General features: G+C 37.1%; 5 protein-coding genes across 14 annotated transcripts in view; 3 read left to right on the top strand and 2 right to left on the bottom strand.

The window, feature by feature from the left end:
- The window catches only part of LOC131929382 (uncharacterized), a 21,780-nt gene extending 4,547 nt beyond the window's left edge, over positions 1-17,233 (top strand). Inside the window, exons 5-10 of the mRNA XM_059285541.1 lie at positions 1-245; positions 12,470-12,526; positions 13,354-13,457; positions 13,715-13,804; positions 13,992-14,145; positions 14,579-17,233. The exon at positions 1-245 is cut by the window's left edge and continues 46 nt beyond it. Of these exons, the coding sequence (XP_059141524.1) occupies positions 1-245; positions 12,470-12,526; positions 13,354-13,457; positions 13,715-13,804; positions 13,992-14,145; positions 14,579-14,751 (823 nt within the window). The 3' untranslated portion in view covers positions 14,752-17,233. The remainder of the gene's footprint in view (positions 246-12,469; positions 12,527-13,353; positions 13,458-13,714; positions 13,805-13,991; positions 14,146-14,578) is intronic.
- A 2,729-nt stretch (positions 17,234-19,962) lies between these two features.
- Positions 19,963-28,567, bottom strand: LOC131929380 (uncharacterized). 5 transcript variants are annotated; one of them, XM_059285539.1, is made up of 7 exons: positions 28,497-28,567; positions 26,350-26,420; positions 26,070-26,122; positions 25,319-25,436; positions 24,162-24,293; positions 23,165-23,283; positions 19,963-22,636 (listed from the first exon to the last, which is right to left on the bottom strand). In XM_059285539.1, exons 2-7 carry the CDS (start codon positions 26,414-26,416, stop codon positions 22,421-22,423), a joined length of 705 nt encoding a protein of 234 aa, XP_059141522.1. In that variant the 5' UTR covers positions 26,417-26,420; positions 28,497-28,567; the 3' UTR covers positions 19,963-22,420. The 5 variants fall into 5 exon arrangements, with proteins under 5 accessions (XP_059141522.1, XP_059141519.1, XP_059141520.1 ...); XM_059285536.1 differs by having other exon boundaries at positions 28,483-28,561; XM_059285537.1 differs by having other exon boundaries at positions 28,487-28,561.
- A 5,697-nt stretch (positions 28,568-34,264) lies between these two features.
- Positions 34,265-40,837, bottom strand: LOC131929383 (uncharacterized). Of its 4 annotated transcripts, none has more exons than XM_059285544.1 (9): positions 40,751-40,837; positions 39,150-39,232; positions 37,896-37,978; positions 37,705-37,771; positions 37,139-37,319; positions 36,649-36,748; positions 36,172-36,252; positions 35,680-35,910; positions 34,265-35,195 (listed from the first exon to the last, which is right to left on the bottom strand). In XM_059285544.1, the coding sequence occupies exons 3-9, from the start codon at positions 37,912-37,914 to the stop codon at positions 34,441-34,443; spliced, it is 1,434 nt and encodes a 477-aa protein (XP_059141527.1). In that variant the 5' UTR covers positions 37,915-37,978; positions 39,150-39,232; positions 40,751-40,837; the 3' UTR covers positions 34,265-34,440. The 4 variants fall into 4 exon arrangements, with proteins under 4 accessions (XP_059141527.1, XP_059141529.1, XP_059141525.1 ...); XM_059285546.1 differs by having other exon boundaries at positions 36,649-36,730; XM_059285542.1 differs by having other exon boundaries at positions 37,139-37,326; positions 37,709-37,771.
- Positions 40,838-44,455: 3,618 nt separating this feature from the next.
- LOC131929379 (uncharacterized) lies at positions 44,456-59,407 on the top strand. The gene is made up of 5 exons (XM_059285535.1): positions 44,456-44,505; positions 53,020-53,197; positions 56,831-57,058; positions 58,097-58,809; positions 59,270-59,407. Exons 2-5 carry the CDS (start codon positions 53,080-53,082, stop codon positions 59,405-59,407), a joined length of 1,197 nt encoding a protein of 398 aa, XP_059141518.1. The 5' UTR covers positions 44,456-44,505; positions 53,020-53,079.
- Positions 59,408-59,963: 556 nt separating this feature from the next.
- Positions 59,964-66,988, top strand: LOC131929384 (basic immunoglobulin-like variable motif-containing protein). Of its 3 annotated transcripts, XM_059285548.1 has the most exons (8): positions 59,964-60,169; positions 60,630-60,725; positions 61,530-61,634; positions 61,914-62,141; positions 62,563-62,646; positions 62,988-63,351; positions 64,583-64,842; positions 66,408-66,988. In XM_059285548.1, exons 1-7 carry the CDS (start codon positions 59,979-59,981, stop codon positions 64,805-64,807), a joined length of 1,293 nt encoding a protein of 430 aa, XP_059141531.1. In that variant the 5' UTR covers positions 59,964-59,978; the 3' UTR covers positions 64,808-64,842; positions 66,408-66,988. The 3 variants fall into 3 exon arrangements, with proteins under 3 accessions (XP_059141531.1, XP_059141532.1, XP_059141530.1); XM_059285549.1 differs by lacking the exon at positions 66,408-66,988 and having other exon boundaries at positions 62,988-63,330; positions 64,583-65,257; XM_059285547.1 differs by lacking the exon at positions 66,408-66,988 and having other exon boundaries at positions 64,583-65,257.
- The last annotated feature ends 5,101 nt before the right edge of the window (positions 66,989-72,089 follow it).

The following is a 72,089-nucleotide window of genomic DNA, read 5'->3' as shown; positions in this document are numbered from 1 at the left end:
AGATGAGTTACCTCCCCCGCCGCCTCCACCTGAACTCTTATGTCATGACCTCACCAGCCTCCATCTCGCGACCATCCCGACCCCCATCCCCTCCCAGCCCCCACCCCCACCTGGGCTGGCAGGTGAGGGGAATTCCACTCCGATGCATCACCCACCCCACGTTGAGCACCAGCAAACGAGCGGTGCCAGTGGCAGGAACGGAGCCGTTATTGGTGCTGGATCAGACTTCTACACTCCGGGGTTGGGTGAGTTGAATTATCACACTTCACATTCAGCTAGGCCAAACACACAGAATTTATCACACTTCAAATTAATCAGGCGAAAACACATTTAAAATCATAAACAACACTTAATATTTGTCATCAATGTAATCTACCTGATATACATCCTTAACCCAACTACACTAGCTGCATATAACTCGCTTGTTTCTAACAACATTTTTGTCGATTGTAAGGCTTTACTCGTTAAAATTAGCATACCAATCGGTTTATGAATATATATATATATATATAAATATATATAAATATATAAATATATATATAGGCCTATTTTAATATATGTATGTATGTCTTATGTATATATGTATATATGTATATATATATATATATATATATATATATATATATATATATATATATATATATTTATATATATATATATATATATATATATATATATATTTATATATATATATATATATATATATATATATATATATATATATATATATATATATATATATATATATATATATATATATATTGTGTGTGAGCGTATCTTGACTTGATTTTGCAAATGTCTAATACTTTGAGTAGTCACTACGGTATTGATTAAATTGATTTAATTAAAGGTGTATGCTTGCAAATAATTTACTCAATTAATGACGGGTTAATTGACCCCACACCCCAATACGACACCCCGTTTGCAACAAGTCAGTCCAGACTCTCCAGTGCGATTTTCCTAACGGTTTAAGTTAACATTCTGTTAACATTCTGTATTCCACGCTAGGATTAAAAGTTAAACTGACATAATTTATTTATTTTTTAATGTGTGATTACAAAGCCTAATTAATGAGAGGCGAATATTATCATTTTTTAAACTGAGATTTTTTAACAGGGCAGAGAAAGGCATCATCGCGTCATCACGTTCAATAGGCGCGCAATTGTTTTTAGTCATGTAACTCTATTATAAATAAAACATGTTAAGTACTGAAAAAAAATTCATAAAAAAACGTTTTAATAACAAGCTTTTAAAAAAAGTAGAAAATAAATTATACACTACTATTTAAATAACTATAAAGAAAAGCGTGGGTCTCTTCCTAAATATTAGTAAAGGTATCCAATAGATACTAAAGTGACCAACGCTTTTCTTTATAGTTATTTAAATAGTACTGTATAATTTATTTTCTACTTTTTATGGCAATAGTACATAAAAGCTTGTTATTAAAACGTTTTTTTTATGTATTTTTTTTAAACTGAGATTTTTTCATGCGTTGTCTGGAACTCGACTCTCAGGCCACGGTGTGTTGGTACCCGGCGCAGGTAGAGTTCTACCTGTGTAGGTAGGTCTACACTCCCTGATCACCTGGCAGGGGGGAGGGGGGAGGGGGGTGCCACCATCACAAATCGGCTGTTGATAATTAACAGGCGAATTTTTTTTCTTCCATCTTGATTTTTTTAGAACGTTTAATTAAAAATAAGTGAAGTTTTTATTTTTCTATTTATAGAACATAAGTAATTAACTAGCTTTAAGGGTGTGTACTGTGTAATCAGGTTTGGGTTAATGAAAATGTGGTAGCAGCCGGGTTATGGGATTCGTGGGGTTATGTAGTGAATGTGGGATAGGGTTAGGGTTACGAGGTTAGGTGTAACAGCTGTGTAGTGTGTTGTTAACGTGAAGTGTGTATTCAGCTCACGTGAGGTGTGTAGTCAGCTAATGTGAAGTGTTTAGTCAATATAAAACTATAACTGTGTTACAGTTTCTAAAGTGTCTAATTGAAAACTTTTTTCGATGATATATTCTAGTACTGTGGGTGAGGTCACAATAATTCTAACACTTAGGGAACGACGTAATTTTATTTTAACCCTCCCTCACTCCACCCACCCGCGTCTTTGGTGAAGTAAATTGTGTTGATAAACTGTCTACAGCCGCAACTCGCTTTAAGGCAGTTCCTGGTCACTAGGCAACACGCTTTCCCACACACTCAAACACGTACACATATATACACACTTTGTCACATTCCCACAAACACACTTTTCTTTCTTAAAAAATCACACTCTCCCAAAATCACACACACTTCCACCACACAAGAGTAAGGGGGTGATCCATTAATAGAACGTGTGATCACTCACACACACAAACTCACACACACACAAACTCACTCACACAAACTCACTCACACACAAACTCACTCACACACACAAACTCACTCACACACACAAACTCACTCACACACAAACTCACACACACACACTAACTCACACACACACAAACTCACACACACAAACTCACTCACACACAAACTCACACACACAAACTCACTCACACACAAACTCACTCACACACAAACTCACTCACACACAAACTCACTCACACACACTAACTCACTCACACACACACAAACTCACTCACACACACAAACTCACTCACACACACACACAAACTCACTCACTCACACACACAAACTCACACACACAAACTCACTCACACACAAACTCACTCTCACACAAACACACCTTCTCACACTTACATTCACTCACAAATTCACTCACACACACAAACTCACACACACTCACACAAGACCGAGATGGTTGTCCAACAATACAACTTGTTCATCACTATCAAACGATCGACCGTCGAGGTAGATCGACCGTCGAGGTAGATCGACCGTCGAGGTAGATCGACCGTCGAGGTAGATCGACCGTCGAGGTAGATCGACCGTCGAGGTAGATCGACCGTCGAGGTAGATCGACCGTCGAGGTAGATCGACCGTCGAGGTAAATCGACTCAGGTTCTCAAAATCCTCGCCATTCCTCTCGAGAACATCTTTCTCCGCTCATCATGTGCCCGGTCCATTTAAAAAAAAACTCTACTCCACCTAATCTAAGTCCCGCCGAATCTCTCGAAGATTTCTTCTAAAATCTATGTTTTATGTGTTGAGGGCAGATCCTGCAGTTCGCGGCATGACGCTTGGACCAGCTCTTAAAGCTGTCTTAGTTAATTATCTTAACGTACGTGACTCGGGCCTATAAAAACTTGTATGGAAATTGTTCGCGTAATTATTTTTGATGCTCCAGACCCTAGTGAGTTGTTTCCCTTGCCCGTGTTTCAGCAGCCATTTTGTTGTTGCTAAATATAAACGTTCTATTTATAGCGAGTGTCTAAAGGAATGAACCAATCATCGCATTCTCTAAACGTGCTTGTAAACAGATTTTTAGAATAGTTTTGTGTGGTTGTTGCAGGGGAACTGTGTGATGTTGTGGTTGTGTGACCATGTGGTTGTGTGGTTGTGTAACCATGTGGTTGGTCGTGTGACCATGTGGTTGTGTGACCATGTGGTTGTGTGGTTGATTATCAAAGCGGTCTCTCATTTTGCCTATTCTCCACCCAACGAATACAAAACTATCATCAACCAAATTATTTTGCCTTTCTCCTGAGTTATCTAATCTTGAAACCCTTTCTTTTCTCCCCATCCCACCCGCCCCCGCCCCTTCTAAAAACGACACATTTTAAAACTGTAGCAAAAATAACCTTTTTCTTATTTATAAGTCGCTAACTGCTCAGTGTCGACGAGGTCTTTAAGTGCGTCTCAAGATCTGTATTAAAAAATCCTTTGACGCTGCAAGTTTATTTCTCAATCAGACAAATGCCTTTTTTCTAAAGGCCATTTGTTAGTGGTGCGTGAGGGCGTTTATGATAAACGTTTTTCTCTGGTTTTAAATACAATTAGAATTATTTTCATCACAATTTGTAGTTAGGTCTGTTTGAACTAGGTACATACACACTCACACACACACATATATATCACATACTGAAACACGCAATACACCACACACACACACACAGTCACACAGACTACAACACACTGAAGCACTCAAGACATCACACACACTCACACAATAAACTAGCACATATTTACTTAACACACGCACACATATAAAACATCACCTAATCATTACAACACACACGCACCACATTACACTGACACACTCACTAAATCGCACACTACATCACAAACACATTTACAAAACACACAATACACATACTCAGTACAACACTCGCTACATCACACTCACACATTCATACACGCACAAAATCACGAACACACACACTACATCACACACACACATTACAACACACACTCCCCACCACACACACACCTAATGTCAACAAATAAAACACGCGTGAACCAAACGAACGCTCCTCTTCAAGTTTCACTTTAGCACATTTTAATGGAGACGCATTTCAACACCTGCGGGATGTATAAATAGATGACGACAGGTACATTGGATACACGCACATGCTGGGGCGATGGGATGTCCATTTACACCTTCAATCGATTTGATTCTGTGGCTATTTATAAACCACCTTACACCCATCGCCCCAACCCCATCATCCTAACCCCATCACCCCACCCCCATCACCCCACCTACATTACCCCACACCCACACCCAACACCCCACCCCCATCAGCTAGTCCACATCCCATTCAGCTAATCCACAGCCCCATCAGCTAATCCACACTCCATCAGATAATCCACACCCCCATCAGCTAATCCACAACCCCATCAGCTAATCCACACCCCCATCAGCTAATCCACACCCCATCAGCTAGTCCACATCCCATTCAGCTAATCCACACCATCATCAGCTAATCCACACCCCCATCAGCTAATCCACACCCCATCAGCTAATCCACACCCCCATCAGCTAATCCACACCCCATCAGCTAGTCCACACCCCATCAGCTAATTCACACCATCATTAGCTAATCCACACCATCATTAGCTAATCCACACCATTATCAGCTAATCCACACCATCATCAGCTAATCCACACCCCCATCAGCTAATCCATACCATCATCAGCTAGTCCACACCCCCATCATCTAATCCACACCCCCATCAGCTAATCCATACCCCCATCAGCTAATCCACACCCCCATCAGTTAATCCACACCCCCATCAGCTAATCCACACCCCCATCAGCTAATCCACACCCCCATCAGTTAATCCACACCCCCATCATCCCTCTTAATACTTACCCTTTGAGTAAAACCGTAAGAAAATTATTTTAGTTTTCGTTGTTTAAAAACCTAATTCAAGAGAAAAGCTTACTTTTTAAAAATCGTAATGTCGGTTCGACCACAGGTCTTCGTCAAACAAACGACGTTTTGAAGGGGACAAAACTCTGGTTTTACCCAGACTTGTCACTAAAACAGAATTTCTTCATCAAATATGTAACCAATTACACCCTTAGCTGAGTCATTTCTTTTCAACGCAGAACTAAACCCTCGTTACCAACTACCCATCCCAAAAACCTTTTTTTATGAGAACGAGAACGTAGCTTCATTAAGTTGGGCAATAACATATGGAATAGCCTGCCCAATCACATATACATAGTCCATTAAAGAAAGCGTATTCAAAGCAAACCTAAGTAAAGGCATATTTTATCAAAACATCATCTGAACCATCGCCTCAATTTTATTCTTAAATTAGATTCAAATGGTTGATATATTGTCGTATTCTTTAAGCAATCTGAGTACTTCAAATATTTCCCGAAAATGTAGCCAGTTTTGACACACCCCCTCCCCCACCCAATCCGCGCTTTGGCCGCACTTATATATGGGTGTGAGTCTATGAGAGGGGTTACAACCCCCCTTGCCTACGCCACTGCAAAGAAATCCTGGCTTTCCGATCGACAGATATGAATGGCCACTGCGGACGACGATAAACTAGAGATTAACCACGGCGGAAAGTGGAACAACAAAAAAAACTGATCTAAAGAGGCGTGCGTTGCCTCTAGATAGGAAAATAATTGTTTCGTTGTTTTTAATCCTACATTTCAAATAACACTTCATTCTTCCTCGTTCAAAAACAAATCGAGTTTCAATGTTTATTTAAACGACGCTTGTAACCTTTCCTTGACACACACACCCTTACCCCCCCCCCCCCCCCCCACCCCCATTTTGTCTCTGAAATTTGTTTTGGGACCCAGACGATAAGTGGCTATGCAGTGACGTCACTCACTTCTGTTCTCAAAGATAGGTAGGCAGGAAGACGTGTGGACTCACGCATGCGCAGAACGGCCGGTGATGGCCAACATTTGTTCGTGCTCATACCTAGCCAATCAGATTAATTTCTAACAAGATGATTACTATGGGGGCAATTTCATTCTTGCTGGTCGTTATAAAATTACGCGCTGGTCCGGGAAAAGTGGGGGGGGGGGGGGGGGTAGATCCGATTTTCCGAAAGTAAACTACGTGGGGAAGGAGAGGAAAGGTCACCCACAAGACTTGTAGGATTTTGGTAATCAGTCGTTACGTCATCTTGTAAGACCGCGCACCTAAGCAGACGATACGGTTTTTTTTCTGTCTGTTAGCATTGGTTACTCGTCGTGTTGATAGCCTTGTTTTATATGTTACGTCATAATGCCCGGGCATCTGTCGTGTGTCCAGTAGCGTAGCGAGGGGGGGGGCATGGGGGGACATATGTCCCCGGGCGCCGACCTTAGGGGGCGCCAAAATGGGTTGGAAAAATAAATTGAAAGGTTGAGGGGGGGTGAAAATCGAAAGTTTGAGGGGGGGGGTGCAAATGAAAATCTCGAGGGGGGGTGCAAATCGAAAGTTCGAGGGGGGTGCAAATTGAAATCTTGAGGGGGGGGTGCAAATCGAAAAGTTTGTCCCCGGGCGCCGGGAAGGGTCGCTACGCCTCTGCGTGTGTCTGTCTTTGTATATGTATCTGCCCTATGTCTGTATCTGCCCCTGTGTTTGTATGTATCACTGTACTTGTATGTTCTTGTTTGAGTTGTATGTAGCTGTTTGATAACATAGAGTAATATCTTAAGTGACTGAGTAATCTACCTTACTTTAAAAATAATGAGAGTTATCTACCTTACTGCAAAACTAATGGGATTCATCTACCTTACTTTAAAAATAATGAGAAGTATCTACCATAGATAAAAACAAATGGGAGTTATCTACCTTAATGCAAAACTAATGGAGTTATCTTTGAGATTATTTGTAGTCATCAACCTTAGTTACTTTTCAAAGATAATTATCCCATTCTAATATAACAGTAACCATTTTCATTCACATATAAAACCCAACCCCCTCCATTTACGTCCCTCCTCTCAATTTATCCATTCTTTCGTTTGCCTATTTTAATCGTATTAATTAGTTAATCAAACGTAATTAACGATGAGATGCGAGTCTTCAGATCAGATACACTGGAAGTGTGTGACCTTTGACATTTGGTTGCTACGGTAAACAAACAAGATGAGAACATTGTCAAGGAGATCAGCGGGGAATCATTGGGGCTCGTCTTGCAGTCATCACTCGCACACTCACACGGGGGCACTTCACACACTTACACACACAAACAAGCTCACACAATCAGCGGGGGCTCGTCCGGGATTGTTTTTTTTTGGCTATCGCTTATTCACACAACCACAAATACTCTTTTCACACAACCACACATACTCTACTCACACAATCACACATACTCTACTCACACAATCACACATACTCTACTCACACAATCACACTTACTGTATTCACACAATCACACATACTGTATTCACACAATCACACTTACTCTACTCACACAATCACACATACTCTACTCACACAATCACACATACTCTACTCACACAATCACACATACTCTACCCACACAATCACACATACTCTACTCACACAATCACACACACTCTACTCACACATCACACATACTCTACTCACACAACCACACATACTCTACCCACACAATCACACATACTCTACTCACACAATCACACATACTCTACTCACACAATCACACATACTCTACTCACACAACCACACACACTCTACTCACACAATCACATATACTCTGCCACACTCACTTCACAAACACACTCACACTTAACTATTCACACAATCACTCACGAACTGACACACACACACACACATGCAAGATGCGTACCGTGCCATTATTTCACCTGCTTCTCGTCATTGTACGCTTGTTTTTCTTTGTGTGTGAAACAAGGTGAACATTGTATTGCCCTCTCTCTCATCCTATCTCTCCTCCTCTCTCCTCTCCCTCTCTCTTTTTCTCTCCCTCTCTCTATCTCTCCTATTTTTCCTCCTGTCCCTTGCTCTCTCTTTATCACTTCTTATCCCGTTCTCTCTCACACGCATACATTCACCAAATATAACGAGTTCACGCTTCAAAAATCTCGAGAGAGAACTCTCGCCTCCCTCACTTATTACCTCCCCCAATCCTCCAGTACAATCCCCCCCACCCCCACTACCCAGCGCCCCTAACCACTCCTGCCCTACCCCAAAATTTAAATCATCCCCTAAAGGTGAGCAGTGAATTAAAGTGCTGGCACCCAGAGAGTGACACGTCATGTGCACTCTTCTAAATCCACACAGCATTGAGTTCTATGGGCAGACATTGTGCAGTATTAGAGTTTCTTCCAGGCATCTCTTCAGGAGGGCTCCGCCCACCCCCCCTCCGAAAAATGGCTACCCAACGCCCCCCAAACGAAATAGAATTTATATAGAATTTATATACTTTTACCAGTGTCACTCACCCCCCCCCCCCCCCCCGGAGAAAAAAGTCTGGAAGAAACACTGTTTGGTATTTCATAGTTTATCTACAGGATCGGATTAAAGGTGGGCCCCCTGAATAAAACTATCTTGGGTCATTGTGGGGGCCCCTGTCTAAAATTATCTGGTCTCTGTAGCTGCTATACAACATGGACGATCTAGATCTTATTACATACAATATTTCGAGGACTCCTATTTTCGGGAGTACTAAAACCTTTGTTAAGTGTCTATGTACTAAAACCTGTACGGTACCACTAGACTATGCTGTTAGACCCTACACTGTGTCCACGGTGCCTACTATACACCTCCAACCCTGTAAACCAACCCCAGCAGTAACGTGAGTACCTCACTGGCTCCCTTCACGATCTCTGATACCTGTTGAAATTCGCCTGCACTGTTTTGTGTTAGCTCACACACTTTCATGTACGATCACACATTCACGTGTGAGAAACATGGCACCATATCTTTATAACGCGATCACATCAAAGTAGTTCTTATATTTTTATTGTTATTTATATCAACCTGTAAACTTACCTATACAAGCCGCGCAGAATATGCGCCAATTGTTCTATTTATAGCTTGCGTTTCCTCGCTTCTTCCTACTTATTCGGCGCGCGCATGCGCGAGTTGATGTAAAAGCAGGCGTAAGTAAACAATGAAAGTGAAAACACAAAAAGGGTAGGGGTGGGTGGGTGGGCCTTTTTTTTAAAGCCGTGGATCTCGAGGTGAAGTTTATGTTTATAAACTCGGAAACTTCACTTCAAAATGTGTGCATGTCCGGGGTGGGGGTGGGGGTGCATCATGTGTTTTGTGTGAGTACATGTGGGTTTGGGTTTGTGTTGTAACATGGACATACAGACATTTCAAAGACCTTACACTTACATAACGGTACCTTAGGTTACCTATTTAGGCTTGTACGTGGAGACATTGTTACCTCGGTCAACGTGTTAGGCGTCATAGTGACCGTTGACTCCGATTTCAGCCTGTTTTTCTTTTTCGATTTGCTTTCATAGCTTTTGTCCATCCAAGAAAAAACTACAAGGCAGTAGTTTGATTTTGAAGTTAGGTTTCTTTCCTAGATAGATTGCTGTCCCCAGCTAACGAGCCTCATCTGCCCGGGGTTTAAACTCGGGACTTTTCAGTTTGGCAACCATGAGCTTTACCGACCCGATCACGCAAATCATTTCTCTAAAGTACAATTGAAATAGAAATGTGTACAGCTTATGTAGTGCGAAATCTGTTCTCCCAAGAGATGGGTGGTCATAGTTTATTGGTGAACTCAGTGAGACAGTACAGGTGAGACTAACCAGGTGTCTTGACAAGTCACTAGTGAGACCAGATATTGTTAGAAGGTCACACGACAGATAAGTGAGTTATGGTGCCGACCTATACCACGCAGACGATTCAGCGGTGGGGTGTCCATACTTTTGGTTGTTTTTTTTTTATTTTAATAAAAGATTTATTTTTAATTAAACTAATTACATGAATAAAATTAACGACAAAATAGTGGGGTTCTTGAAACACGGGCCCTTGGGTCGTAGCCACGCTAGCCCCATGGTTAATCCTGCACTGATAAATCTGTTATTTTGACTAGAGTTTTTTGGATAATGGAAACATGGGTTTTTCCTTTCCTCTTCTAAAAGTCCAACGAACTTTCAGTTTCTCCTTTAAGGCAGATTTACGGCTAAGATTTTAGTTTCGATTGTACTCAATACTCAGTTTTATTAATGTACTTTTGCCTACGCAATCTTAGAAGTTTTGAGCTAACTAAAAAGTTTCATGTGGTGGAACTATCCACGAGACAAAGTACTGTGAGGCAGAAACACGAGGAAGAAATAGCTTGAGCTAACATGGTGTGTAGTTGCATGTTGTTCTGCTCACCTGTCTGGGGGGGGGGGGTTACCTGTGTCATAATACACCTGTGCAGGTACACCTATACAGTGGCTGACGTGTGTCTGGATTTCAACTACAGGCCAGGACTAGGGCTAGGTTCTTTAATCAAGTGAGAGGCACCGATGGTGTTGTGTAATACAGTCCCAGTCTCTTCTCCATCCTACTTATGTTTGAGTTGCTTGCACGCGTTGATGTCTTAAAGTTTTAATTTTCGTGTTGGTGTGTTTATATCTTCTACCCCATCGAAACTAAGGCTACATGAATTTATGGCATCCACCATTATCGTTAAAAAGTGTAAGCACGTGTTAAGGGCACGTGTTAATTGGGGTTGGGGGTGACACCACACAACTATATCATAATCATTCATTGGGTTACATACTATTTTTATAAAATATAACCTTTCATTTGGTTATATACTGTACTATTTTTATTTAATATGAAAATAGTTTGTATATATTGTAAAATGTATCTATAATACAAGTAATTTGTAAACCATATAATAGACAATAATCTGTTTAAAGCTTAAAAGCATTTAAGTTCAAGTAAAATATTAGTCATATGCTAAACAAAATTTTGAACTACACAGAAGGCGATATGTGTTGAGTGGACCATATTTATTACATTGTAAATTTCAGTTTACAAAGTTATTTTTTTCTTGTTTAAATATGCTTCGGACATTTAATATTGGTAGCGTGTATTATATAGTTAATGCGCTTTATTCTCGAGATGGGGGGGGGGGCGCCATCCAAATGAAGAAGTTACACAACATTGCAAACCACGAGAGACTTGATATATAAATATTTGAGTTCAAAGAGAGTTAAATCAGCCTATTCATTGTGAATGTCAATTAGATCCAACACAGGACTTGGGTGATTTTTGTTTTCGAAAAAAAAAATCATTTAACCATCTAGAAATATTACGTTTTATACAGTTTTAAGACACTTTTAAAAGCAAAATGGTTGTGCTACGTTACCCCCTTTAGATTATTTCCCTTACAGCTAAGTTAGATTATGCCCCTTACGTGTGTGGGGTATGTTGAGACTGGTGCTGTATCAAAGATGACCTTTTTGAGTAGATAGCCTCCCCTGAATGAAAAGTATCTCTTGTTTGTGTTCCTATTGTACAAAAGTCGATACAACAAAAGATGTAGTAATGTAAGGCCGTCTTACACTGTACAATAAAAGGCTTGGCAAAAAAAAATGACTACTGATGGTCATTGACCGCTAAGTCGTGAGAGCTGCTCTATTTGACCATTCCCCTCTGGTATTTGAATGCAGATTATTTTTGGTAAAGGCGGATTAGCTTGGGAAAAGGGAGCTAATGTTGGGTGAGCGGGGGTTAAAAGACTTTAAAATTAGGTCAGTGATTTCTAAGGCAAACAACAAACTACCAGTCAAAGCTGGAGAGTTACCAAACATGACAACAAATAGATCGAAATGGTTGACTCGGCGAGGCTATGTTTGATATCCTGTACGCAAATAAAAGATTGACTCCGTATGCCGTATGGAAATATTTATCCTCGTTTTCAAACCAATCAACACGGTGTAAAGGCAAGTTCTAAACCGATTTGTTTTTTAGCGCGGTCGGTGTGTACTCACTTTTGATTTACCTAGCTGTATTGTTAGGGTGAGTATTTTAGTGGACAACTCGTTGTGTTGATGTGCATGAATTGTGAGCTGATCAGGAGGGAGCACATTCAGCGCATACCTGAAGGAGAATAAAAAATCACGTGACATTAATTTCATCAAATTGTTTCTACTTTCAGAAAAACTCACAACAGAGTCTGTGGCCAACATGGACTTTGAAATTCCTGACGATATCGGTATGTTTTATTTTTTATTTTTTGTTTTTACTGCTGCTTTTAACAACTTGTTCAGATGAAAGTTTTTTCCAGGCATCTCTTCACCCCCCCCCCCCCCCGAAAAAAGTCTACCGCCCCCTCCCCCCCCCCCCAAATGAAATGGAATTTATATAGCAAATATATACATTTAACAGTGTCTGCCTCCCCCCCCCCCGAAGAAAGTCTACCCCCCCCCCCGAAAATTTCAAGTTCCCCCCCCCCCCCCCCCCCCGAGAAAAAAAAGTCTGGAAGAAACACTGGGTAGTGGATTGCTCATTTATAAGCCTTATATATCACGGAGCGAGTGGGTTGTGGTTTATTTGTTTATATGGTATATATGGGCTTGAGTGGTGGTATAGAGCATGTATTAAATGGTTGAATGAATAGAATCAAGATTGGTATAGCTGATTACATTTTTTTTAAAACTTGTAATGGTATTAGACACTATTAGACCTAAAGAAAATTTAACAAGTGATTTTTTTCTCTATAAAATGATGTGATTTGCACTATTAATATTTTTTTAAACTAGTTTGTTTTTTGTAGTAGTTGTAATAAATAATAGCATAAATAAATAAATAGTATTTAAATAATAGCATTGGGAATTTTGTTCTCATGTGGGTTATAATTACATGCCTAGATCTATATAATACATTTATTTTGTCCTCCCCCACTGCTGCAAAACAATAAATACACCCATTACTTTGGAAGTTTGTAGATTAAATAGATGATAAATAATAATAATTAAAATACATGTTCAGTAGATTTGAATTCAAAACTTAATTATATAAATATGTTTATTTTTGTCTTAGATCTAAGTCAATGTCCTGGACTAGTGGAGATCAACAAACACACCCCAAACTGGAAAAAGGACATGATAGAGAAGAAGAACCAAGAGAAAATTGAGGAATATGTTGTAAGTTATTTAACTTTCATTTCTCAATATTTATCTGGCCTTCATTAATCTGCCAGAAAATTGCTATGCAAAATAAAATAAAATTTGGCTAGTTAAAAAATGTTTCCTAAAGCAGCACACTCCTATAAAAGAAAAAGCCTTTTTTTTTTTTTAAAGATTTGTTTAATATTTTTTAAAACTCAAGCATTTATTTTCAAAGAAAATATTGTAAAAAAATTTATTAATCTAATATCATTTTCTTTTGTTGTTTTTTACAGAAAGGTATTTTGAGACAAAGAGAATTGGAAGCAAAATGGAAAAATGTCCCTGAATGGAAAAGAAAAATTTTACAAAAGAAGGAAGAAGAGGTATGTCATTGATTACCTAGACCTATATGACTAAGTGAACATTTAATTAGCCTTTCCATTTTCAACCAGGCATCTCATCAGGTACTGTGAATTCATTAAAGACATCACTGATGTTTGTGGTTTAGACCCATAAACAATCTACAGCTTTTTTTAAAAAAACAGTTAAAATTTGTTTTGTTTACTCCAGGAACAAGGGATAGTAAAAGCTGAAACACCAGAGAAAGACAAGAAGCCACCCGAACAAAAATCTGGAGAAAAAGAGAAAAAAGTCGCAAGTAAAAAAGCACCAGTGCCACCACCACCACCACCAAAAGATGATTTTGTTCCCCCCAAACCAAAAGGTGAATATGTCCTCCCCTTCTAATTAGCCAAAACATGATTTTTGTCCCCCCCCCCCCCCCTTCTAATTTCTAATTAACCAACACATGATTTTTGTTTCTTTCACACTCAAACCAAAAATTGTCTGCCCTGTTTCCCCCCCCCCCCCCCTTAAAAAAGTGAATCCTCTCTCTCTTACCATGAACCAAAAGATTTTGTCCCCCCCCCCCCCCCCCACTTACCCACAACAACTCCCTCCCCTTCCAAACCTTAGGATTATTTCATTCACAGTTTAAGTAGAAACTGAGTATGAGGTATACATACATATTAAACACATCAGAATTATGGTGCTTAATGGATAAAAACTTATTTTATTGCAGAAATTTTAAATGTAATATTCAGCTATTTTTTGTTTGCTACCAGAAAATAACCAGAAAATTTTATTTTGTCGTGTAGGTGACATTGTTCCAGCTGCCTTGAGCATAGATCCTGAAGAACTAGCTGCAATGCCTCCATGGAAGAGGGAACTGCTGTTCAAGAGGGACAAGGTTCCAATCACATTTTCTAATGAGTTTAACCCTGAGGAACAAGAGCAGTCTGGGCAGGGGGACGACCCCGATGCCAGTTGATGGAGTTCTCTGAGATATGAATGACTGCTTTCTTGTGTAAATGTGTACACAAATCAAATGTTGATTTCATTACCAGATTTTTCTGCCCACTATGTTAGAACTTTTAATTAAGAAAGGGTTTTGTTTTAAAGTAATTCATTAGGCAATTATCAACAAAATGCATATTTCAATGATTATATAAAATTGATGTGTAAATAATTTTTTTTTAAATTCTGGTAATTTTTGTAACCTTTGTTTTTGTAAAATATTTTACTATTTTATCTTTGAAAGATAAAAAGAAATCTCTTTTTTTACATTTTGTAAAATAATTTTGGTTGTTAAAGTGTAGTCTTGTCAGTTGAAACAGGATAATTAAATGCAATTTGTATCTGGCAATAAACCAATGTGAGGATAACTGTGTGATTGTGAAATTGAAATGAATTCATTTTATACTCATAAAGATGTATAGTCTTATATAAATTAATAAGCTGGATTGTATTAATGCCTGTGTGAACATGTTCAAAAACTTGCCAGATTGGCAAGATTTTATTTTTAATCTAGCTAGAGTAGTATATATTTTATACTTAAAATAAATTGTTTTTAAATGTGTATGATCTATGAACTGGTTTTTAGAGTTTAAAAAAGTATCTACTTTATTACTAAAAAATTATTTTATCAAGTGTTTAAATCATAGTTATAATATTATTGTGAGCCGAATAGTGCCAAAATAATTTCTACAAAGTTTTCCTTATATGAAAACCAAATTTATTATGAATAGTATAAATCATATAGAACATTAGAAACAAATCATTAATTATTCAAATAAAGGCCTACTATAATTGAGTTTGGATAATTTTTAGCTAATGCTATTACTTGTTAGCTTGTCTTTTTGAAAATTCTGTTACTATAATGTTTATCTATTTATGTATAATATTTTGACGGAATCTGATTTATTGTATTATACAATCGAGATCTTTTTCCACCATTAAATTACTGTAGTGATCTCTTGTGGATTTCAACTTTAGATTGTTGAATTTGAATTTTGTACAATATAGTTGAGACAAACTGCTTCCTGTTATGTGTCTTTAACACAATAACTGGAACTGCCAAGCTCTTTTTGATCTGTTTTACAACAAACTCTTTATATTTATTAATTGAATTGATAAAAAGGGATAAAATTATGAAGAGCGCCCTCTCTATTATAAATACAATTTGATGGGGTTTTTTAATGCCCTTTCGTAAGATGTTAAGGTTATGCCAATTAAAACATTAAATTTATACACAATACCTTTTTGCATTTAGAGGCTTTTTCTATTGGAAAAGTAAATAAAGCTTGAACAAATCTACTTGACTGATTTATTAAAATAGTATTATTATACTGAAAATTTGTTGGTATTTGTGTACAAATTTTTCTCACTTTTCTGTGTTGTAGACTACTTGTAGATAAAATGATGAAGTTTTAAATTCTGTCAACTATGGTCATTAAATGACAAATATCTTCAAATATGTTAGTGCTTTGCATTAGATACATTTTTACATTTCAAATAATCATAAAGGTTCTGCCATCTTGTGTTTACAAACTATGTGAATAAGAGTTGTCCACCCTCCTTCTAAACTTCTTTGATACTGGTGTGATCACAGTGTCTTAAACAATAAACGTGCCTTTGCTATTGAAAGCTACATTGCACAGTTCATTTGTCACCTTTCTAAGCTAGGTTCTATTTTCAAAAAAGGCACAATGTTGCTGTTAAAAGTGGTACAGTTTTCAATCAGAGCCTTCATCAAGCTAATATCAAGTAAAATATTCATCTAGCTATCAAAGTACAATCCAGCAAATTATAAAACGTTTCTGATTTCTAAAGGAGTTTTGAAGATACTTTTAAACATACCTGTATTCTATTATCTTTGTATATATTTTTAATAAATAATTTATTTTAATGTAAATGTAAAAAAAAATTTAAACTTTTATAAGTAAAATAGTTTGTTAAAAACTTATGAAAACAAATCATGTCGCTGTTGTTTAAAGTCAGTAATCATTGTTGTTAGATATATTTGTTTCTTTTATTTTCAGTGATTGGTATTTTAAGTTGTTCATTACCTACAACACCAAAAGGGAGAATTAAAGAGCTCTAATGATTGCAATTGTATTGACAGTTAAAGTCATTGATTATTTTTATGCAAATTATTGTTAGCATATTCTACTTTGTCACATTTAATCATTTATTTATTCATCAGTTTGTGATATAAATTTAGCATCTCCTATTTCATTTATCTGTTTGTAATGTAGTAGCTGCCATTGCTAAGATGTGTATGCTTGTATAAAACATTGCTAATTTTTTTTTTATATGAATATTTTTCTCAAAGGTTAAATCCTGTTATAGTTCAATTTTATATAAAATATGAAAATAACTGAGAATTGTATAAATCAACTAAAGATTGCCAAAAGTTCCTTTAAAAATAATTTTTTAAACCAGCTTTAAAAAAAAGGTTTTCTAAGTTTGAAAAAAAACCGTTATAATATCATCCTCTTAGATACTTTTTTTGATGTGTTGAAGATATGAAAATTTTATTTTAAAAGCCACCCTACATTTTATGAATATTTATTTCAGACACATATTCATAAGCATTTTTATTTTCACATTTTAAATTGCCATTTTAGCATTTTAAATTAAGAGTAATTAAGAAATTACTAATTTGCAGTTAGATTACTATATGAATGCAATGGTGAAAACTGTCAATAAGTTTCCCATTGGAATGAAGCAAATTTTTCTGTCATCCCTTTCTGAATATATGGCTTCTTTTGTTTCGCCTGCTTTGTTATTTGTGTAGTTGTTTTTATTTATCCCTGTGTGCTATGCTGATCATGATGCCAGAGGACAAAAAAACTTCCAAGTGTGGATTTTAAAAGAACTATTGTTTTGATATCAAGTATTATTTCTATTAAGTGGCCTAGGCAACTTCTCAGGAAAACCTTAAAACCGAATCAAATTTTTTTTTTCGATACATTCATGTATTACTCTTTGTTTTGTTTTATGTGTTTTTAAGTGAATCCAGAGGAATTAAAATATGTCAACTTGAGTTTTACTAAATAAAATGAGCTACCCAGTATGATTTTTAGAGATTCTATTGAGTAGCTGTTTGGGTTAAGCCTTTTTTACTGGTTCGATTAAAGGACCCAGAGTGCTCTGTACTAGCTCACCTAAAGGATCCAGACTATTAGTCTAATAAATATATAAAAATTCCATCTATTTAATCCATTCATTGTATGTTGCCGCAAGTAACAAATAATGTTGTTCTGTTTACACAACTTCTAGAATGAGGCTCAAATTTTGTGTGGGTATCATCCATGCTGTAGCAACCATTTCTTGCCACTCATAGCTTGTAATGTGCATGTGTGTTCTCGTCTCTTGTTAGAGTTAACAAATCATGGATGTAAGATGTCTCTAGAGTTAGGTTAACGAGTCATGGATGTAAAGATGTCTCTAAAGTTAGGTTAACAAGTCATGGATGTAAGGTGTCAATCTTAAACTTGTATTTCTTCCAGACAGGATTATCATGAATAGTGTTCAAACATTTATTCTTTCTTTCTTTGTCCCTTGATGCTTCTGTTATTAAACTTATTCATATAAATTTTCTTGATTTTTTTAATCGTTTTATTTTTAAATAAAAGAATTTTAATGGCAGTCATATATTTAATTACAGTAAAAAAAAAAAAGCAGTAACCTCTGTCAGTTTTATAGTTTGTTTTACTGTAAACCTTTCACTAGACAAAACTACACAAACTTATGCTAGACTCCAGCTTGAGGTTTTTAAATTTTCTGAACCCCTAACTCTCCTAAGTCTTACAGATTTTATTTCATAAACCCAACCAAATGCTTACACAGTAAAAAATTAAATAATCATTTATCAATTAATTAAATTAGCAACTTTATTTTATAAACCATATAACGCAAAATAGTATGGTCTCTCTATTTTAACAACAAAATAACTAATCACAATGGTTAAGAACACAAAATGTATCATATTCAAACTACCCACACATAAATATGTTATGTTCTAGTTGACATACAAAATGTGACAAGTTCTAGCTAACCACACACAAAATGTGACAAGTTCTAGCTAATCACATACAAAATGTGACAAGTTCTAGCTAACCACATACAAAATGTGACAAGTTCTAGCTAACAAAATGTGTCATTCTGACTACACACAAAATATGTCCTAATGACTAACTACACACAAAATGTGTCATTCTGATTATGACTAACTAAACACAAAATGTGTAATTATGACTAATCACACACAAAATGTGTCATTCTGATTATGACTAACTAAACACAAAATGTGTAATTATGACTAATCACACACAAAATGTGTCATTCTGATTATGACTAACTAAACACAAAATGTGTAATTATGACTAAACACACACAAAATATGTAATTCTAACTAACCACACACAAAATGTGTCATTCTGACTAACCACACACAAAATGTGTCATTCTGACTAACTAAACACCAAATGTGTTATGTCTATCTACACATAAACAAAAATGATTTTCTTTAAGTAGATCATTGTGAAGTTCAGAACTAAAATACTTTTCTAAATCACACAAAAACAATCTGTTGACGTGTTGAATAAAATAACAGTTAAATGGCACTGAAAACCTTAGTCTCAGCAGATAGAACACCAGGACTACTATAGAGCTACAGCCTTTTATTTTTTTTTACAAGACTTGGGTAGATTAACTGCTGCACTGATATTAGGTATATCTTAAGCTTTATTATTACTTTATCATTACTAATGGGGGTGACATTAGCAAAATATTAGCTTCAGAAGCCCTGCCACTTTAAAAGTGAAACATAATTCTATCAAATGTTTATATTTTTCTTGGCCAACCAGCAAAAGCCCCAAGATTCAGAAGTATTTTATGTCGTAACAATTGAATAGAGGGTATATAGGAAATTATCTAAATTATGTACTTCAAAGTCCTGCTTTCATTCCATGGTAATATTTGTGGGACTAGAGTTATGATTTTAAAGTCAACGATTTTTTAAACTTTCAGGCACTTTATCAATTGCTTGACACCCAGTATCTCAGTAAAATTGTTTCTCTGTTAATAAGATAATTTTTAAATGCATTTTCCTGACTATAATACAGTAAAATGTATAAAAATAGAACAGAAAAAAATATTTTAAGGTCTTAATAAAAAGCAAAATTTAAAAAAAAAGCAAGATACTTAACTTTAATGATAATTGATCTCAAAAGCATTCAAGGCTTAAAAATTGGATGCTTAAGATGTGATTAAGAAATTATTAATTTAAAAAATATTATGTGTACTTTTAAAGTGCTAAAACAATTTTTTTAAATCCTGGACTTGAAGTCACAAGGTTAGCTTAAAGTTTCTAAAATGTACATTTTTCAAAAAGTTTACCATTTTTTTTACCTCACATGTTAGAAATGGTTTGAAGTTTTCTGGCAACTTTTAGCCATCCAGAAAAAGGTGGAAAAAAAAACATTAAAAACATGGTAAATTAAAAATACACAGAAACCTTTCAGTCAAACTTTTGTAAAAAAAAAAATCTGGCTATTGCAGTTGACCAATCACAGTATACAATTCATTTGAACTAAAGCACACTTTTTTTTTCTTAGCAATATACATATTAGAGCAATTAAAATTGCTATATGGAAACAAAAAATTCTACAAGTAATGATAAACATACCAGGTGATGATCAAAGTAAGATTTAAATGGTGCAGCAGGGTGGGTTAAATATAGCTTGTAATCAAATAAATAGGTTAGGTAAACAAAATAACGGAATTTCAGAAAGCAGCAGAAATATGATGACTCAGCAAGTGTTTGAAACCTGGCTCTTAACATCTCAACAAAATAACACAGTGTCTATGGGGTCAGTTTAAGTAGTTAGTAGACCATAACAAATCTCTTAAAAAATTAAAAACTAGCTGTTAGCATATCAGTATACTATGGTTTACATCACTTTATCCAAAACTTGTTGGCTTCATTTCAAATATCACAGAACTTACATCATTTTAGATCCAAAATAAGAATTAGTTTCAAAATATCCTGTAAATTTAGAATCTGGAATTATATAATAATTATATTAATTTAATTCAAAATCCAGTAGTCTTATTTTAAAAATGGGGATGTATAATTTTATTAACTTAACTTGTATAATTGCAGATTAACAAAGCTTAGATAACAAAAAGACATCAATTTAACTATGTTACAGTAATGCCACTACCCCTGATTACAATCAAAACAAGGTCATAAAAAATGTAAAGTAACTAAAGAGAAAAGTTGGATGTTTACAATCAACATTAGTTTTAACTTTTCTTGGTTAAATAAAGTAACACTCATTACAAATATCTGAATAATACATTTAAATTAAATAGAACATTTGAAAGCAATTTTGTAAAATTCCACAGAATTAAAAAAGAAGTCTTTTGGTTGTTGTGTATGATAGAAGGAATGTTTAAGCAGTTTTTAAACATCTGAGATTTAATGTGTCAAATATTGCACTTAAAGGACAGGGAGAAAAAAAAACAGTAACTGGAGACAACATGATGCAAGGAAGGTTAACTGCAAGTATAAACACAGTCAAATTTTATACAATTCATTGAAATTATTTAAAAAAATCACAATTGTTTTTATCAATTAATATCATTTTTTTTTTAAATTAAGCTTTGATTTCGATGTAGCTCTAGTAACAAAACTATTTGAATTATTGGTTGAATACTTTCACTAAAACAGGGCAAAATGTTCGTTGTTGAAGCTACAGTTGAATGTTGAGAATTAACCAGTTTTAAGGTTTATTTGAAAGTTCAGAATCTTCGTCCAATCCAGCAAAAAAAAAAAAAAAAGAAATAAGCTTTCTACAGCCCAGAAAAGTGAACACAAATAATACTGTTGTGAAATACATGTAAAAATAAATGCTGAAATTGTACGACTTTTACAAAATAAAATTTAGGGACATATGAAAAAAAATGTATAGTTTAATTAACAATTTGAATTATTTTAAATGCAATAGCATTAAAGAACAGTAAAGGTGTGAGGCAGCATTTTCTATTTTTTTAATTAAAAAACAATGTATTGCTTCACATTCTTATGCTTGTTAAATTTTTTAAACAGTCTTTAAAATTTCAACCAGTGTACTCTGGGACTGTATGCTTTAAGTTGTTACAGAAAGGGTTAAACATGCATGGAAATATAACAATACAAGCAAGGGTTAACTAAGGCAGCTGATTGTGAAATAATTAAACTTTCTTTGTGAAGAGCATTGGATTATTAAAAACATACAAGGTGCTATGGCAAGGGGAGTCAAATTGTTGTGTTTTTTTTATGTTGATAGAAAATTTGAAGTGGTACAAAAACTTCACTACACAGTTACACCTACAGAGGAAACTTAATCACTATTTCAAAGATGGTTGGCTATACAAAAAATAAAGAAAATAACATTTTCACTTTACCAGTTACAAGTTTAAATAATTTTAAATAATCTTCAGAGATTGAAGTAAACAAAACACTTCAACCAATGAGCTAGCTTAATTCAAATACTAGGTGATTTTACCTTGGCATTTGTTATGGTGATCAGCTGGGTCTATTTAAGCACTAGTAATTTTACCTAGACATTGGATATGTTAATCTATCAACAAACACACCAACTACTAACTTAAGTGAAGGCTACACCAAACTTCTTTGGCCTCTTGTCGTAAGAAAACATGTCGTCTGAGGGGTCGTCTTCTGCTGGCTGGATGAGCTGGTAGGAGCCATAGTCGTGCTTGAAACAACCAAAGATGTACTTGCCCGGCCCATGTGGGGTGCGGCCCAGGAGGAAGTTGGCAAAGACCTGCTCGTAACTGTCCAGCGTTAGTGGATATCTGCCGTTCTGTCAGGGATAAAATATTGTCAAGTCAGCATTATGGCCAGGTGTGCCGACCAGTGGTCAGTTTAATTTTACTCAGTAGCTAAATTAAGGTCAGAACTGGGTAATTAGCCTATGGTTAGTTTATTTAGTTAACTCAGCAGTTTATTTAACTCAGTAGCTGACCTATGGTTAGTTTATTTAACTCAGTAGCTGACCTATGTCATTTTATGTAAATCAGTAGCTGACCTATGTCAGTTTATTTAACTCAGTAGCTGACCTATGTCAGTTTATTTAACTCAGTAGCTGACCTATGTCAGTTTATTTAACTCAGTAGCTGACCTATGTCAGTTTATTTAACTCAGTAGCTGACCTATGTCATTTATTTAACTCAGTAGCTGACCTATGGTCAGTTTAGTTAACTCAGTAGCTGACCTATGTCCGTTTATTTAAATCAGTAGCTGACCTATGGTCAGTTTATTTAACTCATTAAGTGACCCATGGCCAATTTATTAAAAAGAACTAGCCAATGAAAGATTAAGAACAAATTACATCAGTCATTTTACTGTAAGCCATGTGTGTGGATGTCTCCAGATCTTTCAAGTCCACCTGCAGGTCAACCATCTCTTTGTAAAACTGGAAAATCTCATCGCTGGTCAGGACATCGTCATCTTTAAAAAATGTGTAATCAACCGGTAATTAAATATATAATGAATTCACTTTATTAGTCTTCAAATGAGGTAGATAAATGAAAAAATCTATCACAGATATTTTTAAACCTGATATTTCAACAGAAGAAGCATTTTGTGAGATAGGTATGGTTTAAGTGTGAAAGAAAAACATACAAGAAAATTGTCTGTTGAGTCTGTTGTGGACCCATGAACTAGAGCTCATAATGGGATATTGTTGAGTCTGGGATAGACCCATGAGCTAGAGCTCATAGTGGGCCATCTGATCAAGTCTCTGAAATACAAAAATCAGGCTCATATAGGGAACACTGACATTGTATGACACTCCACGGAGTGGCTGGTTGTCACATCACTATATTGTTATAGGTGGTTGCCACATCTCATGGTTGTCATATGGGGCTGACACATAACATGAGGGTTGTCAATTTTTTAAGGTAGACATGGGGGGGGGTTGCATCTCTTTATCATCATGGATAGGTGGTTGTCATATCACAAGGTTATCATATCACAAGCTGTCAAGGGGTTCTGATACGTAAAGGTTCATGGGGGAGGGGGAGAGGGGTGTTGCCACATTCCAAGGTCACCATGACAGTGTCAGAGTTTATGACCGTCATGTGTATATCACAAACAGGAGAAAAGTGTGACAGTTCCAAGCAATCACAACATCACAGAAAGTTGCTCTGGTAATGACATCTTAAAACAGACAATGATTTCATGAGGAATAAAACAAGTAGAGTGCTAGAATGGTGTAACAATCTCATGATAGTAGAGTTAGACTGGTGAAACAATCTCATGAGAGGGGTGTTAGAATGATGTAGTAATAACATGAGAAGAGTACTAGACTAGTGTAAGAATCTCACTGTTGCGATCCATCATATCAAACAACACTTTGGGCATCAGCCGCAGCCAGACAGGGAAGTTGCTCATCCCCTTACAGCCAGGCAGGATGTGGGACCAGATGGCGTACCAGTCATCCAGTGTGGCAGTGCCATCTGTCAGTACAACAGAACACAGTGTCAACACATTTTTTTATCTGTGCCATCTGTCAGTACAAACAGAACACAGTGTCAACACATTTTTTTATCAGTGCCGTCTGTCAGTACAAACAGAACACAGTGTCAACACATTTTTTTATCAGTGCCATCTGTCAGTACAAACACAACACAGTGTCAATGCATTTTTTTATCAGTGCCATCTGTCAGTACAAACACAACACAGTGTCAACACATTTTTTTTATTAGTGACATCTGTCAGTACAAACACAACACAGTGTCAACAAAAAAAATTTATCAGTGCCATCTGTCAGTACAAACAGAACACAGTGTCAACAAAAAATTTTATCAGTGCCATCTGTCAGTACAAACAACACAGTGTCAACACATTTTTTTTATTAGTGACATCTGTCCGTACAAATTAAACACAGAGTCAACACATTTTTTTTATTAGTGACATCTGTCAGTACAAATTAAACACAGAGTCAACACATTTTTTGTATCATTCCAATAAAGATTCAAATAATGGGATAAAAGTAATTACAAGTATTACACAAAAAAACCAAACGTTAACAAAAATGACTTATCAAGTACCCATGAACAACTTTCTCTTATTAGTGAGTGGGAACACTTGGACCCCAAAAGTAAAACAATTCAATGTGTGGGTGTAGCCAATCAATATAAAACACGCTTAAATGTTTAAGCTACTACAGGACCAGCTATTGCTCAGCACAGTTGTAATTACCTTTCCATGTCAGGCAGAAGGAATGTAGCATACATGCCTGTCATCACTAGACCATTACAGCCTGTGTACTGCATTTAAATGCTGTGTACAGTTGTATTCAGAACATGTGGACACTTACATTTAGACCCTGTGTACCATTACACTTACATTTAGACCCTGTGTACCATTACACTTACACCCAGTGTACCATTACACTTACACGTAGTGTACTATTACAATAACACCCAGTGCATCATTACACTTACACCCACTATACACCTGCTATGTATTACATACTCACGGTGCCCACTCTCTGCCTCTGATTTTTCAAACAGAATCTCAAAAAATGCTTGATGAATCTCCACACACTGAAGAGCTCTGTGGTTATCTTTTGGCCAGCCAGTGAATTTGTAAATTTTCTAAAAAATTGAAATAATGCTAGATGAAAACATCTTTATCTTTTTAATACACAATCCAATATCCTTCATCCAAGAAAGTTCATTTTTAATTTTAAAGTAATGAAGCTAAGCATATCTCTTTTAATATTACTACTGTTAGTTTTATCAAGTCTTAACACAGAGGTAGTATTCAAAAAGTGAATAGGCCTACATTTTTCCAATTTTATTAAACGTAATATTATTGTATAATGTAGGTTGGCAGTGATTTGAAATCTATACTTTACTGTGTGTTATGTAGGATATGACTGGGAAGACAACAACCTAACTAGAAGTTTCTTCACACAAATTAATTAGTGTCTATCAGCCACTGTATATAAAAAATATTATATTTATTCTTTAGCCAAGGTATATTTGGGAATATTCCTTCAGATAAAAAAAGCAGCTTTTTAGAACAGTATTGGAGATGTTTGCAGTATTCTATGGAACACTGACACTGTATGATTATAATGTGATATGTAAACTTTTATAATTTTCTCAAATCTTAGGGGTCAGCTAAAAACTGTGAGTCACCTGCATAATCCTGTCAAAACGGACTCACCTGCATGACCCTGTCAAAACTGATTGACCTGTATGACCCTGTAAAAACTGACTCACCTGCATAACCCTGTCAAAACTGTGACTCTCTAAAACACCATCCTGGTTTGGTTCTGTCAGATTAAAATTGGCATGACATTATTTGGTTTACTTTGTAGTAATCAATTTAATTACAATTCTTAGACAATTTTTTAATGAAAGTCCAGTATAGGTTAGCTCTAACAAAATTTTAAGAAAACTATATGCTTATTTTATAAAAAGAAAATATATATTTATTAAGTATTATTATAAGAATATTGAAGTTGAATAGGATAGATGATACAGCTTTACAAACACATACCTAAAAATTTAAAGTAGTATTGTAGTTTTTCTTTCTGAAATGGAGATAACACTACCGTTTGTGGCATTCTCCTAGGAATAAAAGATTTGAGGAACTTGATTATAACAGAAACAAAAGATTTATCTCATGACACTGCCATTTTTGTAGTACACTAAAAAAAATTTAATTTGTGGAGACTAAACTTTGAACCTTTAAAAATACTTCATTAAGTAGTCTTAATAAAACATGTTATATCTCATAGTAATCTTTAAATGTAATACTGTCTATTATTTAATCTAAAATCTATAAATAGAGAGGGGTGAAAGTTTAGAGTTTTTATTGATCTAAACACTAATAAATTCTTAATTTTATTAGCATTATTAGTCAGTTGTACTCTACAATACTCTAGCTAACATCTGTACATCTATCACCCTCTAGACCAGTGGTTCTTTAACCTTCATTGAAGTACCGAACCTCACATGATTCTTATGCACATGCAAAAAACCCTTCTTAAAAGAAAAAAACTGATATGTAGGTAGGCCTATACATTTTACTAGGGCACAAAATGAGCAGTGCATCAATATCACTGTGTTCAAAGAACAAAACCATTAAAATATTATTTTCACACAAAAACACAATGATGGACATTTACTACTGCAAAACAGTGTGACTTCTGCTGTTGGCTTTCAGACACAAGTTCTGAAACACGTGGTTCCACCTTGAATTCAGAGAGGGTTGTGTTCTTGTATTTTCCATGTGTTAGAGTAGAATTGATCAACTTGGCATTGTAAATCATCCAGTAAGGATGCTGACTCCCTTCAAGTTTTGTTACACATGCAAATCTGTATTGTATATATTTGCCAGACAGCTTTCTTTTTTTGCTCAACATAGTATAGGCCTAAAGGGCCTGAATATTATGAAGGAAACACAACGTACCATCACTCCTTATGACAGTCACAAGTCAATGGCTGAGCCATGATATAGAAATAAAAGTATGTACAGCAACGTGTGCCTGAATGGGTGGCAGTGACACAACCTGTGTAGTGACGTCATAGAATCCATGATATAGAAATATTTCTATGTAGTTATATAGATTTATTTATTACTATGTTATGCTGTCCTATAACATTCACACTGACAAAATCAGACGACAAATCATAGAAGTAGTTTAGTAGTAGTATGGTGTGTGTTTTGACCTCAGCTGGGTGTGTGTTTTGACCTCAGCTGGGTGTGTGTTTTGACCTCAGCTGGGTGTGTGTTTTGACCTCAGCTGGGTGTGTGTCTTGACCTCAGCTGGGTGTGTGTCTTGACCTCAGCTGGGTGTGTGTCTTGACCTCAGCTGGGTGTGTGTCTTGACCTCAGCTGGGTGTGTGTCTTGACCTCAGCTGGGTGTGTGTCTTGACCTCAGCTGGGTGTGTGTCTTGACCTCAGCTGGGTGTGTGTCTTGACCTCAGCTGGGTGTGTGTCTTGACCTCAGCTGGGTGTGTGTCTTGACCTCAGCTGGGTGTGTGTCTTGACCTCAGCTGGGTGTGTGTCTTGACCTCAGCTGAACCCTTGAGGTTGATTCAGTACTCAATACCTGGGGTTCCATGGAACTCAGGTTAAGATTTATCAAATACTATAATAAGAACCACTGCTCTGCTTGGTCAAGTTCTTGACTACCTACTCCTACAACCAGATTTGGCCAGATGCAGAGGATCAGATATTCTTATTCAATTTCAACATCTTTTACTTTTATTTTACTTTTAATTTTTCGTCAATCAACGCTCAAAAATCATTTTAAAGTATTAAATTTAAACCAAACAGTGTTTGAAACACCATTGTGGCATTGTCCATTACCCTTTAATTTTCCAAGCCTGGCTTGATTTTTAACACTGTAACTTGAGTTGACTTAGAATCTAGATCTAGATCTAGATCTAGATCTAGATTAGAATGACTTGAGTGTCACTCAGTCTCTACTCTCTACTCTACGATCTTTATCACTTCACTACACCCACTACACTCACTAGAGAAATAGAGATCTAGACTAGACTAGAATTAGAATCTAGTGAAGAAATCTAAATCTAGTCTTCTAGTCACAAATGAATGCATTCACTTAAAATCTAAACACGTCTAGATCTAGAATCTAGATCTAGATTTAGATCATAGATTTACCTACTGAAGCCTACTTTTAGTTCCAGACAACTTGTTTACTCGATATGAGGGAGCAAACAACACGAACACTTGTTATGAACTAAAGTAGGTCATGTGTGTTTTTTTGTTTCCATTCCAGTGATTTACTCTACTATTCAAGCTGCAGAGGTTAAAACATTGTTATAGCCAAATCTCATTGAAGCATCATCAATGCTTTTAATAATTTTGTGGTATTTATAGGATAGCCTGTTTTTATGTTTAGCCTCATTTAGCCTACTCGTTTTGTATTTTATTTTTGGTCAACTTATCGTCTTATAGCCCCATCTTAAAAAAGGGGGCCTAACTCCATTTTTAACAAACATTTTGCTCGGGAGGGGGGGGGGGGGGGGGGGGAGGGGGCACTTGAAACTTCCAGTGGATTTGACAATTTGGCAATTTCCTATTTCGTCCGGGTGGTGATGGTGGACGTGTTCCACAGAGGGGGCACTGTCTTTCCCCCCCCCTCCTCGGAGAGATGTCTAGGTATTTATATGCTTAGATCTATTATCAAGCATTATTAGAGATCAGCCTATATAAGCGTAGTAGCCCATGGGTTCAAGGATGAGCTTTAAATTTTTTAAAATTCAAGTAGGCCCCACATCTCACCTGTTACTGTGAGTGACCTCAGCACATGAAAGGATAGTAAGGAAAATTCTAGATCTATTCCTAGTTTCAATGTCGTCTCTTGATCGGGTGTCACCCGGTGCGGTAAATGAGGGTGTCACCCCGCCCCTCCAACTATTTTGCATTTTCGGTTTGGGGTATTCTTTCTCCCTACACTTCTACTAGTGTCCGCCCCCCCCCCCCGGAAAATGTTGACCGCCCCCCGAAAATATCAAGTGCCCCCCCCCCCCCCCCGGAGAAAAAAGTCTGGAAGAAACACTGGTCTCACCCTTCCCCCCCTCCCCACAAAGGTATCATCGGCGCATGATGCTTCCGCCAACCTGGTTGGTATTAATAATTATTAAATAGTATTTAGTTGACTTTTGAAAATGGTGTTCATATTCTCCTATCATTCCCCCACCCCCCTTTCCACACACACACACACCCTTTCCAATACACAATTTCATCCATATTTTTTATTGCTATATTTGTTTACCTCCCCTTACCTATTTTATAGTATATACTTCTGGTTTCCACCGGCAGATAGCAGAATCAGATGTACCTCTGAGCACTATTACACAGGACATGTAGTCACTCATTCGACAGCTGTAGTCTAGGTGGTTCTTGTATCTACGTTAGCGCGCGTCACTACATTACCAAAAGATAAACAAGACCTTGAACTTTGAAATTTTTTTGTATAGTAGGCCTACATTAGTTAATGTTCTTGTTCTAAATTTGAATATAACGCGATAGATTTTTTGGTCAAATATTTTGGTTGGACTAGAAGCTACATGGACAATCCGTGCACAATCGTGACCAATGCGAACGACAATTTTTCTGATCAAGAGGTATAACAATGAAAATCACCCTTCTAATGCACCAGCTGTTACTAGTTATTACATCCCATCTATAAGAATGAATGGATTACCAAACACAAAATACAATAAACGTACCTTTTTTAATTTAATACGGCAAGTCATAATTACTGCATTAAGTACAGTGACCAGTAAGCAGACTTACTGTAGCATTTGTACACTTTTTTTTTGCAACCATATCCCATCTAAAAGTGTACAAATTCAGGCTGCTAATTGAGTCATCAAAGTCCAATGTTCATCATTCTCTGGACATCAAAGTCCAATGTTCATCATTCTGTTGTCTAAAATGTCCATCTTTCTATGTTTGTCAATATTCAATGTCCATTAAGGATTCTATGGTCATCAAAGTCTGATGTCCATCATTAGATTCTTTAATTATCAAAGATCAATTTCCATCCTGTTATGATCATTGAGGTCCAACGCCCATTACTATACAACATGGCCAATCAAGGAGAGTAAGCTTTTTTAGTTGTCATTTATATTTAATACTATATATTGGCCCTGTAGTAGACTCATGACTGTCCTGATGGTATGTCTTGTGATTCCATTCTTAATATTTTATTCCCTTCATGCTGACTATCTCCAGCAAAATAAGAAAGTTGTCTGAGGAATGTGTACAATATGGGCTCACATGAAACTTGATAGGCGTTATCATCCTAACTGCATGATTTGCAATGGCAAGTTGAGCATTCTATTCTAACACTAAATATAGACTGTCACATAGCCCTTGGTGTCAATGACTAGACATGACATCAGTCCAACAGCTACACTGGAAAAAGATTTAGAAAAAGGAGAGGGGGGAAAAAATAACAAACGAGTTGAAAACATTTTTTAAAAATTGAATTAAGAATTGAACACATCACAATAATGTATGCATGAAACATTTGTACAGGAAATTTTGGTGAAAATATGAAAAACACCCCCTCACAACAGATACTTTCACTAGTCAAACTTCTTTTTTTTTCATTATTTTAGATCGTTAAGAGCAAGTTGTAACATATTTGTTACAAGCAGTTTGTAACATATGTTACAAGAAGGTCATATCATATCTGTTACAAGTAGCTTGTTACATATTTGTTACAATCATAACATATTCAATACAAAATGGCATTTACAATGGAGAAAAATAAAAATTTTCATGAACACACAACTCTAGAGCAACTACATGTGACAAAATAAAATCCACAAACTTAAACCATTTAATTTAATATCATTTGTTCATACATTGAATTAAAGTTCTAAAGTTCATTGCATAACATAATGCATGAAGTACCATTGTCACCAAATTGTGTAATTTTTTTAAAAAATAACCAATACACAAACAATACATTTTCATCCAAATAAGTTTATTTACCCACAATCAAATCTACCTAGGTGGGTGTTATTAAGTTGTGATGAATGCAGTTGGAAACTTCATACAACCCAAGCTAGGAGCTCTTCAATCTCACATAGTGAAGCTGTAGCATTCAACATCTAAACCACCACAATACTAATTCAAGTTGAATAGTTTTTTGATTGATGACAAGATTGAAGACCAAAACTAATGTGCCATTAAATTTAGGCACTTTTTGTTCTATGCCAATTTCTTTTCTAAACTCTAGGCCTATATTACCATAGTAAGTAAATTGAGTTCCCTTTTGAACCTGATGGTCTATGGTGCAAGTGAAGTAGAGTTCACCTATTTCTGTGACCTTGGCATATGAAAGGATAGTGTGGTCAGCACTATGCCCGGCCTTGTGTACTCCGGAACATTCTACAGACTTGCAACCGGATTCAAACTTGAGACTTTTGGGTTTATATTAACATACTTTTTAATTAACCTATGAGTTAGACAACATAAAAGACAAGTAATTAAGTATTTAATTTATAAAAATATATTAGAACACAGAAACTGCAAGTTAAATGTAATTGGTGGTAGATTGAGTACTGTAACTCAATAAAACATGCTAGCTTTTGTACTGTATCTCAATAAAACATGCTAGCTTTTGCACTTGATTTTCTTTTTACTTACCTCACCCCTGTTTAAAAATTGTGTTAGATTAAAGCTATCGTCAAGTCAACAACTGTACTAACTCACCACTCCACCATCATATACAATATAAATATTATCCAACAATGAACACTCCCAATAACTGGCTAACAATTAATGCTCCCAACAAGTGTTTTTATAAAAACAGCTACTTTCACATTAAAAACTTGTGTAAACCATTTTCAAATCAAGAAAATTATTTTGAGAATTTAGACAGTAGATCTGAACACATAAGAAATAATATTTTCAGAAGATCTCAACACATCAATTATATATTATCAAACTATTCAAGAAGCAAGCGCTTTCCATTTTTTCTTTTGTGGAGCATTGTCATTATTATATACCTTCCTAAATTAATGAATCGCTATCTACTGGAATTCTGTAAAATAATATAAAACCTCGTATGAAGACCTGACAAAAATATATTAAAAATAATGATTTAATATTATTCTTAATAATTAAGTATTAAAAAATACCTCAATTATAAGTTATTGTACTGATTATAATATCTCTGATAAAAATTTGATTAAAATTGCAATAGAATAAAATTTTGTCATGGATTTAAATAACTAATATAAATTATAAAAGGGAAAAATATAAAATACTTAGTAAATGTCCCATCAGATCTATAAGAAGAAATGCAACATTTTTGTCTGTAGTTTTAAGCATATACAATTTTCTCAATGTATAAAAAAATAATGGACCACTTTTTTCAAAGCTATTTTTGTCACAGTCATATGTATAAATAATAATTACAATAATGCTTTGATATCACCCAACAAGAAAACACCCATAAAACTGAAATAAAATCCAGTCATTTTACACAGGTAACACTAATTACCTACAATCAATGAACCCAAATCAGTCTGAGTCTGATTATTTCTCACAACCTTGCCAATACTTTTAAGTCAAAATAAACAAAATGTAAAGAATGCTAACTTTTTGGTTGAAGAGCTCTGATCACACTAGCATTAATTCCCCATAAGATATATTCATAAACATTTACCATAGCATGTGTCCCAACATACACAACAGAATGCATAATTTTTTAATAAAATATTATCAATGTGTGATGTTTGCACAACATGAATTCAGCATGGCAATAATACATTTCTATTAGTTAGATCATCTAATTCACTAGAAATATCTTCTTTTCTCAACTATCCAAAAAAGTAACAGTCAGTTCTAAAAATGTTTACACTAAAAAAAATGAGACAGCATAAAAAACAACAATTGCAGATGGCTGGGGAATATGCCCTTAACAAGATGCTCATTTAACAAAGTGTATGATCCTTTGTTTGGAAGATATCTAAATGATTTCCATTGACCAATATCAATTGAAAGAAACATTTGGTTTTCTGAAACAGGTGACAATGGAATGTACAATGCTTTGATTGATTGACAGTAATAATTAAGTAAATGATTGTTCTACATTTTTTTTTGGACAAATGTAAAGAAATATCCAGTGTCTGGTTGACTTTAATAATATCATAATATAAAATATTTTTTTTTAAAACCTCGTAAAAATGACTTACAAAATATTTTTAAAATGCACGTCTGATATGACCAGTTTTGTAAATAAAACATCTATGGTTAAAATTGCACTAATTTATGACAAATGTTCGGCATTATTGTCGAGAATCAAACATTCATCTTTATGACATTTGTCTCAATGTTAACTGCTTTTGTTCAAGACATCTGTCTCCAGATAAAAATGTTCAGGACATTTGTTTTTCCAGATAAAAATGTTCAGGACATTTGTTTTTCCAGATAAAAATGTTCAGGACATTTGTCTTGAGATAAAAATGTTCAGGACATTTGTTTCCAGATAAAAATGTTCAGGACATTAGTGGAGATAAAAATAATTTTTGTTAGGGACGACTGACCCAAGACAAATATTTGATACAGTTACCTCAGATCTTTTGACTAGACACATATAAACAACAAACTATAAGATGGTGCTAAGCTTGTCCACATAGGGCACAGGAACACAACCAATCATCAGGCCTTCTAGAGTTAGAAAGACATTTTTTGTAAGTTACCTACTCTGTTTACTAACAAACATCCATCACAAGACAAGTGAAAACTCTTTAGGTGATGGTTTGTTACAGAAGGGCAGGCTCTAAACATCACATTGATTGCTAGTTAATCTACACCTTTTGTTAGCTCCCCTGTCACTAGCATGTCAGTCAGTTCATTCATGAATCTGATTGACATGCCTTACTGTTATTACATGCATGAATCTAAATGGCATGCCTTACTGTCAGTTAATTCATGAATCTGATTGACATGCCTTACTGTCAATTTATTCATGAATCTCAACTCAGTGACATGACTAGTTGATGGATTTAATCTCCATTACATGGCCAGATTGTCTGTTCTTGAATCTTTAGAATGATGTGACACAGATGAATGGACCAAAAAACAGCTGAGCTATGAATCTATGTCCTCAGTATTGACTAGACTGCTACAGATCTGTCCACTGGTGGAGCAAGCATCCATGTGGCCGTGGGCTGGGACCTTGCAGGGGACCCCAGGCCAACTCAGGTGTTTGACGTGACCCTTGGGTGCGCTGTGAATACTGGCAGGTAGCAGGACGCTGGAGGGACTGTGGTACTGCGAGGCCCGGGCCGGCTTGAAATTGCATGTGACGACGCTGCTTGAGCCGCTGGAGATGGTGATTGTTGCCTCTGAGGTCGGGTGTTGGTCAGTCGTCACATTGGGCAGCCCAACGTCCGCTGAATGCTGAGTGTTGCCAGAGTCGCCTCCCCCTGCCATCTGGCAACGATGCAAGCTCAGCGCAGAGTGTTCTGGGTCACAAACTATATGGACTTCTTTTTCCCCGTTGGCACCAACCCTGGTCTCCACCAGGAGGGGCTGGTCGCTGCTGATGCTACTACTGCGGGACGAGCTGGTGGATGAGCTGCGAATACAGAGACCTACAGTCTCGTCATCGCTCAGTGAGACGGAGTGGGTTCTGTCCGCATCACAGTCCAGAACATTCTCTGACAAGTGGGCAGTGTCCAGCTGGGTGGACCTTTCAACACTGCCAGACTTTGCATCAGCCCCTCCTTCTCTGGCAGCAATCACCTTGGCTTCGTGCTCAGCTTTTGCTTTCTTGTTTTGTTCTCTGATGTCTATGACCCGTGTGGGTCTGCCGGGTCTCATTATAATAAATCTACTGGGACCTGGTAAGTGAAAACAATTTATTAGAGATAGATTACAAATTTATTTGTCATACAGAGTATAGTAAACATTGTATTTAGATGTCAACCCATTTATTAATTAAGTTAATGGTTATGTAAAAATGGTATGATTGTAAGTAAAGCTCCTCTTTAGACCTAGAAATTCATTGGGCAGATGAAGTAGAGTTCATGTTTCTTTACATTAGCATATGACGGGATGGTGTGGTCAGCACAATGCCCAACCGCCCTTTCTTTCTCTAATATAAATCAGGTACCCATTAGAGCTGGTGGGCTCAAGAATGTCCTACATTCACTAATCATAATTGAGATTGAACTCAAGATTTTCAGGATAACAGACAAAATATAATGTTGTGAAAAAGCCCCCGTTCTAGAGAAATATATGTCTAGAGGCTTTAGTCCAGGCTCTTTGGGCGATAAAGATAAAAAAATTAAGAAGACGAAAAATTGATTAAAAATCACAACTTGCCTGACATGATGTCTTCACCGTACCAGTTACTGGGTGTTAATGTGGAGAGGGGAGGGAGTGGAGGGGACTCGTCCACCGAGGCCTCAGCGCAAGCTATGTGACCGTGGATGTCCTTTTTTCTCTGCTGCTTATTCCAGGGGCAGAACAAGCTGATGGACACCCTCTGTTTACATAGTGGACATCTGTTGGACATCTTGACCAGCCACCTGTCCACACAGTAACTGTGGTAGCCTGCAATCAGAGGTGGGAATCTACATATTACAAGTATCAGTCACTTTTTAAGGGGTGCAACTGAGTACTACACATTATAAACAAGTACAAAAACTAATCATACAAGACAGATGTTAGAACTTTAATCTAACAAACTCTGACAACATCTTACAGATACTGAAGTCCTGCAATTTTATTTCAAATATTTACAGTTAAATTATAATATACATAGATAAAGGTTAAGTATATGAGCACTATATGTAGCACTAATTATAAACGTACAGTGGTTGCAGGGCAGCTGGCGTATAAGGCGTCCTTCATTAAACTCTTCATGACAAATAGGACATTTGTCCTGGCAGTCATCTGAAAGTATCACAAAAAGATGTTAAATTAATCCGTTATTTGGCTGTCTACAGCTTTGTTCTAGCAGTTGAAAAGTTCATTTTAATAAATACATGATTAATATATACATTAGGAAATACAGAAGATAAATATAACTATTTTATTAGATAGGGCAAAAAATAGATAATATGGTAATAACCAATGAATTATATTTTTCTATGACAGGTACTCATTAAAACTGGGTGAGCTCAAATGTACCTTATGGCTCTAATCAGGAACCAGAATAAATACTTAGACTGGCAATGATGAGTTGTAACCCCCCAATGTTTTCTAGCTGTGCACCCAGTTTGTTGATTAACAAAGACAAACAGTAAATCACATGACATAGTGGCCAGGGGGAGCCGCTGACAAACTTACCGCCCTCTGTCTTTTGAAACCTCTTGAGGGGAATCCTTTTTACCTCCCATCTGGTTAAAGACCGTCCACAGCACCCCCATTTCTGAAGGGACAAATGTAACTATAAATAAGTAGAGGGCAATGTATCAGTGGCTTCAAACAGAAAAGGTATTAGTATAAATCACACACACACACTGCACTAGCAAACACTTCAGTTAATGTACTTCAGTTTATACAAGAACATACACTACAACAGCAAAAACATTTTTACACTATTTTTTTATATTAACATTTCAAATATATATCATTGTAAAGATTGTTCTATAGATCTTAAATAGATATTTCATAACTCTCTACAAAGCAAAAAAAATTCTTTAAATTCATCATTATCAAAATCATTCACGTAAAATTTTAATTTATCATAGATGCTGACGGAAATAAGAATTTCCTCCTAGCATTTCATCCGTGACAGGCGGACAAGTTAACTAATAGAAACTATAAGGGAGATTACCACTGAGAGTGCGATGAGACTGCTGACCACCACACAAGCCCAGATGTAGATGCAGATGTGGAAGTAATGTTCCCCAAACAGATCCTCGTCGTTGCTCTCTGACCCCTCATCCTGCTCGTTGTTTGACCCCTGGACTTGCACGTGAGATGTGGTCTGGGTGAGGATTGTCAGCAAGGGAGGCCTGCTAGGTAGTGGTCAGTGAACAGAAGAAACATGTTCAGCTAATGATGGTCAGCATCATTACAGCTAATTAATTATCTAATTAATTATCTAATTAAACCCTGAAGAATTTTGTTTAAATATTCAAACATGTTCAAGTAGTCGTTTAAATGAACATAATCTAATTTTTTGTTTAAATAAACAAACATGTAGGCCTACAAGTAATAATTCAAATAAACATAATCCATACTTTTTTAAAAAATAAAACGCCTTTTAAAATTGTATTAAAAACCTAGCCTTCTATGTGCTACTGCTAACCCAACCCTCTCTCCACCTAAAACACAGCTCAGTGTTGTCTTGAGCTAAGCTGAAACTATGAACACATTTCAAGCTCACTAAATGCTTACCTAGAAGAGTTTGCAGGTATAGAAGATACAATCGTTCCACTGGTGAAGTTTATAAAATAACCCGGGACTGTAAAAATAAATTAGACTATTTGATTTTTTTCTAAGAAGAACACATTTTATTTTTAAAATGTTAAAATAAAGATATAAAACTTAACGTAAGTCTGTGTCAGCAACCAAACATTGTTACTCACTAGGGGGCTCCATAGCCATCTGGACAAGATGCCTCACACAAACAAACAATGCTGCTGTTACCACAGCTAGAGCCAATCAAATCCTAGAAAAGAATTTATAAAATATAAAACTTTCATCTAGAGAAATGTTACTATTCAAACAAAAGCTGGGTGTATTTAATGATATTTTTCACTAGCATTACTACTTAACCAAAAACTAATACTATCATATTATGTTCTATTCCTGCCTGAATTTTGATATGAACCAGAAAATTTCAATCATGTTTCACCAATTAATGTGGCCTAGAGGTAGAGCGCTGCACTACTAATCTGAAAGTCTGGGTTATTTTTAGTAGAACAATCCTAAGTCTATCCAGCTCTGATAGGTACCTAATTCATGTTAGGGAAAGTAAAGGCGACTGGGCATAGTTCTGGCCACACTATTCCTTCATATGCCAATTACACAGAAACAGGTGAACTCTACTTCACTTACCCCATGGACTGACAGGTTCAAAGGAAACTTCTTTTTTCACCAATTAACACTGAAAATGTAAGGACTTGTTTGCTGACTGCTTCCATTATACTATCATCTGTGATCTCAATTTCCCAGCTTTATTTTAATAAAGTAATTCTTAATTCTTAAGCTACTTCAATAAATAAAGAAAAACCAGCAGATGAGCCCAAACAATAGGGGTTGTAAGTAGGTCACCAACTTCTTATCATACTAGCCAGCTAGTATTTTTCAAACCAATTGTAAAGATTTCAAATTTTAAGTAAGAGAAGCAAAGTGACTTACAAGCCCTATTACTATTCCAATGAACTTAACCTAACAAGCTGACCACTCCTAATTTTACAATAAGCAAAAACTGTAAAACTTATTTTTGTCACTTATATTGGTCACTGAAAGACAACTAGAATATTGTAGAGAAGTCATGGTCAAACTGTTTACATTGTTAGCTTAGTTAAACACATCCCACTCTATCAGCCTGTTTCATTAATCAGTTACATACCACAGTTATGATTTCTTAATAATCAATCACATTAGTTTTTTAAAGAAAAAGTATATGACTTTTACAAATATTTCTGTGTATAGCAAACTATTCAACTACAATAAAAAAAAAACTTACTACCTTTATCATTAGTTTAAAAAAAAGGTACTTACAGTTCTTGTGTGATTAAAAACTTTTTTAAATGAACTATTCCTGTATTGAAAATTTTACAATAAACTAGTTCTATATTGTTGCAGCAATAACACACAATGTCTTAACTACTTACCTTATTAAAAGATTGCCAGTGGAACGATCTGCTACCCATTAACAGGGTACAGCCATACAGTTACATACAGCTATCACAACCATCTGTGGAGAAGATATAAAGGTAATGAATATATTATAGCTGACTGACCAGCAGTTATAACAACAGGGTACAGCCATACAGTTACATGCAGCTATCACAACCATCTGTAGAGAAGATAAGGTAATGAATATATTATAGCTGACTGACCAGCAGTTATAACAAGATATTCTTCAACTCTAGTTTTTCTCTGCCCTTTGGCCTTTGACCTAATTTGTTCAACACCAAATAATAGCCATATGCTTGTATTGTTTTCAATATATATATATATATATATATATATATATATATATATATATATATATATACACACATGAGTAGGGGCACCAAATTGGGAAGTCCGCCCTGGCCGATTACTATCACTGTGCCTCTGAGTCATTGAAGTTAATGTATTGTAATGTGGCTAACTTAACCGGGCAACTAAACAGTTTGAAATGTGTCAACTAACCAATATATTTGCCTCACTAGCAGTTATAGGCCTAATATTACTAGTGTAACTTGATCTATACTTAAAGTCTGTAGGTTACCGTCTACCTATTTAATTTATTCAATAATGGTAACAACAGTAGGCAAGCCTAAATACTAAATAAAGCATGAAGAATCTTCAATTTGAACATATGAATTAAGGAATGAAATGTTGAGATGATTTATAGGCCTAATATAATTATTAATTTAACTAGGCCTATAGCCTATCAATAAAAAATAAATTAGGCCTTGTATTAGGAATCTAGTGGCTAAAAGAGTAGTAAAAATGGAAATAGCATTAGATGACTTATTAATACTTATTATATTATTGATTATTACTCAAACAGGCCTGTACATTTAAATATATTGGTCATAATATAATCATACACAAAATTACTAAATTACAAACAATGCAATTACATGTCAAAAGTGACAGATTTAAAATCATTTAAATTTTAAATGAATCAGAATCTGAAAAAATAGAAATTGAATATAAAACTAGGCCTAGAATATAGATAGGCCTATACTATAAATTAACAAATTATCTATCTTTGTCTAGGATCTAAACTAAATCTCTGTATCTGACTAGAAGCTAGACCAAGAAGATAATAAATATTATATTATTATTATGGGGGGGGGGGGGGCTAGATCGTCCAAGTATTTTTCCTGACCAAAAAATTACAAATATGTGACATTGTGAGATTGTGACTAACTAATAATTTAAAAAATAGACAGTGGGCCATAACACATACACTTCAAATTCTATGAAGATGTTAATATTTATTAAAAGAAGGTCGAACAAATTGTGATTAGTACACTTTTAAAATCGCCATTGTGGGTCGCTTTGCTCACAGCTGATAGATAACGAAAAACACTAGACTCTAGGACTACAACACTACAGTACAGTGGCCAGTCACTGGAAATGTACTTTTATTTTCCTCCTAGTCTATCTCAATTTAATAATATTATAAAATATAAAATAATCATCACGTTTTTAACTAATTGTATTAATGGTATACACTACTCTTAACGCAAATTAAAAAATGTAAATCACTAACATGTGACTTTTAAAGTATCAAATCCATTCCGTGAATTTCTTTGTGTTGCTTTGTTGTCATATTCTCCATAAGCAGCAGCCCTCGTAATAAGGGTCATTCTGGTACACTTTATAGAGACTCCGCTCATTGGCTCCCCGAAAACGGTGCCGACTGCGGAATGACCGTGCAATCTTTTGTGAAAAAGTTTACAATCGCTTTCTTCCCTTTGTTTACGCTGTTGTTGGGGTCTATTTCGAATATCAGAAGGTTTTCATTAAAGCATTTTTAACTAATATTTACAAATTAAGTAAGCATTAAAATGTGAAAAATTGGGAGCTAAGATTAGATATCTAGAATTACTTTGCAACACAGCTACACGTTTATGACTCTGCTGATTCATTTCGGATTTTCTTTGCACTGAATCGACTGAATCTGATTTTTGAGAAAAGCGAGTGACTGCAGTGAGTTCTGAGTATCAGTACTACTAGATCAGTAGATCTAGGAATGAGTGAAAAATCAACCCACTCACACTACACTGCACTACAGATTACACATCGTGGCATTATCAGTAGGCCTAATCACCCTAATGTCACTAATCATGATCATCTAATAAAATGTCTAATGAGTTCATAAACAAATGGGACCTTTTAGTTTTAGTATTTTACTCATTACTAACCCATTATTTATTAGCCTCATAATTATATATAGATCTACTATTAACTACTATAGTTTTATTATCTAGATCTAGTAGTAATTAATATCTTAATATGCCTATTCTGTTGTTTTTAATTTTTGCTTGTTTTCAATTTAGGTTAGTTAAGGAGTTTAGGTTAGTTTGTTAAAATTTTAAAATATAAGTTGTTACTTGGTAGGGCCTGTAAATTATGATTAATAATAATTAAATATTAGCCTAATAGGCCTAATAATAGTAATTAATTAATAATATTAACTTGGATTATACCTGGAGATCTGGATCAGAACCCATTTTTAACTTTTAAAATATAACTTTTATTGAATTACAGTTGAAACTATCAAATTATGAAATAGAGTTATCAAACACCCATGTCTTATCATTAAAAATAGATTGTTAAATTTTAAAATTGCCTACACCAGGGGTCTCCAAACTACGGCCCGCGAGGTCCTCTCATCCGGCCCGCGGCGATCTTTTTGTCCACGGAAAAAACGTTTGTTGCTGATAGCTGAGGAACTTTGCCCAGAAAAATCAAAGACATGTCTGGAATAAACTGGCCCCCGAACTGAAAATTTATAGTTAAAGCGGCCCTCGGACTGAAAAGTTTGGAGACCCCTGGCCTACACCATGAGCAGAGTTTCTTCCAGGCATCTCTTCAGGGGGGCAACGCCCCCCCCCCCCCCCCCCCCCCAATTTTTTTTTACACATTTTGCACATTGTGTGTGTGTTGAAATGTAAGCCTACATACTACAGTGCACACCCCCCCCCCCTTTCCTGAAAGTTCTTAGTATTCAATATTTTAACCAAACTACTGTATACAACACGAGCATCATTTGAATTGATTAATGTGATGTCTGGATTTGTGGATCTCATGCAGTAGTAAGCTACATCCTTAAAACATAGCCCTACTTATGATGAGTATCAGGTTGGCTGTGCAGTCTGTCATACTAGACAATGTTATTTGTTCTCAGCCAGCACCGTGTCACCTCCACACCTCAGTGGCTCCGCTAGTGTGAGGCTAGGGACAGATGACACCATAGCGTGACAGCTGACACCATTGGGTTATGGCAATGGATACTTCTGTGCACGTTGTTAAGGTCAAGGTCAAAGTTTAAGGTAATGTTTTTCTGCTTTTGTTCTTGTTTATTTTTTTACGATATTAAATTTTTAAAATACTAGTTGACACATCTATGTACTATATATTGAACGTTTTTCTGGGGTGCTTTCCCCTGGCACTTGTTAAGTTACCAATGAGCTGCAAGAACGCAGGGTTAGATCTGCATGCCTACAGTTATTAAGGGGCAGCTCTGCAGTATTTATTTAACTCATTATTTTTTTTTTAGTTTTTTTCACTTCCTTCATGCTCCATAACCCTGATTTTTTTTTTTCATTAACACTAATGACGAAATGTACAGACATATTAATTATGAATTCCCATAGACGAAATCAGTACCATTTATTTACTCTCATCATACATACGTAGCCTAAATGACGTCACACAAGTTTACTTTTAACCTAATTTTACTTTTACCACCACTACCTTTCGCGCTACAAAATTCAGTTCCCACCCACGCCATCCCCTAAAATAAAGCTTCGTTTTAAAAGCTGCAACAGGTTTTCAACTAAATGTGTAGTGTGTCTACGTCATATTTCTTAACCCCGACATGAATTTGGGTGTGGATTTGCCTGCTTGGACAGCAAAGTTAAGAAATCACATCAAACAATATAGTATGGGGGGGGGGGGGTGCAGGTAATTAAATAAACCTACGCGTTCTATTAATTAAAGCTACTGCCTTCACGTAACAATTTTACGTCACATATTTTTAACCGGTCATTCCACAAACCTTAGGTTCTATAAGGAACGCGTGCAGATAGTTTCGTTCAGAAAGGGTGGGGGGGGGGGCACTTAAAATTTCCAGGGGTGAAATAAAGTATATATTGATCTATAACTTAGGCCTGTATATTCTTCTATTACGTGGAGGTGGATAGGGGCGGTGCGGTGGGAGAGATGCCTGAAAGAAACACTGCGTGCCTGTCAATATAACAGAGGCGTAGCGAGGTGGGGGGACGGGGACGACATATGTCCCCGGGCGCCGACCTTAGGGGGCGCCAAAATGGGTTGGAAAAATAAATTGAAAGCTTGAAGGGGGGTGCAAATCGAAAGTCTCAGGGGGTGCAAATCGAAAGTTTGTCCCCGGGCGCCTGGAAGGGTCGCTACGCCTCTGCAATATAGTGTTCTACAGAGTTTTATTTTTTGTTTCGCTGTTAGTGTTTGGACTTGAGTTAGATTTAATTTTCAGAGCTGTGGCATTCTTAGAACTAGTCCTGCTACACTAACTCTGCCCTACCGCGATCACATACACGCTGTAGTGGAAGTGTTTGCTCGTGAGTTTCTGTACGTTCATTCATCTGATGGTTGCTGAAGGGGGGGGGGGGCAGTTTGTGACGTCACACTCCCGTGGAGTAGGAGGTTGATGTTTTTGCGGAGATGTGTGCCTATATGGTGGGAGGGGGGGGGGGTGTAAATAAGCTGACGTGGCTGTTACTTTATTCCTGAAATATTTAGGGCAAGCGGTGAATTGAATTTGTAACATCGTTTAATTAAGCGGTGGGGGAGTAGCTTTTTTAAGAGTATAGGGAGTTAGGTTAAATTGGTTTGAAAGCGCTTATCTGAGTAAATTTATAACCCAAAACGTCAAATTAATCCGATATTTAAAACAGCCACCATCTAGTTACGATATTTTAGTACCCATACCTCGAATATAATAAGGCTCAACGAGGTATATGTTACTCTTAGTTTCCGGTACATGACAAGTATACACCAGTAGCCCCCCCCCTTCCCCATATACACCATACAGGTATACAACAGTAGCCGCCCCCCCCCCCCCCCCGGCCGTTTGTTTGGTCTACACGCGCTGGGCGTTTGTTCTGGTGCTATTTTTAGGCCGCCTCTACCTATATATGCCAGATTCTTCCTGCCCACCGCAAGCTTCAAAGTTGGGTGGGTGGCGGTTTGTGGTCTCTTGCTGGTTTCATTCGAAACCAAATCTAAACAAACTGGTTTGGTCACATTCTGAAGCTGGAGGTCAGTGTCTTTGTTTTTATTGTTGTTGAATTTTCATAGTCTCAGTGTGTAGGCATCCTTTGCATTGTGTATATATATATATATATATATATATATATATATATATATATATATATATATATATATATATATATATATATATATATATATATATATATATATATATATATATATATATATATATATATATATATATATATACATATACATATACATACTTATAGGCCTACACGTTGTACTGCAAACAATGCATGCAGATAGATGGTTCTTGTTAGTCTTATGTTGTGCCCTCCATAGTGATGTAAGTGAAATTACCTTAACCTGCGGTAAAATCAATATGTGTATATCATCGTTAGTATTACTGGCCTCCGTTTGACCGCAACCTAAATAGTTGACATGACGTCATCTGAGCATAAAAACTGTTGTTGATAGCAGGTGTGAGCGCATCTCCCAAACTCTGCCGTTGATTTACCTCTGATTTACCTGTCGCCTGCATATCCTCCGTCACGCATCGTTTCGTTTAGAATGGCTGGTAATAGTTAAGTTCACTGGTGGTAGGCGGAACCAAACGACCCAGGCTTCAACTGCGTGTTATGGGTGGTTTATGGTAGAGTTTATTATCTTTTTGTGAGTAAAATCAGTACAGAAATTTCTTGTTTATGCGACATTGAATTTTTTTGTGCTACGTCATCATTGAAAGTTTGATTAGGGCCTATTTGTTAAGGGGGTTTAATCCAAAGACAGAGAATAGAAATTAGAATGTTTTTCTGCTGTCAGTGATTTCGTATTGGATTTTGTTTAGTGATATATTAGTGCACGATTATAACAAAAGTCTGGATGTCCCACTGTCCTCCACATTTATTATGGGTACCTGACTCGAGTTGGGGAAAGTAAAGACTACTTGGCTAAGACCACGATTAGCCATCGTAGGTCGAGGTCGCAGCGACAGGTCAACTCTACTTCATCTACCTTATTGACCACCAGGTCCGAAAGGGTACTTTATTTACTTTGATTAGGCATAACCTGACGCGAATACTTTCTTATATTGGCTGTTTATTTCGTTGAAATAGAAAGAAATATTTGTTTTAGAAAATATAAGTTGCAACCAAAGTCCGTCACCCAAAAATTTAAGCTTCCCCCGCTTCCCCAGGGAAAATGTCTGAAAGAAACACTGTACACTGTACACTACCCAACTTCGCGTTACAATAGACCACCCCACCTCTACCTACAAACCACCCGCCTGTGTCTGCACAATAGAGCCTGTCTCACACTCCAGCTGTTGAGCGGTGAACAAAAACCTACAATGAAAATATCAATGTGTTTTAATACGTGTTCTATAAATAGCTTGTGTAGGCCTATTGGTTGTTGTTGTTTTTTTTAATTGTTTTTTTCCTAGCTATGTGCCGTCTGCGGCATATGTTTACACGAGATTTGTAGACACCACCACCCCCTCCCCCACTTTCATTAGCTTTTCACATATAAAATTACTAGATTAAAACTAGTGTTCTATGTTTACTGACAAACTGACCCGTCCTTTGATCATGAGGGGATAGACGGAATGACCACTTTACTGCAACGGACAAGACGTTTCCGTCGTCCGGCTTAAATTTGCCTGGATTTTACCAACACACTATCCAAAACATTTTGATGGTTTATTTCCCTTCGTTCAGATTTCTTCCTAGCCGATTTAATGAAAGTCCCTTGCCTTACCTCCCTTTGTGTTTGAGTTCCACTCTTTTGGTCCACTTTTGTGGGCCCCTCAAACGAATAGTGCATATATATATATATATATATATATATATATATATATATATAAGACCAGGCCCCAATCACAAATAAAATCCTCCCGTCTATTGGGCAAGTGATGAGACACATCTCTAAAACTAGGCTATCCCCCACCCCCACCATCCTACGTAAGAAATTGTTTTTCTTCCTTTTTTTCTTTCAATTATTAAAAAAAGCTATCACATCACGCCATTATATTTACTCAAAAATTAATCAACTAATTATAATCCCGAGGTGTTTTCGGGAATGACTTCCGTCTAAAGTCCCAGCACGGATCAAGTTTAAGCAGTTCCAGACCTGCTCGTGTCGTCAAAAGTGCTACCACGTTTGATTTCATCCCATTGTTTTTGTTGTCCCGATCCACATATCGATTCAACTAACGCGGTCGCTCAAACAAATCAAGAACACACAAAATGGCGCGGCTCCTCCGTTTGTGTTCGGATATTCCCGGATGGTCGTTTTCCCATCACTTGTTTACTGCGTGTTTTACCCGTCATCCGTGAGCTCACTTTAGTGTGTGGGGTTCGGTCAGTGGCGTTGGCAGAGGATGTTAGAGAGGGGTATAGCCCCTCCCCCCCTTCCATGAACCTTCAGAATGCGAGTTGTCTGACGTCAAGTTCAGATGTTGATGACATCCCGCTCGTGCCGTTTTATGTTGAGAAAATCATTTGACGAATATATCTGTCTGTCTGTCTGTCTGTCTGTCTGTCTGTCTGTCTGTCTGTCTGTCTGTCTGTCTGTCTGTCTGTCTGTTTGTCTGTCTGTTTGTTTGTCTGTCTGTCTGTCTGTCTGTCTGTCTGTGCCTGTCTGTGTCTGTCTGTGTGTCTGTTTCCGTACCTGACCAAGACACGTGGGACAGATAAAGTAGAGTTCATCAGTTACAATGACCTCGCCATACAAGGGGATAATATGGTCAGCACCATGCCCAGCCAGCCGTCTTTGTTTTCTTAACGTGAGTTAGGTACCCATCAGAGCTGGGTGGACTCAGGGACTTTCTACTGATTTGAACCCGGATTCGAACTTGAGACTCTCAGGATAGCAGTCTAGCGCCGTCCCCAATATATTCACATTGTCATATATATATATATATATATATATATATATATATATATATATATATATATATATATATATATATATATATATATATGTTAATTTCTGCCTATGCTACTGAGCTTTTGTTATATCGCAATACTCATCAAGTGGTTATTGCAAGTTAAAAAAAAATTCATATGAAATCTGAAGGCACTTAAGAATTTCTGATAATAATAATAAAAAATACGCATGTAATTAATTTCTTGCAAGCTGTTGGCGTCGTGTTTTTGTACAAGTATTTATAAATGATGCGACTGTCCCAATTTTGAAATTCAATGTGTTGATGAGATGTGTACATAGTTGTAGCGCTATAGTTTCTGGCAATGTTTCAATAAGTTGATCTGGCCACCTTGAGTTTCTGAGACGGCGCCCAATCTTAGTAGGGGTCTTTAGTAATTACACCCCTTACCTCCATACTGGATATTGTCACGCACAGAGTTTTCTGCCCACCCCCCTCCCTCCGAAAATATCAAGTGCCCCCCCCCCCCCCCCCCCCCGGAGAAAAAAGTCTGGAAAAAACACTGGTCACGCAAACGCAGCAACACCCCCCCTCCTCCTCCTCCCACCTAAATAAAAGTTCCGTTTTAGACTAGATAATGTATGGGACTGGTGAAGTAGAGTTCATCTGTATCTCAGACATCGGTTTATGTGAGGATAGTGTAGCCAGCACTACACTTAGTTTTCTCGGATATATGTCTAAACCATGTTCCACAAACCGAACCCCAGACTTCCGAGTTTGTAATCGTGCGTTCCGTCTCTTGGCCACCCTTTTTCTTTTAAAATACAAAATGTATTTTTAGACCAATTTTAACTCCCCTCACGTCACAGATTGTCACAAAATTCAGACCCTCCTCACTTTAGTGTCACAATATTCAGACCCTCCTCACTTTAGTGTCACAATATTCAGACCCTCCTCAGGGGTTGGGGTGTTAAACCTAAAAGTCCCGAGTTCGAAACCCCGATACAATGCTCGATAGATGGATACAGCAAATCATCTAGGAGAGAAAACTTCAAATATCAAACAACTGCTGCCTTGTAGTTTGTTCTTTGTTGAATGGAGGCTATGGAAGCAAATCCAAAAAGAAAAGCAGACTGAAACAGGAATCAATGGCATAACAGGTTGACAACTAATACTCATTTGTGTCGAGGGAAAGCCCGTTCAACTGAGTTCAACATAATAATTAATTAAGATGGAAGATGACGACCCTCCTTATTTAATGTCACAAAACTCAGACCCTGTTTGACGTCACTTGTGTGCTCTCTCCCCTCCCAACTCTAGACTTAACTGGTTTATGCTAATTTGGTCCTGGCGACTGTCCACTGCCCGCCATTTAATTTGGTCCTGGCGACTATGAAGGTCCACTACCAGCCATTGATCGTGATTGTACCAATCAAACTTTGTTGGCTGCACTGATACAAAGCTGTTCACGCATGACTGCGTCGATACAACAACTCGACTGGTCGAGTTAGTCACAGCTGTGACGGAACTAGTTTTATCGCTACTTTGTTCTGACATTTTATAACCTTGTTAGTACTTTGATATAACATTCGTAAACTTACCATTGTATTACATTTTTTTATATAAAAAGTACTTGGACTGTTGTTTTTTAAGTCTTAAGTGCTAAAACTTTGTTTTTACTACAACCCAATACTACCCAATACACTACAACCCAATACACTACAACCCAATACACTACAACCCAATACACTACAACCCAATACACTACAACCACATACACTACAACCACATACACTACAACCCAATACACTACAACCCACTACCACCCAATGCACTACAACTCACTACAGCCCAATACACTACAACCCACTACAACCCAATACACTACAACCCAATACACTACAACCCACTACAACCCACTACAACCCAATACACTACAGCCCAATACACTACAACCCACTACAACCCACTACAACCCAATACACTACAACCCACTACAACCCAATACACTACAACCCACTACAGCCCAATACACTACAACCCACTACAACCCAATACACTACAACCCACTACAACCCAATACACTACAACCCACTACAACCCAATACACTACAACCCACTACAACCCAATACACTACAACCCACTACAACCCAATACACTACAACCCACTACAACCCAATACACTACAACCCACTACAACCCAATACACTACAACCCACTACAACCCAATACACTACAACCCACTACAACCCAATACACTACAACCCACTACAACCCAATACACTACAACCCACTACAACCCAATACACTACAACCCACTACAACCCAATACACTACAACCCAATACACTACAACCCAATACACTACAACAAAGTTCACCAACTGTTAATGTACGTCAGACTAATGAGGTTAAAGTGTTTAGATAAACTACGTTGTTGTTGTTTTTTACTGCTGGAGGTCAAGATGAGTAAGAATATGTTGGGACATAGGATACACATGACCGTTGTGTGGATGTGCTGGTGGCGGAGGGATGTGGGGGAGGGATGTGCTGGTGGGGGAGGGATGTGTTGGTAGAGGAGGGATATGTTGATAGGGGAGGGATGTGTTTTTAAGGGGAGGGATGTGGGGGAGGGATGTGTTGATAGGGGAGGGATGTGTTTGGTGGGGAGGGATGTGGGGGAGGGATGTGTGGGAGGGATGTGTTGGTAGGGGAGGGATGTGTTTGGTGGGGAGGGATGTGGGGGAGGGATGTGTTGGTAGGGGAGGGATGTGTGGGAGGGATGTGTTGGTAGGGGAGGGATGTGTTGTTAAGGGGAGGGGTGTGTTGGTGGGGGAGGGATGTGTTGGTTGGGGAGGGATGTGTTGTTAAGGGGAGAGATGTGGGGGAGGGATGTGTTGATAGGGGAGGGATGTGTTGGTGGGGGAGGGATGTGTTTGGTGGGGGAGGGATGTGTTGGTGGGGGAGGGATGTGTTGTTAAGGGGAGGGGTGTGTTGATAGGGGAGGGATGTGTTGGTGGGGGAGGGATGTGTTGGTGGGGGAGGGATGTGTTGGTGGCGGAGGGATGTGTTGGTGGCGGAGGGATGTGTTGGTAGGGGAGGGGTGTGGTGGTGGGGGAATGTGTAGATGGAAAGATGTTTTGATGGGGGGTGTGTTGGTGAAGGGATGTGTTCAACCAGAGTGTAGAGGGACGGATTGTAGCGGCACAGTAACGCGGGGGGTGGGGGGGTTATAGGGGCACGGAGGAGGAAGAAGAATGAAGAGATGCATGAAGAGAATGAGGAGAATAATATGGCGACGGTAGAGGAAACGTGAGTATCGGGTCAATATGGCGACGGGAAGAATGTGACATTCCTGGGTGTGACAGATGTCAATATCGGCAAACTGGCGAATCCCATTTCATGGCATGTGGAGTCACCATTCGATATAACATCCTCTTTGTCATCTGCTTATATTTTTGGGTATCACCATTTGATATAACATCCTCTTTGTCATCTGCTTATATTTTTGTGTGTCACCTTTCGATATAACATCCTCTTTGTCATCTGCATATAATATATTTTTGGGTATCACTTTTGGATGTCATGTTTTGGAAGGCCCCTTTTTTTAAAATCATCTTTTTAAGCCAGCCGCTTTCTTACATCGCTTATATTGGTTGATCTCATCAGATTCTAACCCGAACATCGCGTTTACACTTGCGACAAATATATTATATAGTGCGACATGTATATTATTTATTGTGACATGTATACTATATAGTGCGACATGTATACTATATAGTGCGACATGTATACTATATAGTGCGACATGTATATTATATTGTGCGACATGTATACTATAAAGTGCGACTTGTATACTATGTATTGCGACATGTATACTATATAGTGCGACATGTATACTATGTATTGCGACATGTATACTTTACATGTCTAAAAAAGAAAACCCACAGCAGGTACATATACATGTTCCGTAGATAAGAAGTTTTCATAAAACATTAACTTTTTGCGAGTTTTTTCTAGACATGTATAGTATACATGTTGCAAGTATAAACTCGGTGTAACCCAAACTACGCGATAAGCACAACTAGCTGTGATCTGTTCTTGTACCATATGCCTGGGCAGAAATGTATATGCCTGCTGACACAGCAGACGACCAATGTGGGTTCTGTCAGATTTGAGTACTGACTCAAAAAAAAACACGCATCAGCTGACACGTGAAATACATTGTTGTATTGTGATACATCCTAGCAAGAACGGGAACATGGTCCTACAGGACTATCTAAGAGGGCATCCAAGCGACACCTTACGGCCAATCTAAGAGGGCATCCAGCGATATTTAAGGGCAATCTAAGAGGGCATCCCAGCTTCCATCACTGACGTCACACTCCGGTTAGATGGGGGTTGGTTTGGGCTTCACTGACGAATGTGTGTGTTCGGGGGGGGGGGGGGGGGGATAAAAGCACTACGTAGCAATTTTTTTTTTAATTAAACAAAACTGAAAATCATTAATGTGTGTGTTATGGTTATTTGTTAGATATGGCGCACTTTTTTTTGTTGTTAGGCGATATGCCTAGGTGGATATCGGCTGAAAGAAAAAAGAGAAAGACATGACATATTCTTAATTAACTAACCACTTTTTGTTCTTTCCATTTCTCTTCCCCCCCCCCCTCCCCCCCCCCCCCCCCCCCACATTTCTCTTTCCTACTTTTTGTGGTGTCCGCCGTCTCTACCTTTCCATTTCAATGTGAAAAAATATTTTGTTGAAGTATGTAGTTTTTTGCCAGCCGCTAGATCACGGAATCAATCACATCTCCAGAAACCTTTAGTCATCGAACATTATTTACGTGGCTATTTATAGCACATTTCTTATAACACTAGCGCAGTTTGGTGTGCTGAAATTTACCGTGTGCTGATGGTATGCGTGTGTTTTCTGTGTGATATAAGGTGTGTCTGTGATATCAATTGGTTCTGTAGGCTATCAAATGTGTCTTTGGGATATCAAATGTGTCTCTAGGATAATGTATGTGTCTTTGGGATATCAAATGTGTAGGATATCAAATGTGTCTCTAGGATATTGTATGTGTCTTTGGGATATCAAATGTGTCTCTAGGATAATGTATGTGTCTTTGGGATATCAAATGTGTAGGATATCAAATGTGTCTCTAGGATATTGTATGTGTCTTTGGGATATCAAATGTGTCTCTAGGATATTGTATGTCTTTGGGATATCACATGTGTCTCTAAGATATTGTATGTGTCTCTAGGATATTGTATGTGTCTTTGGGATATCAAATGTGTCTTTAGGATATCACAAAGGTCCATGGGATATCAAATATGACTTGATCATGTCGATTTTATCCCCAGTTTTTGGTGACCTACTAGTTAAAGAATCTGTTGTCTTTTAAATGTTGTACCTAGAGTCGAGATGGCAAAATCAAAAGTACACCTCTACAAATGTATAATAACAAGCACCCCCTACCAATCCCCACAAAATATCCACCACAAAATCCTATTTAATTTTGTTCAAGAGTGAACTAAGTTTACTAAGTTACTGAATTTATCATTCACAATGTTTCTTCTACAAATTAATTACAGCATCATAGCCTCACTATGATGCTAAGCCACATACTGTACTGTATTTATTTTTTCTCAAACTCAAGTTTTTCCCAACTTCAGCAGATCGCCCTCCATGCCCAGTGAGTACCTGATGACCTTCTGACCTCTCCACTGACCATCATGGGCAACACCGTGCAGGTCACGCACCCTTACATTGTGGACGAGTTTGATTCCGATGATGATGATGTCACCTATGAGAGCGCTCCGGAATCCCACGAGTACAACCGACTGCGTCAAAGTAATGCCACAACTGGTACTTTATATACAGCCTGTTGTCTAGCACAACTGGTACTTTATATACAGCCTGTTGTGTAGCACTGCTGGTACTTTATATACAGCCTGTTGTGTAGCACTGCTGGTACTTTATATACAGCCTGTTGTCTAGCACTGCTGGTACTTTATATACAGCCTGTTGTCTAGCACTGCTGGTACTTTATATACAGCCTGTTGTGTAGCACAGCTGGTACTTTATATACAGCCTGTTGTGAAGCACAGCTGGTACCTTATATACAGCCTGTTGTGTAGCACAGCTGGTACTTTATATACAGCCTGTTGTGTAGCACAGCTGGTACCTTATATACAGCCTGTTGTGTAGCACTGCTGGTACTTTATATACAGCCTGTTGTGTAGCACAGCTGGTACTTTATATACAGCCTGTTGTCTAGCACAGCTGGTACTTTATATACAGCCTGTTGTCTAGCACAGCTGGTACTTTATATACAGCCTGTTGTCTAGCACAGCTGGTACTTTATATACAGCCTGTTGTGTAGCACTGCTGGTACTTTATATACAGCCTGTTGTGTAGCACTGCTGGTACTTTATATACAGCCTGTTGTGTAGCACAGCTAGTACTTTATATACAGCCTGTTGTGTAGCACAGCTAGTACTTTATATACAGCCTGTTGTGTAGCACAGCTAGTACTTTATATACAGCCTGTTGTGTAGCACAGCTAGTACTTTATATACAGCCTGTTGTGTAGCTAGCTAGCCAATGCATTTTTCCTTCAGTATCACAATGTTGCTTTCATCAGAGTTGATTTAAATTAACCCAGTATGTCTTTAAGTTATACTTAACATGTATAGTGAGTAACTCTCTGGAATTCATTAGCTGAGTTAAGAGGGGGCGAGGGGTTAAAGAAATGGCTGCTCAGATATATAAATATAATATTGATTTGTAGACTGATATGTATATATTTAGTTAGACATTTACATAGCTATTGACATAGATATTTACATAGCTATTGACATAGATATTTACATAGCTATTGACATAGATATTTACATAGCTATTGACATAGATATTTACATAGATATAGATATTTACATAGATATTTACATATTTACATAGATATTTACATAGATATTTACATAGATATTTACATAGATATTTACATAGGTATTTACATAGATATTTACATAGATATTTACATAGATATTTACATAGATATTTACATAGATATTTTCATAGATATTTACATAGATATATAGATATAGACAGATTAATTTATTCTTATAACATATAAAATTGTTAGTTTACAAAATTCACTATTTTAAAAATAAAAATTCTATAACTGATACAACTATTCCCCACTGATGTAATTTAATGCGAGACAATTGTCATAATGAGGGTCAATCAGAAGAAAGTAAGGGGGGGGGGGGGTCTAACACCCACCATGCCTACACTTCTAGTGTATTACATGATTAACCCCAGACCCTAAAATCCTAAAGACTAAGTTGGATATTTTCACCCCCACATACCTATGTAAACAATATCACATGATCCAAGTTTGTTCCAGAGGCGTAGCGACCACTCCCGGCGCCCGGGGACAAACTTTCAATTTGCACCCCCCCTCGAACTTTTCATTTGCACCCCCCCCCTCGAGCTTTTCATTTGGCCCCCCCCCCTAAGGTCGGCGCCCGGGGACATTTGTAGTCCCCCTGCCCCCCCCCCCTCGCTACGCCTCTGGCTTGTTCTATCCTTTACTGAGTCAAGGGGAATAAATTCCTGCCTAGATACAATGACTTGAAGCAGCTACAAAAGGCTTCAGAAACATTTGCAAATAGAATAGGCTGACTGCATAGCATTCCAAGATGGCTAGGAAATTTGGAGTAATTGCCCTTGTTTTGTTTTTTTTTTCCAATGTTCCATGGTTTGATTTATATGGACCTAAACCAGTTCTAAAAATAATATTAGGATTTGTGTGACCCAAATTTCTTTAGGCATCATTGAGAGTCTTCATTGTAAAAGCCATTGTGGTATATGTTGCTGTTATTTAAGGCATTTATAAGTAGGCATCTTGTGTTAGCCATAGTTTCAAGCGCTATTATTGTATAAGTCATTATTAGCATCATAAATCATAGGGAAAACTTTAAACCATTATTTCCCACTCTAGCCAAGCCTTATATTGTACAAGCCATTAATGCATACGGCCTTATTTTAAATGCCTTATTAATGCCTCTATTGTAAAAGCCACTTATGAATACATCTTTACTGTATACTCAATTTGTTTTACAAGCCACTTTTGTTAAAGTCACTATTGTTTAAGCCACTATTGTATAAGACACTATTGTATAAGAAACTATTGAATAAGCCACTATTGTATAAGCCACTATTGCTTAAGCCACTATTGCATAAGCCACTATTGCATAAGCCACTATTCCATAAGCCACTATTGTATAAGCCACTATTGTATAAGCCACTATTGTATAAGCCACTATTGCATAAGCCACTATTGCATAAGCCACTATTGTATAAGCCACTATTGCATATGCCACTATTGTATTAGCCACTATTGCATAAGCCACTATTGTATAAGCCACTATTGCATAAGCCACTATTGCATAAGCCACTATTGTATAAGCCACTATAAGCCACTATTGCATAAGCCACTATTGTATAAGCCACTATTGTATAAGCCACTATAAGCCACTATTGTATAAGCCACTATTGTATAAGCCACTATTGTATAAGCCACTATAAGCTACTATTGTATAAGCCACTATTGTAAAAGCCACTATTGTATAAGCCATTATAAGCCACTATTGTAAAAGCCACTATTGTAAAAGCGACTATTGTATAAGCCACTATAAGCCACTATTGTATAAGCTACTATTGTATAAGCCACTATAAGCCACTATTGTATAAACCACTATTGTATAAGCCACTATTGTAAAAGCCACTATTGTATAAGCCACTATAAGCCACTATTGTATAAGCCACTATTGTATAAGCCACTATTGTATAAGCCACTATTGTATAAGCCACTATTGTATAAGCCACTATAAGCCACTATTGTATAAGCCACTATTGCATAAGCCATTATTGTATAAGCCACTATAAGCTACTATTGTATAAGCCACTATTGTAAAAGCCACTATTGTATAAGCCACTATAAGCTACTATTGTATAAGCCACTATTGTATAAGCCACTATTGTAAAAGCCACTATTGTATAAGCCACTATTGTATAAGCCACTATAAGCTACTATTGTATAAGCTACTATTGTATAAGCTACTATTGTATAAGCCACTATTGTAAAAGCCACTATTGTATAAGCCACTATTGTATAAGCCACTATAAGCTACTATTGTATAAGCTACTATTGTATAAGCCACTATTGTATAAGCCACTATTGTATAAGCCACTATTGTAAAAGCCACTATTGTATAAGCCACTATAAGCTACTATTGTATAAGCCACTATTGTATAAGCCACTATTGTAAAAGCCACTATTGTATAAGCCACTATTGTATAAGCCACTATAAGCTACTATTGTATAAGCTACTATTGTATAAGCCATTATTGTAAAAGCCACTATTGTAAAAGCCACTATTGTATAAGCCACTATTGTATAAGCCACTATTGTTTCAGATGGCAGCGAGGAGGACTCGGAGGATGATCACGCGGGTCAGGGCAGCTCCCAGACCCAGAAGTCTGAGACTGACCCGCAGCTGGGCCAGCTCCTGGAGGTGCTAGACAGCTTCAACTTTGAGGGCGCCCACAAGGCAGCTGCTGTCCTGAGGGACAGCCTGGTCAAGACTGACCAGAGCTCTCTGAATCAGACCAGCAGTACAGAGCCCAGGTCAAGTTATGTGGAAGGTATGCTGTGCTTTATTTCATACTTTATGGTTATATTTTTTTAATACTTTATGGTTATATTTTATTTTATTCTTTATGGTTATATTTTATTTTATACTTTATTGCTATATTTTATTTTATTCTTTATGGTTATATTTTATTTTATACTTACTTGCTATATTTTTTAATACTTTATTGCTATATTTTATTTTATACTTTATTGCTATATTTTATTTTATACTTTATTGCTATATTTTATTTTATACTTTATTGCTGTATTTTATTTTATAGTTTATGGTTATATTTTATTTTATACTTTTATATTGCTGCATTTTTTAAATACTGTATGGCTATATATTTTTTATACTTTATTGCTATATTTTCTTTATACTTCATGGTTATAATTTTTTATACTCTGTTCTAATATTTTATTTTAACATTGTATTGCTATATTTTATTGGCATGCTATAATTATTTTGGTATATTTTATTTGACTACTTTGTTTGGTACACTTATAGACATTATGTATTGCTTCACCTTATAATATTTTGGTATACTAGTGGTGTATTTTACTATTAAATTTTATTGATATACTTTATTTACCAATGAGATATTTATATCCATCTTTAACTTTTTTCTCTCATGACCTTGATTTGTTATTTTAATTGATACTTTGATGCTTACACAAGTCTTTTGCGAGAGCTCTATTTAAAAATATTCAGTTACATTTTTCTGTTTGTTAATTTGAGCTAATGGAGGAAAATAATGATTGTAGGATAGATCTTAAGGCTTTTTACCTGTTAGTCTTGAGTTCAGATATCATGCTCAAGTCAGTAGGATGTCCCTGAGTCCACTCAGCTCTGATGGGTACCTGACTCATGTTAGGGAAAGTAAAGGTGGCTGGACATAGTGCTGACCACATTATTTCCTCATATGCTGGTCAAGAAACATAAAGTCTGCTTCATCTGCCAATAGATTGTTAGGTTTAAAGAGGAATCTTTACTTTTGTGTGTGTGTGACTTGATCTTTATAAAACGTTTGTTTATTCTCTGTTGACAGTAAGCAAGGAACGGTCAACCATCTCCGTCTCGTCAGAGGAGGACCCAGCAGTTATCTCCCCTGGTATCTCCAGCAACATGAGTCTCCAGTCCTCGTTCTCATTTTCTGACCAACACAGCGCTCACCTTTTTTCTAACCAACACAGTGCTCACCTTTTTTCCCGCAATCAGAGTGCTTCCCCCGTTTACGAGAACGTGAGCGCCCCTCCAGTTCTTGAACACAGACACCCCACCCAAGCAGCGCAAGATGAGCGCACCAGTCAGTCCCTGGACACCATCTCAAACCTCCCGCTCAGCTTCTCTAACACACTCAATCAGACAAAAACAAGCTCGTCCAAGAAATCTGAAGAGGAGGTTAAAGCAGAAATCCTGGCCAAACTTGACGAAGACCTCAGCCAATTTGAGGCGGCTGAAGAAAACATCACCAGCCAGTTGTTAAACACCACAGCCACCACCCCCAAAGTGACGTCAGTCAGCTCAAAGAGGGAGAACTCTAGCTGGAGTGAAAGTAGTGTTGAGGTTACAGGTCAGAGAGCGCCGGAGAAGCAGAGAGGGTTGTCCCCCTTTGGTCGCAGCTCCCGCTCCAGGGTGTCCGGGATACCCAGGTACGGCGGCTCCTCCCACGGGAGTTCATCATCCACACGCGCCTGGGCCAGCAGCCTGTCACTGGAGTCGGAGACGGATCGGATGACTTTGGATTATTGTCCTACAGAGGTAATACATCTTTGTATAGAGGCTATGGTTAGCAATAGAGGGCACAAGAATGTTAGGGTAACCAAAGAAAGGGTTATTTAGGTTAAGGTTACCAACAAATGGGGTATTTAGGTGAAGGTCACCAACAAAGACTGCACTAAGGTTAAGGACACCAATTAAGACTGTACTAAGGTTAAGGTCAGCAACAAAGACTACTGAGGTCAAGGTCACCAATAAAAACTACTGAGGTAAAGGTCACCAGCAAATACTGTACTAAGGTTAAAGTCACCAACAAAAACTGTACTTAGGTGAAGGTCACCAGCAAAGACTTTATTAAGGTAAAGGTCACCAACAAAAACTGTACTTAGGTGAAGGTCACCAGCAAAGACTTTATTAAGGTGAAGGTCACCAACAAAGACTGTACTTAGGTGAAGGTCACCAGCAAAGACTGTACTGATATAAAACATTCAAATCTTCCCAGAGTAACGCAGTGTCCATCCACGAGTCAACAGATCATCTGGGTCAAGCTCACAGACCTGGGGAGAGCACAGCATGGGAGATCAACATTTCTGAACACACTGGACGAGCCAAGAAACAGACCAAGCGTTCAGGTCAGTAGGTCAAATCAGGTCAGGTCGGTAGGTCAGATCAGGTCAGTAGGTCAAATTAGGCCAGGTCAGTAGGTCAAATTAGGTCAGGTCAGTAGGTCAAATCAGGTCAGGGCAATTGGTCAAATTAGGCCAGGTCAGTAGGTCAAATTAGGTCAGGTCAGTATGTCAAATTAGGTAAGGTCAGTAGGTCAAATTAGGTCAGGTAAGTAGTTCAAATTAGGTCAGGTCAGTGAGTGCTTGATCCAACTCTAACAAAAGTCTTTATTTATTAAAGTATCAGTGTACATGTGGGTATAGCTAATTGATATTATAATTAAGAGACTATGATTTAACAATGGGTTTAGTTTGACCAAGAGAACTGTAGAAGAAGTGGCCACAAATTGTGTCCATTAAACAGAAGAGATTTTCTATTGATTTATGAAATAAGTCCCTGGTGTCTATTTTCTGATGAACACAATCTAGATAACTATTTAAAAGCCCTCACTTTTTAGATTAAAAATTTCTTTTTTGTGTGTTTAGTAATTACTATGTTAATTAACTGTTACTGCCTGTCTTGTCTCAGCTATCCCATCACTGTGGATGGGCGTGTCTCACGAGGAAGGTCACCAGCACACAAAAAAGACCCCTGACCTTGAGCTACATCCTGAGAAAACAGACTCGTCCTTGACCTTCACCTCATCCCTGATGTCCATGGGTGAGATGCAAGAGGCCAAGGCCATTGGAGAGTTGGGGAACCTTGACGAGAGGAAAGTTCTGGACCTCAAGAGATGGTACCATTGTCTTAAGTCTTCTACCTCTTTCATTTGTGTTTTTTATTAATGATAAAAAAACTTTTAGTCTGAGAGTTAATTTTTATGTCATAACATAAAAGATTTTAGTTATGGCTCTTTTCTCCTTATAGCAAAACAAAAAATGTTTAATGCTGCTTATTATTTGAAGTAGAATTTTCAAAAATGGTGGATAAAAAATGTATGACATTAGATATTATGAGGTCTGTTAACTAGATTGTAAACAATGTGGTAGTGTTTATATACCGCCTGTTGTTGGTAATGCAAAAGTCAACCTCAGTAAAGATGTAATTAAAACATGAATCTGTCATTGTTATGTAAGTTAGAATATAAACAATATGGTAGCGCCTAAATAAGTTTTCCTCAGTAGGCCACAAGGAATAGTTAAACACAAATCTGTTATGTAAACAATGTGGTAGCGTCTAAATACCGCCTGTTGCAGGTACTGCATAAGTCGTCCTCAGTACAAGACATCCTGCGGAATCTCTTCTGTTGTGTCCTGCTGGAACTTCCTTTTTTCAACCCTTGGCCATGGCAGGTGGGTCTAATTTAGTCTTTGGCCATGGTAGGTGGGTCTAATTTAGTCTTTGGCCATGGTAGGTGGGTCTAATTTAGTCTTTGGCCATGGCAGGTGGGTCTAATTTAGTCTTTGGCCATGGTAGGTGGGTCTAATTTAGTCTTTGGCCATGGCAGGTGGGTCTAATTTAGTCTTTGGCCATGGCAGGTGGGTCTAATTTAGTCTTTGGCCATGGTAGGTGGGTCTAATTTAGTCTTTGGCCATGGCAGGTGGGTCTAATTTAGTCTTTGGCCATGGTAGGTGGGTCTAATTTAGTCTTTGGCCATGGCAGGTGGGTCTAATTTAGTCTTTGGCCATCGCAGGTGGGTCTAATTTAGTCTTTGGCCATGGCAGGTGAGTCTAATTTAGTCTTTGGCCATGGCAGGTGAGTCTAATTTAGTCTTTGGCCATGGCAGGTGGGTCTAATTTAGTCTTTGGCCATCGTAGGTGGGTCTAATTTAGTCTTTGGCCATCGCAGGTGGGTCTAATTTAGTCTTTGGCCATGGCAGGTGAGTATAATTTAGTCTTTGGCCATGGCAGGTGGGTCGAATTTAGTCAAGTATTTAATTGTAGGCTATATTTGGAAGGATAAAGCTGTCTTAATTCATTGTGCCCTTGGAAGTACAAAGCTTTTTTTTACTTGTGTACTTAGATGTATAAAGCTGTTTTATTTAACTGTGTACATGGAAGTATAAAGCTGTTTTATTTAACAGTGTACATGGAAGTATAAAGCTGTTTTATTTAACTGTATACATGGAAGTATAAAGCTGTTCTACTTTGTGCCAGCTTGAAACCACTAACCCAGGAGGCCGCCATGAAGATCTTGGGCTTCCAGTCACCGTTTGAGAACATCAAGTTTGGTCCAATTACCGGAAACCTAACTCTCCTCAGGTGGGTTGGCTTTCAACTCTTTTTTGTATCTAAGTTTTGTTTAAACAAAATAAATCTCTAGACTAGGTATAAATAATTTTTTATCTTTAGGATATCTATTCGTATACTAAAGGTATATCTAACCCACCCACCAAGCATATCAACAAGACCCCCCCCCAATGTATCAACAAGACCGCCACTTAAATTGTATCTACAAGACCACCCTCTCCCCCCTACCCCCCACCCACAGTGTCTCAGCAAGACCCACCCAGAACTTATTTGAAAGTTGCAACCTTTCAGGTGGTTTCAGGAGCTGAACTCTTACTTCAAGGTCAAGGGCCGGAGCTACTTCCTGTTCAAGCCCTTTGGTAAGAACAAGACAGCTGGGGTCACGGAGGAGATGGCCCTGCAGATGCTGAAGGTGGGGCTGAGAGACCCCAAGATGTCTTTCATCTACCACTGCCACAACCACTACTTCTGCCCCATAGGCTACGAGGAGACGCCTCTCTTTTGTGTTGATGCGTACAAGTACGTTTTTTTTTAATACAACATTTATTTTTACAGTAATCTTTTGTCAAAAAAATCTTTTATTTAATGCATACATTATACATTTTTATAAATCTTTTATTTTATTTAAGATTTATACTTTTTTTATTCTAAGCAATTTAATTTGATAATCGCTTCACAAAAATAGTATTTTTCATACAAGTTGACGGGTTTTAATGTTTTTCGTACATTTGAATTTTTCTTTTAAACTACCATCAGCAATATTTATTTTTAAATCAGTTTTACTTGTTTAAAAACTTATTTGTTTTAAATTTGCTTCCAGACTGTATAAATAATGTGAAGTTAATTTTTATAGTTTAATTGATTTACTTTTTGATGATGATCATTGTGTATATATAAGAAGATTTTTCTTTAAATCCCTTAACTGTTGGTCTGACCTCAGGGCTAAAGTAGGGGAGAAGGCTGTGGACACCTGGATACTGGTGGGGGACACAAGCAGGAAGCATCCCTGCATTCATTGCAAAAGGTAACCAAAAGTCTTTTTAGAAATAATTGCATTGAATTTTTAATTTATAACAGAACAACCAAAAAATATATTTTCCTAATTGGTTTTAATTTTGACAAAAATCTGGCCAAAAGTTTTAATTTTAACACAAATCTGGCCAAAAGTTTTAATTTTAACAAAAATCTGGTCAAAAGTTTTAATTTTAACAAAAAATCTGGCCAAAAGTTGTAATTTTAACACAAATCTGGCCAAAAGTTTTAATTTTGACACAAATCTGGCCAAAAGTGATAAGCTATTTTTTAGATATAATTGACTTGTTTTTAAAAACAGAGTAAACTAACCAAACATTTTCTCCTCAACAGCTGGGAGGACATCTGCACAGATCTGAACTGCCAGAGTCCAAGTTTCTTCAACATCAGGCAGACCTGGAAGGGGATCCAGCAGAGGCCCACAACGCGCATGACTGGCGGGAACCTGCACTGTATCATGACATTTCAGAGAGATGACAACTTGTCAGGGTCATCAACTCTGGCGTCCGTCAACTGGAGTAAATCCCTGCCCCGGCAGTCACGCCTCCCTGTCCGTCCTACCGTGACCTCGAATAGCACGGGGAGTTCATCACCCATCACAAATTTATCGCAGGACCTGTCTGGTCACTCTCAGATCCAGACGCACCAGCCAGAACTGGAAGGCAACGGAGCAGAGGCGAGTATGGAGGAAGAGGAAGTAGGTCTTGAAGATTTGGAGTCAGATCTAAGTGACGACAATGTTGATATTGACCATGTCTTTGATGAGGCTCTAAATCCAACAGCACAGTAGTGGGGTTAATCTGGTTTTCATGGTGGGAGAATGGATTTAGTTTCCTTACTGCTGTGTTGTAAGGTTCTTCTGTTTTTGGTGTTGTTGGGAATGGACCAAGTGGTTTGTGACTTTCAAATTTTGATGCCTTAATCTCATCTTTTCTCAACTGCATTGGATATTTTTAGTTTTTACCTTTATTGAGGTGTGATGCGTGTTCAAAAACCATTTTTTATTTAGCTTTCAGGGTAAAACTTTTATTGGATTGAATTAAATGTAAAGTATTTAAATGTAGGCCGGATTAGATGTAAATCATTTAAATGTGGATTAAATGTAAAGTATTTAAATTCAGGCTGATTGAAAAATTATTTATATACAAGTTATGCAGTCAGGATAATTAGCTTCTGGATTGGATGGTTTTGGTATGTGTATATGTGCACAAATAGTAATTGCATTGCTTTAAGTTGTATTATCCTTTAACCTACTATCACTTGATAGTGTGGCTTTCTTTACTTTTGTGCTAAAGATTTCTTGCTTTTGATATTGCCATAAACTGTTAAATCCTTTCAAGACTTCATTGTTGATAGCCTCCAGGGATTAAATGGGGTTTCTTCCTACACTAATTGTGTAAATAAATTGGACCTACAATTATTGTGTGAATAAATTGGAAGTTGTCAGTTAGCTATGTTATTTAGGGTAGCCCTCCTCCAAATCACTGTGTGGTTAAAAGAGTTGTCATTGCACTGTTAGTGTGTCTTTCGGGATGGTCTGGCTATGCAGTTTTGTGAGCTAATCTGGTATTTCTTCTACACAACTATTGTGTCTTTCAGAATAGCCTAGGCACACAACTTTTGTGCTTCTTAAGATAGCCCATCACAGAGGTTAAGATTCTTAGTGTGTTATGTTTGTGCAGTTGTGTGAATTAATCTGGTATATCAACACACCTGTTGTGTCATTCAGAAAATCCTATCCCCACAACTGTTGTGTCACTCAGAATAGCCTATCCACACAACTGTTGTGTTTTTTCCAGAAAAGCCTATCCCCACAACTGTTGTGTCATTCAGAAAAGCCTAACCCCACAACTGTTGTGTCTTTCAGAATAGCCTATCCACACAACTACTTTTTCCGATCGCAGACTTTCATGTCCACTTTTTCCCAGATCCTTCCAACCATGTATAGACCTTTATGGCAAATCTACTGCACACCCTCCAACCCCCCAGTACGTAAGAGGGCCCTGACACTTAAGAGCAGGCTGCCCATCACCAGAGAGGAGACAGAGTTTGACCCGGTGGAGAACAGCGTCAAGGAGAGGATCCTGAGGGAGTTTGAAGCAGAAGATAATGAAGACTCCCAGTTTAGTGAGGTGGAGAGCCGAGGGAAATAACTCTGTTGGATTTATGACCAAGGGAAATAACTTTTGTAAGCTGATCATTTGTTGGAGAGTTTTCAGTTCCTGGTTCAAGTTTGAGTTTTTTTTTTTCATTGATCAATTCCGCATTTTTTAGTTTCCTGTTCAAAGGCTATTTTCAGCAATATTCCAGGTGTTTTTCTTTTGACACCTGTGATCTTTCTTTTTTCAATGTTGACACTTCAGACTTGATATGATAAAAACATTAATTAAACGCATTAAATTTTTAGAAAACGAATTAATTCAGCACCACCAATTAGCTAAATTAAATTCTTTTCAAACTTATGAACAAATTCTTTTTAGCTTGACATACTTGTGTCCTTGTTCCTTATTTAGCTGAAAGTGTTTGCTTTGCTTGCTGATTTCTACCCAGTGGTTTTAAAATCCAACTCCTGATAAAACAGCCGGAAAACATGTTTCCAATGTTGTGATCAGCTGTATGCTTGTTTAGGTAGACAGTTGTTCTCAAAAGTCGGGGTACCACTTGGTTATCATTGTTACAATGCTTCCCAATAATTGTTTGGTAGTTGTGTTACACAATTGTTACCATGATTCTCACAAATTATTTTGTATCATTTTGGGGAGCGTTTGATCTCTCTCCCAGTAGAAGTTGTCTCAGTGTAGGTGAAGCAGAGTTGTCTCATCAAGCTTGTATAACATTCTGATTTTCTGTGCTGGTCCATTCAGACCAGGCTTGTCAGTATCACACCACAGCTTTAGCTCCTAGCTGACCTCACACCACAGCTTTAGCTCCTAGCTGACCTCACAGCTTTAGCTCCTAGCTGACCTCACACCACAGCTTAAGCTCTTAGCTGACCTCACACCACAGCTTAAGCTCTTAGCTGACCTCACACTCCATTTTGAGCTCCTAGCTCACCACAGACTGTGAATGTATACTGACTGATCACTGCAATATAAAAAACACATTCCATCTTCTTATATATCTAATATAACATGTATCCATGATATTACCAATATTGTGTTTTAATGTAGTTTTACAAGTATATACATATATATTTACACTGATTCTATTCTTTATCTATTTTTATATATATTAATATATTAATATTTGGGTATGGCAATAATGATTATACACCTATGCAATAATATCTCATTTTATCTGCATGTTACTGTGATAAAGTGTTTGGTTTGTTTTGCAAGTCACTGTGTGTTGTGTAGAAGAGAATCATTTTACATTGAAATATCAATATAAAGATGTCATTTATTTATTTGTTATCAATTATACCTCTGGAAACAGCTGCATAGGCAGGGAAGTTTAAAGGACCCCCCCCCCCCATGGAACCCCATGGAATATTTGAATATTTAGATATAGACATTCTATAAGTAGACATGTGGGGGATATAAGATATCAATGCCATCTGAGTATCATCGGGTTAAAACAGAATTCAAGTATGTGTACACTAAATGTAAGATGTGATAGGTGTACTTGTGATATATAGTGTAATATGTGAATAATATTGATTCTACAGAACTCAGTGATTAAAGTATAGGCCTACTGTATGTTTGTGACTTCTTATTGAACGCAGTCCTTGACCTTTGTGTTCTTTATTTACAGAATGCTTGTGAAGGTCATCAGGTATAATTTTATGATAAATGGTTTTTTTTTCCAATTTAATATATTTCCGTTTTCTTTACTGCTTCTACTCTAACATAAATGCTACTGTTGTTTTTTTTTACCTATCACTCATGGCCAGTCTGTTTATAGAAGTTTTGTGTGAAGCCTAAAACATTTCAATTAAAAATATATGAAAAAAAATTATTTTACTATTTACTTATATATTTTATTCACATATTTCTTTTCATTAAGTTAACATCCTACCAAACCTGTGTGTGAAATATTGTGTGTAAATAGGCTTGAAAAGCTGGTGCCAAATAGTTCCAAAAGTTAGTTGCCAGAAAGTATATTTTTCAACCAAAATTAATTATTTTATAACATTTGTGTAATAAGCACAAAATGACTTCTGGTTTCATTAAGGCTAGAAGCAGTCAAACAAATAATTAATAGTAATATACTAGTAATTTAGCAAATACTTTAATTATTTATTTGGATTAGTAGAGTCATATTGTTGTGGTGATATATTATTTAATATAAATTCAATACTATGCTATACACCGTTGACCACTATTTGGTATTTTATCTTGAAAAAATTGAATTGACTTTTATTGTTTAACTCTCCCTGGCCATTCTGGTTGATTGAAGGAGAGGTTGAGGGCGGTTTTTAAAAATATTTGATTTTATAAAATAATTCCAAATGGATTTTCAGCGGCTTATCTTCAATACAAAAATATGAAAATGAGTGTAATCGATGATTCTCAAACAGCTTTAAATTAAACTATAATTTTATCGCTTGCTATATTGTTTTAAAATATTTTTTCAAATTTAGAATGGTTACATACACTTTTCATGCCTATTATTTGACATAATTAAGTATTTTCAGATACTTCTCTTAAAATATATAATTTTTTTAATTTTCTTAACAGCTGGTATCAATGTTTATGAATGTAATTTAAGAATGAATTAAATATTAGAACTTGGCTAGTGTTTTTGCTAAATAATTTTTTTTTTTTTTTTTTTTTTTTATTTTTGCTTTTTACTATTACTCCACAAAAAAGTGTGGGTTTTTCTTTAACTTTTTTCTTCACTCCACCAGTAGATTAACATAGGCAAGTAGAAGCAATTTTATGCTTCACTGTAGGCTTTAATTTTACTTTTATTTAATCCCCTTTAATTGATTTTTTTTTTCAAATTTGTGTCTTTTACGAGCAAGCAGAAGGGGGAATAAATAAAGGGAAATAACTAAGCGACACGATACGGCCATGCTGAGTTGCTTCCCCTGATGGGTCTGTGTAATGCTGCAAATTGAGTTAAAACCTTACACGCTATTTTTTTAAAGCAAGGCACACGTGGTACAGGAATCGACCTGATTAGAAACGGGTGTTTGGAATTGTTTTAATTTTGTGACCTTGCTTCGTTATGTGTGCGGCTGCATTGTAAATAGATTAATTATACCTCCAGTGAACGACTTAGACCACAGGCTGTAGGGAAAATAGTTTAAAGAAATTTATATTCATTTTTGCGATTTTTTAATTTATTTCTGAAATGATATTATGTAGTAATAGGCAGTGGCGTAGCGAGGTCGGGTGTCACCCGGTGCGGCACTTAATAGTGTCACCCCCACAGAGGCGTAGCGACCCTTCCAGGGGACAAACTTTCAAATTTTCGATTTGCACCCCCCCCCCTCAAACTTTCGATTTGCACCCCCCTCAAGTTTTCGATTTGCACCCCCCCCCCCCCTAACTTTCGATTTGCACCCCTCCCCCTTAAGTTTTTCTCTATATATTTTGCTATTTTTTGCCTTGGTGTCACCCCCCTAAATGGTGGGTGTCACCCGGTGCGGTCCGCACCCCCCCCGCCCCCCCCTCGCTACGCCCCTGGTAATAGGTCATTTAATAACCCAATGTAGGTCTTTTGAAATGTACTTTGGTGTACCATGTTGGGTAAAGGCGTAGCATCAAGACAACAAGATAATGGTACAATAGCATCAAGACAACAGGATAAAGACAACAAGATAATGGTACAATAGCATCAAGACAAATCACAAATGGATGGTGACAAACAACTGCATGAAGACAACAAGAAAGGGCAACTTAAACATTTAACAACATGGAGGTTTAACGGGAATTACCATTTTATTACCTTGTCTTATGCGAGGTCTTATACAACACTGCATTTGATTATAGTTATATGTGCTAAATCTCTCCTTTAGAGAACGGCTGTATGCATAAGTAGACAGTACATGTTTACACATACTTTTTTTCTCGATGTTTTGCAGTTGTTTCTAACGAAGATTTTTACAATTTATTGTTTATAACTCTTTCGTTAAGGGGGGGGGGGGGGAGGCTAAAAATGTTATATAAAGTATGTAACACAAAAGTATATAATTTTTATTATGTTTTAAATAACATTTCTATAGACACACCATCTTTTATTTATAATATTTCTACTTTTATATTCAAAAAGGAATCATATATATATATATATATATATATATATATATATATATATATATATATATATATGTATATGTATATATATATTGCGTTATATATTAAGTGCACTGTCCCGAATATAAACCAGGGGAGATAAGAAAAGACAAGCTTGAGTGACGCGGGTATATCTGATTTCATTTGAGAGTGTGGAATAATTTTCAGCTAATTCAATCAGATAATAGTTGGCACATCTCTGGCTTGTTAGAATAAGGGTCCCGAGTGGCTATTGCGTGACGTCATCAGCTCGTCACCAAGGATATTGGTTTATTAAGAGCAATCGATTTAAGAGGATTAAGAATGGGATTGATTTAAGGGATATGTTTTCTAAGAGATCGATAGGGCTGAGACCAGTCACCTGCTTGTTCTATCTCTGGCACCACGTGCCGGCTATTTGGGATCAATGACCTACCTGCTCCACCTGAAAGACCTCTTTGAGGTCAATGTCCTACCTGCTCCACCTGAAAGACCTCTTTGAGGTCAATGTCCTACCTGCTCCACCTGAAAGACCTCTTTGAGGTCAATGACCTACCTGCTCCACCTGAAACACCTCTTTGAGGTCAATGAGCTACCTGCTCCACCTGAAACACCTCTTTGAGGTCAATGAGCTACCTGCTCCATCATATCTGACCACAAGAAAGACCTCTTTGAGGTCAATGACCCAATCATGGCCCACCTAGCTTACAATCATGACCCGACTAGCTTACAATCATCACCCGTCCGTTAGCTTACAATCATGGCCCACCGACTAGCCTACAAACACGGCCCGCAGACTAGCCAACAATCATAGCCCGACTAGCCTACAATCATGGCCCGTCGACCAGCTTACAATCACGGCCCGCAGACTAGCCAACAATCATAGCTCGCCCACTAGCCTACAAGTATGGCCCATCATGGCCTGCCGACTAGCTTACAACCATGGCCCGTCTGCTAGCCTACAATCATGGCTCGCCGACTAGCCTACAATCATGGCCCGTCTGCTAGCCTACAATCATGGCCCACCGACTAGCCTACAATCATGGCCCACCGACTAGCTTACAATCATGGCCCGCCTACTAGCCTACAATCATGGCCCACAGACTAGCCTACAATCATGGCCCACAGACTAGCCTACAATCATGGCCCACAGACTAGCTTACAATCATGGCCCGCCGACTAGCCTACAATCATGGCCCACCGACTAGCTTACAATCATGGCCCGCCGACTAACCTACAATCATGGCCCGCCGACTAGCTTACAACACCAACAACATCTATCATGCCTGTTTAACCAACCAACAAACTATAAAACCGATCTGTTATCGACCCTCCCTATAGCATCAACAGAATAAACTAGACTTCCGTGTTCATCCAACAGCTGTTGAGGGTGGTCAGATAAAAATGAGGAAGTTATAGCCAGATTAAACATTGTGCTAGAACAAATTTGAACAAACGTCTTAACTGTTATTTTTTAGTTGTAGCCTACTTAAAAGCCTATTAATGGGCCTCTTAATATTGACTGTAACTTTACAAATTTAAACTGATATTTTAACATTTGGTTTTCCAATTTTGCAGACGATAAGTCCTTCGTGAAAATATACCTAGTTCTACAACATGAACTGAATTTGAAAAATGATTTCATCAACAATCGATCAATATGTCAAAAATTAATTATATAAGATTTAAAATTGTATTATCCCAATATAATAAAGATTAAACATGTTCTGTTGTTGTTTGTCAAGGGTTTTTAAAAAGTGTTTCGTTATCTTTTGTCCACTTGTTCAATTTAGTATTCCCAGGCCTCTTGACTGGAGGTGTCAGATTTGATTGGGTGGTTTCTGTGTGATGTGAGTGTAATCGATTCCATGAATGGCTAGTTGGCCTCAGTGGCGTTGCTAGGTCGGGTGTCACCCGGTGCGGCACCTAATGGTGTCACCCCCTCCAACAAAAAAGTATCAGTATATATATATATATATATATATATATATATATATATATATATATATATATATATATATATATATATATATATATATAAAATAAGCTGTATGTAAAATTGTTTTCTCTATAATTGGCAGGTTTACGACCAAGTGTCACCCCTCCCCCATACGATTTGCACTTAATAAGACTTTTTAATTCTAATCATTAATTACACAGGCAAAAAGCATTTTTCTAATATACAATTTTTAATTTATTGTATTGGTGTCACCCCCCTAAATGGTGTCACCCTGTGCGGTCCGCACACCCCAGCCCCCGCCTCGCGTCGCCTCTGGTTTGCCTTGTAAGTACTGATTGTTACTTGGGGGGGGGGGGGGGGGGTGACATTAGATGTGTGTCAATAAGGGGAGGGTCAGTTGAATGGTGGAAATAAAAAATGTATTTTTTATGCTATACACGAAATGGTTATGATTATATATATATATATATATATATATATATATATATATATATATATATATATATATATATATATATATATATTCATATATATATGTGGTTGTCATAAGTTAAAGTCCCCCCTTTGTTGTCAACATACATGGTTTTGACAGTTTGTGACTGGTTGGCATCAAACGCCATTTCAAACTCTACACGAGGATGTAAGCTTTACACGTTGTTTACGTAAGTTGTTTTACAAGGGAGGATAATCCTATGGTGAAAGAGTTGTCTGTTTTTGCAGTTAAAACAATGAAAGTCTGTGAGGACATAACAAAAGCAGCCTTGTAGAGAGGTACCTCATGTACCACATTGAATGGGGAGCCACTTTTGTACAGATGGTGGTGACTGTAGAATCTACAAGATTTGTGTGACTCTTTATAGTGGAGGACCAGACTTAAAATAGAGTGACGCGTCATTTATGTTGCACTGGTTTCAGTGTTTCTTCCAGACTTTTTTCTCCGTGGGGGGGGGGGGGGGGGGGGGGCACTTGAAATGTTCGGGGGGGGGGGGGCGGTAAACTTTCTTCGGGGGGGCGGACACTGTTAAAAGTATATATTTTCTATATAAATTATATAAATTTCATTTCGTTCGGGGGGCGGTAAAAAATTTTCGGGGGGGCTTCGCCCCCCCCCGAAGAGATGCCTGGAAGAAACTCTGACTGGTTTATGTCCATATGGAAACTATGCTATTCTGATTCTATGATAAAAGTAAAGTTCCATTTTTTTAAACTGACGGTCCATGGGGCAAGTGGAGTAGAGTTCACCTGTTTCTGTGA

Source organism: Physella acuta, unplaced genomic scaffold (genome assembly GCF_028476545.2).
Source record: "Physella acuta isolate Inbredline_101_S28 unplaced genomic scaffold, ASM2847654v3 ptg001623l, whole genome shotgun sequence".
NCBI classification, from domain to species: Eukaryota; Metazoa; Mollusca; class Gastropoda; family Physidae; genus Physella; species Physella acuta.
Note: the sequence above shows the minus strand (reverse complement) of the source record. Positions and strands in the feature narration are given on the sequence as shown.

Excerpts from the sequence above, each read along its gene's own strand:
- LOC131929384 (XM_059285548.1), top strand. The coding sequence starts at position 59,979 with ATGGGCGTGTCTCACGAGGAAGGTCACCAGCACACAAAAAAGACCCCT. Across the intron at positions 60,170-60,629 it reads GTTCTGGACCTCAAGAGATG|GTACTGCATAAGTCGTCCTC; the intron begins GTACCATTGTCT and ends CGCCTGTTGCAG. Across the intron at positions 62,142-62,562 it reads TTTTGTGTTGATGCGTACAA|GGCTAAAGTAGGGGAGAAGG; the intron begins GTACGTTTTTTT and ends GTCTGACCTCAG.
- LOC131929380 (XM_059285539.1), bottom strand. The coding sequence starts at position 26,416 with ATGCCACAAACGGTAGTGTTATCTCCATTTCAGAAAGAAAAACTACAA. Across the intron at positions 25,437-26,069 it reads GTTTTGACAGGGTTATGCAG|AAAATTTACAAATTCACTGG; the intron begins GTGAGTCAGTTT and ends TCAATTTTTTAG. Across the intron at positions 24,294-25,318 it reads AGAGGCAGAGAGTGGGCACC|ATGGCACTGCCACACTGGAT; the intron begins GTGAGTATGTAA and ends TTGTACTGACAG.
- LOC131929379 (XM_059285535.1), top strand. The coding sequence starts at position 53,080 with ATGGGCAACACCGTGCAGGTCACGCACCCTTACATTGTGGACGAGTTT. Across the intron at positions 53,198-56,830 it reads GTACAACCGACTGCGTCAAA|ATGGCAGCGAGGAGGACTCG; the intron begins GTAATGCCACAA and ends CTATTGTTTCAG. Across the intron at positions 58,810-59,269 it reads TGGATTATTGTCCTACAGAG|AGTAACGCAGTGTCCATCCA; the intron begins GTAATACATCTT and ends AAATCTTCCCAG.
- LOC131929383 (XM_059285542.1), bottom strand. Across the intron at positions 35,911-36,171 it reads CCAGCTGCCCTGCAACCACT|GCTACCACAGTTACTGTGTG; the intron begins GTACGTTTATAA and ends CTCTGATTGCAG. Across the intron at positions 35,196-35,679 it reads CGGTGAAGACATCATGTCAG|GTCCCAGTAGATTTATTATA; the intron begins GCAAGTTGTGAT and ends TTCACTTACCAG.